The sequence below is a fragment of the Melozone crissalis genome, unplaced genomic scaffold (assembly GCF_028551555.1).
Source record: "Melozone crissalis strain CALT ecotype California unplaced genomic scaffold, PUWL_Pcris_2 ptg000027l_1, whole genome shotgun sequence".
NCBI classification, from domain to species: Eukaryota; Metazoa; Chordata; class Aves; order Passeriformes; family Passerellidae; genus Melozone; species Melozone crissalis.
The window spans coordinates 14,095,761-14,167,418 of NW_026535805.1; the positions used below are offsets into that span (position 1 = coordinate 14,095,761).

Consider the following 71,658-nt stretch of genomic DNA (forward strand, 5'->3'; position numbering starts at 1 on the left):
CCATAAGCAGAGGAGAATCATCCATGCAATATTTATGCCAGTCTGCAAACCCCCTTCCAACCCAGCAGTACACATCAAGATCAGGCTCAAATAAAAAGTCACAGGATTATCCCAAAAATGGAGTGTGTCACATGCCTTCCCCAGGCATCCCCTCTGCTCTGGTGCAGGCCTAGAGGAGAAGAAGGATGAAGAAGCACAAAGAACTTAGAGGAGTTCTCATCAACCCTTGCTGTTTCCTAAGGGGCAGGTGGAGACATTTGCATGGTGCCTTCAGCAGCCAAGATGAGCTCTGTCCCTTACAGTGAGGAAGGCTGCCAAAACAAGGAGGTTTTCCATAAAGAGGGCTGAGAGTCACACCTGACTAGGTGTTCTTGCTCTCTTATGAGGCCAACTGCCACCCTACCTCAAATGAGACAGCCTGAAGTAGGGAGAGAAGGTGATCAGATAGATGCACACAGAGTTATCTCAGATATGCACCTGCCACTCAGCCAGCGCCAGGGAGACGCCAGGCACAGAAGAAAATTTTTTTTTCCTGTGACATTTTTGGTGTGGATAACAGAGTTCAAGCAGAGCAGAGGAGCCCAGTAATAATGGCTTCTGTTGCCTTAAGCTAAGCTGCTTAATTGCATTGGACTGGTTCATCTAATCGGGAGAAAGGTGAAATCCATTGTTTCTTGCCCCAGCTGACTTTCCTCAATGAACAAAGCCCCTGAGCCAAATGCTGGGTGATCTGAAACATCAGAAATTGCTGAACAGGTCAAACAGACACACTAGGAATCCTGTGGGCAATAATGTGTGAGCATGTATACACTGAAATGGCTTGCAAATCAGGCTGATTCTGAAGTTCAGTAGCCATGATCCTCCCAGCCTGCTGGAAACACATCATTCCTAACTTACCTCCTCTCCCATTCTCTGGGCTCTGGGCAGCAGCAAGCAGTTCCCAAATGATTTTTGGTATTTAGAAGAAACTTTGGTGCAACATTTGAAATAAGCATCTTTTTTCCATTCAGTGTCTCACAGTTCAGGGTCATTTTCTCTCATTCTTGCCCTTCTCCTCCTTAACAAGACCTTGGCTTACTGTTTAAAGAACTTGCAGTCAACTGTAAGTTATAAACTGTTCCTCTAGAATGTTAAACTAAAGATCTTGATGTACCTCAAATAATCATGGGTAGAAGACTAAAACATCTCATCAAGAAGGCCCCTAGCCTGGACTAGTCTCTTTCCATGTCCTGTCACTCAAACATCCCAACTCTGCAGCAAAACTGGATGATGTGGGATAGAGCCTTGGCCAGTGTGAGATCAGGACAGGGCTGGAGCTGATCTAAGAGAATGTGTCCCACAGCATAGAGAGAAGCACTGGTAGTCTCATTAATTTTACTTTGGAGCCATTCAAGGCAAGGCAGGTACCAAAGGAACAGTTTTGGTACCAATCTGGTTTCTTTGACCCATGACAAATTCCACATTAGCCGGGGACAGAGTCCAACTAAACCAGTGACATGCATGGAGCTTGACCCTGGTCTTCTCTCTCTGGTGACTGATGCAGCATCAGACACCACAGTGTCAGAGAGGTGACCCCAGGCTCAGTGATCAGTGCTGTGGTTGCTGTGGGTAGGGGACCCACCACCAATACACAGGAAAGGCTCACCACACACATCACTCCTGCGGCTGCGTGTTTATCACCAGCATCAGCCACATCACCTTCTAGCCCCGGGCTCCAGTGCCACATACCCTGCATCTGCCCAGATGTCACCACCCACCGCAGACAATGCTCCAAACCCTCCATCTGCTCTTGAGGGCTGCTGGCTGGCCAGGGCTTACCTCCTTGTCCTTCCACCCACGCTTCCAGCCAAGACAGGCTTTCCCTGCCAAGCTGGGGTTTGTGCCAGGAGAGGGAAGTACCCTCATGCCGGGGAAGAGTGAGCTGGAAGGTGGATCCTGGGATGGCTCTGGTACCATGCTGTGCCTGATCCCTGTGGTGGACGTAATGTGTATCCACAGTGCAAATATCACGAGACCTGGCTGCACATCCTGCTGCCACGACTCACCCAACACGTGGCCCTGGGCAAGGCTTTTGCCACTTCCTTCTTTCTGTCTCTCTGCCTATCTGTCTTGTCTAATTAGGTAAAAGCTTTCCAGGGTAGAGATTGTTTCTCCCTGGGCTGTGACACAGAGTGGCTGGAAGTGCTCCTAGACACAATTAACACCCAAGCAGAGCAGACCCTCTGGATATGACAGTGTCAGCAGGAACAGGCATCCCTAATACAAACTTATCTTGTCTCAATTAGCAGGCAGCAAAATGTCAGACCTTTTGTGGTTTGGTTGGAAAGCTAAGGATCTCCCCTACAGAACCAGCCAGAGTGGCTCCCTACTCTCAGCATGCCAGGAAAAGCGTAGCTTTTGCAGGCAGTGCAGGACACATCTCCAAAAAGCCTTGCAGGCTTGACTCAAGCACAGAGCAGAAAGGCTTTCTTGATCTTTGGTGCTGCTAAGGGAAAATCTTTGCCCGCTGGTTGGAGATAGCTGGAAGACTTCTGAAGCTCAGCCTGTCTTGCAGGTAGAGGAACACAGGCAGAGGGGAGGAATTTAATACTCCTCTGCAGGGCCGGGAATTGGATTCGATGATCCTTGTGGGTCCCTTCCAACTCAGCATATCCTGTGATTCTGTGACCCTGGCATAGTTACCACAAGGGCTTAGGGCTGCTCGCCTGTGTCAGGGCAGAGATAACATCAGCCTACTGAAGATAGTCTCAAGCAGCCTAATTGCTCCTGCAGAAGGAAAACGTGGGCCACAGGAGCTGCTCTGGCTCTTGGCTAATTGTCAGGCAGTTGTGCTGCTGGGATTGTGTATCTTGGAGGAAAGGCTGCTGAAGATGGATGCTGTGGCAGCCAGCATGGAGATGAACCTTGTTTAAACACCATGAAGGATGGGTGGACAGAGGAGTACACCGAGGAGCAGGCTCAGTTCTCTGCGTCCTGCTCCTCCCTGGGGATGTAGTTCCAGGTTGGGGTGCTGTGCCAAGCAGGGTGGTTGCCATCTCAGATGAAAATGATGAGGGCTCTATTGAGGGCCAAAGGAGAGTAGGGAGCAGGGGTGTGATGGCTGCTGGGAGTTTTAACAGCACTGCAAGGGATTCAAAAGCAGGGTCTCACTCAGTCTTTCACTACCTGCCTGATAATTTCATTGCTGTTTGCCAGTAGACTGAAGATATTGAGAAGAGAATGTCATGAGTCTAGCACCACTACAGACACTGCTAACCTCAAATGCAATCACCTCAAACAGCGTAGCAGAATGGCAAACCTGAGGTGTGTGGACATACCAAACCCAGACTCTCCTCGCTAAAATACACATGCTTAGGATGTTTCCAACATTGCTTATAAATAACACATTTGCCTTAAATATTCGGAAACCCACAGTTATGTCCTCTAGAATTCATGCCAAACAAAATAAGAAAACATTTTGAGATTATATAAGTCTATGTGCTTGAGAGCTGCATACTAAAAATGGTAGTGGCAACAAATGCAGTGTTCTTTCTCTTCCTGGTGGACACTGGAGAAGTAAAGTGTGTGTCAGGTACATTCTGGCCAAGGTGGAAACTAGGGCTGGCTTTGAGCATGTGGTTCGGGGAGCCTTCCTCTCCTTCTGCCTGAAGTCCTCTTCTCCCTGCTCTGAACAGTTCACCAGTTTGGCTCATCACCCTGGCAAGAAGTGCAACAGAAGCCAGCTGCCCTGATGGAGATCCACCTACACCAACCAGGCTGATTGCAGGACAGGGAGCTGAGCTTTGTGGAGCTTGAGAGGCAGCAAGAGCTCAAGCAGTCTTCCTTTAAGCTCATTCACAAAACAGGAGCCCAGATCCTTGTGAATCCACATGCTCACCAAAAGGAGCCTGGAAATGATCTGAGTGAGAGCACAGATGGAAATCATTGTCATCAGGGAGGCCAAGAGCTTTGCAGGAAGCACGAAAGGATCAGATGTTTCAATGGATAAAAAAGAACACCAGAGCTACATGAGACAGAATAGAAATGTAAGAGATCTTAGCCCTCTTCCTCCAAAATACAAGCCAGCCCTGACTGACAGGGACAAAAGGACATATCTGAGCAGGTTGGTTTGTAATTACCTGCAGCTGCATTTCCTGCCCTTTTTCCCTGAAATGTCTGGCACTGGCCCCATCCCAGATGTAACTCTGAATTAAAGCACTGGGAAACTGGCAAGAGTGGAAGGAGGTTCTATGGAGGGGAGACAAGGAGACAAACTGAGAAACCTCGACTGTGGTAGAGCGCACACATCCCCCTCTTGCCTTCTCCCTTATCCCCCCTTTCTCCTCCACCACTTCTGCCAAGGAAAGATCTTACCTAAGCAAAGCTCTGATGACAGAACAGCCTGCCTTGGATATTTAGTTAGGCAAGGGAAAAAATTAATTTTCAGACCATCTGTCCTGTCCAAAGAATAGCAGTCTTTCCCAAACTGAGCTAACTCCATGAAATGGCAACAGTAAGCAACATGATATTAAACAATAATAAATCAAAGCTGACATCATTTGGAGCATATCCGAACCCTCCCGTGTGGGGGCATCCCTCTTCTGTGTGTCAACAGCAGAAAGAGAAAAGCAGAAAGAAGCTTAATCTGAATCAGATAATAGACAGTGGACCTAAGATGGTATTCCTGAGAGTTCATCCTGCCCCATCCTTCCTTCCTGTGTCTCTTTCCCATTCTCAGAGTGCCCACAGCAAGCCTTTTGGAGGGGTCTTCTCTGTCTCCTTTGCAGCAGATTACAGTCTAGAACAGCAAAGCCACTCTGGGCTCAGAGGGCTGGGACGGTCCATCCCCACAGCAAACCTTCCAGAGCCTCTGCCTTTGCAGTGAGCTCCCTCCTACAAAACTGCAAGAGAGATGCCCACCTTAGTCCAGACCAGCCAGCCCAAAAGCTCAGACATATTAGGAGCATCAAGGTAGAAGGGGAAACTTGGGGTGGATCTGGAGTAGAGGACGCAATGAGAGTTTGACAGTGACATAAAGTGACAAAAGAGCAGTCCGAAATCATGGGAATGGCTTGAGAAGACATCCCTTTATCTTTAAATTAGATGGAGAGTAATGGGAGAGTATGGGCAGCAGCAGCAGACAGCCAAGCTTGGTCTAAGAGGGGTGTGCAGTCCAGACATCTCAGTGACATGCCACTACTGGGATCCATGCTGTGAGACAGAAAACTAGGTTAAAACTCAGATTAAAACTCAAGCTCATCAGGGTGTGTTTACCAAAATGCAATCCCACTGCTGGAATACAATGCAGACATATACAAGGGATGGTAGGGTTTAGCTATCTCCCTGTAAAATACTAATGGAGAAGTGACTTGAGGGAGTTTTGCTCCTTGGCAAGTCCTATAGCTGTATACTGAGCACTTCAGTGTAAACCTATGTTTTGTTGCCTTTAATAGGAGGAGAAAAATGAAGCTATTTTCCCAGTGATGTACCAGCAAGGGGCACCAGTGTCAGGTGTACTGCAGACAGAGTTTCTGCTCATGTCTCCACTCTGCACATATCCCCCAGGTCAGGATATTTATACCTAGACATAAAGAAGTCTCCTCCCTCGGTCCCTCCCTCATTCAATGCTTTCTTCAACTGCATGTCCAAGAAACCAGCCAGCAGGCAAGGGCAAGGTGCAAGTGGATGGTGTTCAGAGAGCCCAGCTTGAACCTAAAAGCTGAGGGCATCTCTAAACTTGTGCTATGGGCACTGTCAGCCCAGTGCAGGATGGTTCACAGTGCAAGGCCAGTGCTGCCCTTCAGCTATTTCAGCCTTTGTAAGAGGTTGCAGACATCAGGGTGGACGGCTCTAAAGAAGGCAGAATCCACAGCAGCGGGTGAGAAATCGTTTTTGGATCACACCACTGACAAGCCTGTCAGTCTTGGGGAGCTCTGTGAGGCCTGGAGCTGGGCTGGTGAGGGCCATGGGGCAGGAAAGATGGGTCCACGAAGAGCTGGGAGGGGATTATAATACACAGCGCTGCTCTCTCTGCTGCTCTCTCTATGCAGACACTGAGATGTGTGTGTGATAAAAGAGATTATTTACAACAAAGGGAAGAAATAAGGTACTTGATCTTCTTCCTTTCAGGTTTAATGGACTTCTCGTAGGTGTGCCATTGCTAATGAGTGTTGAGTCATGCTGGCCAGATCTTTCTCTTGCACAACTTCTCCCTGCCTCCCCAGGTTGTTCTGTATCTGCCCTCTGATACTCTACCTGATGACTAGGGCAAGCACCACTGCCAGCAGCAGGCCTTACACAGTATTTGCTGAGCTTTAGCAGAACGGGACCCGATTGTTTCACATTAGCCGCTGTTTGCTCGGCCAGCTCACTGTTTGTTCGGCTGTTCCTCTCCCACCACCCATCCAAAACCCTCCATGGCTGCTTTAGCGGTGGCAAAGGGCGAAGAAGCCCTGGGGTGCAGTCCCAGAGCCCGCGGCCTGCACCAGCAGCAGCGGCAGCGCCGGGGCCGCCCTGCTCCCCTCTGGTATCACCCTCACCCCTCCCTGCCCCTGAGCTCTGCCACACATCCACAACCCCAGCCCTGCTGCCAGGGCCAAACACCGGGGCTGAAGGTGAAAGCAGCTCTGTCCTGCTGCGTCGGGCTGCCAGCCATGCAGGCCCCGCCGCGGCCTCACAGCAATGCCCTCAGCGCAGCCTGGGTACAGGCTAACCCCAGCAGAAAACACAGATGGGTGCAGGGATGGCTCACACTGCAGCCACCTGGAAGCAGCCAGGAACTTCAGTACATGATCAGCCCCCATAAATTTTTAATTTTCCTTTTCCTTCCTATTATTTTCCAGGCTACTGGCGGAGAGGTCTCATGTGGCAGGCCATATCCATGTGCATCGTTCAGAGGCACCAATCCCATCAGTCAATCTCTTGACAACCTCTATGCACTGGGGAGCACTTCTCAAGGTCTGCTGTGTGAAACCTCCCATAACAGGACTGTGAGTCCAAAGACACAGTGTTAAGTAGACAGCATTCCCTTGCTGATTCAGCTGAATGTACTGGCACATCATCATCACGGGGAAAAAAGCTGAAGTATTTTCCCTGACTCACACGGGTCCAGAGATCCTGTTAGATCTATCCCAGCCTATGACAGTGGGTAGAGCCTTCTGTGAGTGTCAGTGCTCTGAGATTGCAAAGGACAGGAGGGGAAATCCCTTGTGGGGCAGAACTTGGATCCTGTCTAACACACCAAGGAGAACAGAGCCCTTCCACCCCACTGCAGGCATGGGGTGCAGGGCTGCACAATGGAGAGCCTCGCAGCAGTTTGGGTTCGTCTCTGAATCCGGCCTTCAGTCTCAGAGTGGCTCCGCATGCCAGGGCACAGTGTCCCGGCATTAAAAATACCAAGGCTGACAGATAGTGTTTATTAATAGCACGAGTGGTGTTTATTGCTGAGCAACAGTCAGCAGCTCGGAGGTTACTGCTGTTACAAGCCAAGGTCTGACAGCATTGCCACATTGCTCTGTTCTCAGGGGAGAGAGGCTCCATGTCTGGAGGCAGAACCCATGGGGAGAGGGGGCCTGGCTGCCTCAAGGACCTGCTGTGAGTGCAGAGGAGCGGGTTACAGGCATAGCATCTTGGCCTCAGACACAGGATAGCCCCATGGACCAGGGGACCTGGGCCAGGGTAACTCAGAGCTCTGCAGTGACTGCTGTAACATGCAGTGCAGTTTGTGCAAATGGGTGCAGAGCAGACACCAGTGATGAGCACCCACCTTCTTCCCAACACTACATTCAGCTGTGCTTGAGGCACCATCCCCCACCTGTGAAGAGCCTTGGTCTCCTGGGACCTTTCTCAGACCTATATGTGGACTCCCTGCTCTGTCCCTGCCAGGCTCTAGGCACCGAGCTGCTGTTTAGGAGGAAACTGGTTTTAACATCCTTGTTTCACAGGAAAGGAAATTGAGGTGTAGAGAGGAGAAATGATCCACCAAGTGTGATCTAGTGCTTGTGCTCCAGAGACCTCCACAGATTTCATGACTACATAGATCTGGATCTTAGTGATCCAGAAGTATCAATGGAGTAGGACACTTTGCCGGGTGTTCTGCAAAAATTTACATGCCCAGCTTCTCTGAAAAGCTCTGAAACAGTCCTGAAAGAGGGGGCAAGGGTTCAGAGACTGAAAAATCTTGAAACCTTATAAGCTGTTGTCATTCCTCAGACTCAAACTTCATACTCTGGAGCTGGAGGCCAAATTCATTTTTCAGCAGATACTTCCTTCCAGTTTTTGATCTTACCATCCCAGCAGACTTCATGCGATGCTTCCCACTCTTCAGGTTTTTTTCCTGAAGAGCTGTGTTTCCTAGTTTTTACCAGTTTATGGTTAAAACAGTACAGCATGAGTGTGCTACAAGCAACATCCCACTTCACTCTGTTTCTCCTAGTTTTTTCCTTTCTCTTTGTCATCACAGGCAACATGCAGGGGTCTCCTAGGGAATGTTAGTCCTGGATTATCTCATTACATATTGCTTCAAGGGAAGATGAGTTGCAGCTGGGAAACTGATCCACCCTGCCCACACAGTGTGCTGCACACCTGGAATTAACATTACATGACTGATGAGCACTCATCCTAATGAAAGCATGACTTTCCTTTGGAGTCAGGCAACAAGGAGCAGAGGCCCAGGGACAGGCTGGGCATTGGACTGCACACAAAGCTTCTGTTCCCCACTCACTGTCCGCTATCCAGGAATCTCTGAGCACTCAGCAGAGGCCACCAATTAATTCTTCTTTAACTCCTCACTGTTAATTCACTTACAGATCAGGCCCTAGGGCAGCTCAATACTGTTATTATTGCTGTACTCTTATCAGCATTAATAGCTGAGGAAACTGAGGCACAGATCAGAGAAGTGATTGACACTGCACTAATTAGAAAACAAGGGACAGAGCAGGGAAGACAACCCAAGACTCCCAGCTCTGGCAGAACATCAAGATACAGAATCACCTGTAATGCACAACACTATAATTTTAGGGAGTTTCTTCTACACAAAGGGTTTAGCAAAAAGAATCTTGCATAGATGCTACAGCTTTGGTTTGTCTTGGCTAATGGATCCTATCCAAAACTCCTTTCATTCTCTGTAGTATCCTCCGAGCAGGTTCCCTATCCTTACACTGCCTTCCATCTTTACTCACACCCTCTGACCCTCAGTGAGTTAGAGACCAGTCATCCAGTGCTAGCCAGCACCCTGGACTCAAAGGATCCACTGTTTCCTGGTGTCTTCCAGGCTGCTTGGACTGAAAGAGCCAAGGATCTAGTTCAGAGGTATCCACAGAAAAGATTTTTGTCACTAGCATGTTCACACACTTATCATCTGAATGAGAAAATGAGGAGTTCCCTGGATGCATTAGCATCTGTTCACACAGGCAGGTCTGAGTGGACATGCTGATTGAGCGCACAGACCTCTTGTGCTCTCAGCTCAGCAAAAGCAAGGTGCCTTCTCTCCTCCCTCAAGGACCCTCAGTTTGGATCAGGGAGCTGGGTCGTGGATGTTTAGTCTGGAACGGTCTGTGGAACACGATTTGGTGGTGTTCCCGTGATATTTCACACAATAAGCTTAGGGAGGACAATGCAGTTGCTTTGTGAGACATGGTGATGCTGTGTCTTGTGACACAGCCTATTAGCAGATTGGCTAATGCTGGGTGTGCAGCTGCTTTCTGTCACGGGAAAGGCTGAAAGCAGCCAGAATATACCTGTGAATCCTGCCTCTAATTATTTAGAGCAAAACACACTGTGCTCCTGGTTTTCCTGCATCTGTGTACCTTGCACACACATGAAAAATAACAGTCAATAACACAAACAGAATTTCTCCTTTATGCCTTACTGAAATCCTGCTCAGTAAACAGGATTATACTTTAAATAGGCTACGGTAGAAATACAAGGAAAGACACACAGATACACACATTTCTTTTCATGAAGAAAATTGCTAATCAGCCAAATGGATTTTGCTACTTCTGCTTAACCTCAGCTGCCTCTACAGCCCCTATTTAAAACATTTTGCCTCTTTACAGGATCTGTCTGGCAGCCCTCCATCACTGCCTAATTGTGCTGGGTTGGGGTGCAAAACAGCCTGCTGAGGGAACATAACATTTTTCCCTTAATTTCACCAAAGTCAAGATCTCCCCTTCTTGCTATGAATGGCTTGGTGCTAGCAAGAATCCCAGCAGTGAACTTCCTGTGAACTGATGTGAACAGCCCTTCTCCTGGAGCAAGGAGACAATATCTAAGAGATGTGGATAGAAAAATGAGGTAGTCAGCTAATAAAGAAAATTAACCCAGTGGACATGATTTGCCTACATTCTCCAAAGCTGGAGTTCTTTTATGAGGCTTGCCGCAGAAAGCTCTTAAGGATAACAACTAATCCCTGGATAAGGGTCAAAGTTCTTGCTGGGCATTAAAACTTGGTGATGTGATTAAAGAAAAAGTGAAAACTTGCTGCTTGGAGCAGAGCCTCCAGTGAGGAAGCTGCAGGGTGCCAGTGCTCTGGTGGGTTCTGAGTGATCCCAGGACACTGGGGATGAGGAGCTAATGGGTTTGGCTCATGGTGCTGGGATGTCTGGGGTGCCTGAAGGGGATGTAAAGATACTTTGGTGTGAAGCAGTGTAACAGCCCTCTGAAATGGCCCCCAGATAGGCAGAAGGTGAATACCCTGGCACAGAACAGCTGGAACTTCACCTCTTCACCAACGTTTCCTGAAGGTCTCCTCTGGAAAAAAATATTTAGCAGTTGCTGTGGATACCCCTGATTGGATGTCTGGATGTTTATGTGTATTTACAGCCCAAGAAGCAAATAGAGCTCAAGTGACTTAAAACTGAGTGAGAAATTGTAAAATATCCACAGCAGGACAAGAATGAATATACAGCTCCCTTTCAGGTTTAGGAAAGGTCTGCAATTGACAAGACCAGAAAATGGGGAGCAGATTAAAAATAGGGTGGAACCTGGATGTAAAGGGATATAGCAAGAGCCTGAAGAGCAGAGTCTGGAGCATGCCTGAGGGGATTTAACTGGCAGGATCCAAGGCTAGGAAGGAAAGTCATTGCTGCCAAACCACTTGCCCAGCTGAACCTCACAGCACTTTGAAAACAAATGCAATTGGGGCATGATTGCCTTCTGAGTTTTTTCGTATACTTGGGTCATATTGGATTTCATATCTTCAGGAGCATGAGAGACCAAAATCTTTTTGGTTTGGCTAAAAGCAGGTAGTTTTCAGACCACATTGGTCTTGTGCTGGTGTAAGTAGCACAAGGTTTTCAGCATTGGCCATCTTGGGCTCTAGCAGGTGCCTCTTCATCTGCATAGTCAATAGCCACAGGATATTGACCCTCCTGTCTGCAGCAGGGCTCTCTGTAGCAGGGGGAGGCCAAAGGGCTGCCCAGGGAAGGTGCATCAGGTGTTGGGGAGGATGGAAGCTCAGGGCCCTCTGCAAACCCTCACCATGAGGTTTCCAGCACTCAAACCAATTCAAACCAGTGGGAAATGTGTCCATGGGAGTGCAGGAAGTTTCATAACTGGGAGGGTTCCCTACACCTGGGGCTGATAGATAATCTCAGACTTGCCCCACCCCACTCCTGAGATTCAGCCAGCCTACTCCTCCTCATCCTCCCACCTCACCTCACAGGGTATCCCTTACCTTCCATTCTCATTGCCTTTGCACTATGTCCTACCTCTCCCAGCCAACAAAGCCCCTCCAGAGCTGTGACTTGTTGTTCTCCCTCCCCTCCATTCCTCTATCCTGTTTGCTCCTATCTCCTTCCTAAATACCAGATGGAAGGAGATGCTGTTGGTACCCAAATGCCTGTTGAAGTTCTCTCTCTAATGATGGAGAGGAGCAGGGAGATGGGACTGTCATTGGGACTGCGTGGTGAGGGCCCAATTACTTACTTGCTTTGGGAGAAGGTATATGGAGAACCCTAACTATTTCAGCAAGGTGGGAGGCCTTCTACTAAATGGAAATAAAATAAGAATTAGTAAATGGCACTTGGTGTCTGTCAAGGATCCAAAAACAGAGGATGGGATTTGTCTTATGCATGGAGGAATCAAGGCAATGGAGGGAAAGTGCAGTATTATTGACCCAGTTAGGAACTCAACCCAGCTCCTTCTCTTCCCACACCTCTGCTCTGTTCTACAGACCAGGACTCGTTGACTCCCACGGTTCCTTCAGCTGTGCTAGGCAATCCCTATCTGATGGTGAGGCAGAAACAAGGCTCACCAGATGATTGAGCATAGCTACGTGCAGGACCGCACTGCATCCACTCCGTGGGCACCAGCACCACCACCCCAGCACTGGCAGCCACGGCACCCTCCTGACTCAGCAGCACCAAGGAGAAGGTTCTCTCATGAACACCCCAAGTTGGCACCTCCAGCAGAAGTGATTGCAAATTCCAGAGCAAACTGAGAAATCCTCCAAAAGGATTTAGAGAGATTAGAAATGAGCAGGAAACAAAATGAGATTTAACTTGGGAAAAGATAAGCTAATGTATCTGGGGCAAAGCTGCTTTGCAGTGGGAGGGGACACCCTGGAAAGCAGAATTGCCAGAAGGGGTTGAGAAAGAGCAACCATGGAGAGATGCATCTAGAGAGAGACATAAGGGGATATGTTCAGAGCCAGCTGCCTCTTCTATGTTTTTGGAGTGACTCACCTTTGAGCGTGTTCAGCAGTAGACAACTTGTGAGGGGAAAGGAGTATTATTTTTATGTATGAAAGGTGTTGGGATATAAGAAAGAGGAATGATAGAGGGCAGAGCTCGATGAGCTGACACCATGGGATTTAAACGTCCGTTTTATGTCACTGGCCAAGAAATTACTCCAGAGGGATGTAATTAGACTCCACAAGCATATGAGGGTCTACATCAGAGAGAAAGGGAACATGCCTACTGACACATTTGCAAACTTAAGGGTGAAATTAAGTTAGAGAAAAGAGAAGGTAAAGATAAGGACAGTCCAGGCAGTGCAACAGGTTAGGCTGTTCAGGACAGCAGCACGTGGTGCACAAGAACCCACAAATTGTTCCTCTTGGGATGTCTCTGAGTCCGTGACTGGTCCCAACAACTCAGCAAGGGTGTGGATCACACTCAGTCCCACAAAAGTGACTCACAAAAGTCACAGCCACTTGCACCGTGCATCCAGTCACCTCAGTGGGGTACTGGTGTAGAGGGCAGTGCCACCCCCTGACTCATCAGCACCTCCTCCGGCAGCTCAGCCAGTTCTCCCAGGTGCTGCGTGTCGACTAGGTCTACACTACACATCCACAACACAGAGCTCTGGGAAGCCAACACTGCAACAAAAAATTGGCCCTCAGCCTCAGGACCAGCATCAGATTAGTCACTGAATAACTCGGGATGATCCAATGACTCATAATTTATTATGCCTACGAAGACTGGAAACAATCATATCCTGTGCCGTTGACCCCCATTCACCACACTAGTGAGATAAATCAAAGTAAGTAGGAGTCAGCTTCTTATCCCCAGGAGCAACAGCACCTTGGAACAAACATAATCTGCTCAGGAGTCTTCAGGCTGCTTCTTACAGATGTGAGGTCCTTGCAGTGGAAAAAAGACCTGAACGTTCCAGCAAGCTGTCCGACATGAGGAAGGGGACTTGGAGGGAGAATGAGCAGATTGGAGTGGTGAAGAAAAAAAGTAGAAATGATCAACAGGAAGTTGCGTTTCCAGAAGTTAGTCTCTGCACAGACATCCAAGCAACAGGGTGAGGGGTTTCTTTGAAAGAATGAGCCCATCATAAATCTCTACTGGTACTTTTGCTTCTGCACTCATGGTATCAGAACTGAGGACAGAAGGAAGGGCAGGGAGGAATGCTGGTGTGGGTCTTGCTTTTGGAGAAGAGGCCAATGACATAAGCATCTACTCCCTGGTATTCATATGTTTGTGGCACAGGCCGAATCCAGTACCAGCAGGTTCTCTATAGGTGAGAAGGTCAGGAAGGCCAGGCAGTGAGATGGGAGCTTGGACACCTTTCCAAAGTGTACACCATGGCTCAGGAAGGAGTTATGGGCAAATGAAGGTGAAGGGCTCAGGCCTTAAAATCTCTGAGCCCTTCACCTTCAGTTCCATCACCTGAAGAGGTGATGGAACTGAAGTACTTGCATAAGCTGATCATTATGCTCATCTTGTGCTGCCTCTCCTCCTTTTTATCTCCCCTTAGATACTGCTCCCACTGAAAAGGTTTGCAAGGGCTCAAGAGCTTGCATCAGTCATACCCTTCCTTCCATAGACTCATTTGACCAAGATTCAGAGATAATGCCATCTGGGGCTGAAGATTTCACCTCAAAGCTACCACACAGGTTGGGAGCAAGGCATCCTGACCTGCATCCTAGATTGTTTTGAGATTACATGAGCCTTCATGAGGAAAGTTCAGCAGGAATTGACACTCATCACCAGGCCTGGCAGGGGGCTGAGCAGAGTCAGACACCGTCCCTAGCTGGGTCCCACCATACAACACTCTCCAAGCATGGAGCACACCAACAACTCTCAGAATGGCTGACAAAGGAGTTGTCAAAGCAAGCCCTGAAGTAAAGCCCTCCTGTGCTGGCATCAGGCTTGCAGGATGCCTTCCCCCTCCTGCATTCCCTGCTGCCCTCACCAGGCGTGGCCAGGAGATGGGCAATGTGGTAGGCTGGGCAGCAGAAGCACGTGGGTGCTAAACACACAGAACCCGATGACAGCTGGCTGCAGTGGGCACCCCGATGCCTAAAGACATGCTTGGGCATACACAGGCTAGGGAGAGATAGAGCTTTTTTTTTCTCCCAAAGAAGTGTTTGGGGCATCTGAAAAAGCAAGGTAAAAATATAGAGCACGAACCAGCAAGATTAGCCCCGTGTCACAATGTACAGGTATAACCCAGAACTGCAGATATTTCCTGAAGTCTCTCAGTTGTGGATAGGCAGCATTGCTCACCTGGATGTATGGAGGCAGCAAGTTTAAAGAAATCCTTATGGAAAGGCTTTTTTGGCCTTGGGAAGCCAGGCTTGGGCAGGTAAACAGGTGGCACTGGCTCAATAAGCCTGCTTCCCTTTATATGTCTGTAATCACCTCACACAAGACAGAGAATTGCATCTCTGCAGATACTATCCTGAGGTAGGCAGCCAGCAAACCTCTGACATTTGAAGGGAAACCTCACCCTTTTTTCCCTTCGTGATGCAAAGCCCCTGGGGTCCTTCCACCTTCCCACATAAAAGGGCAAGCTTTCCCCAAAGCTGTGGTCAGGCACTCTGTGCATTCCTTTCGCACCCTCCTTCACGGCTGTGCAGGGGGTATCACCTCCCTGCTCTTATCCACAACTCACCACCTCTTACGAGATATGGGGTACTTGGCTGGAGGTCCAGGCACAAGTGCCTGGTTGCTCTGGGATGGCCAGCAGCTCAGCCACCCCATCGTGCAGGGTGTCAGGTGCTGTGGGGCACAGCAAGGGCCAGCAGCTGCTTGTGGGGTGGCACAGTGCCACCAGGGCCACACTGGCCTGGCCCCAAATGGGGAGCTGGGAGCAAACACGGTGCTTGCCCAGACCAGGACTGCAGACCTTGTGCTAGATGATCTGGATTAGCCTTGAATTTCAGCCATCCCAAGCACAGAGACTGCCTGCTCACTCACCACATGGACTACTATAAAAATACCCATCTCTCACTACCAAAGGTCCCATGGGCAGACAGTGGAGGACATATCCTGTGAAATTAATTTCCTTTGGGCTTCCAAAGTCCTTTGTGGGACCATGCTGAAGGACAGGAGATTTATAGGCACTTCTAACACAGACACTGTAGATGGTGGTGGAGCCCAGGCAGAGCCTGCCTGACTTACAGACCTGATGAGCAGTGCAAGACATCAGCAACAAGGGGTTAAACCAGCTAGCAGGTGCCAAAAGGGAGAGACAGACAGGGCTTCCAACCAAAAGCATTCTTTATTCCATTGCCAGTGGGGTTTTCTGTTGTGTCTGCCCAGGGCACCCTTTTCTGCCTTTCACGGTGCCTCCGCTCTCTGAATCACACAGAATAAACGCAGCAAGCACGAGGAAAGCATCAGCTGGCTGCCTGAAGATAGCATTTTAATTAGCCAGCAACCAAAATGTGGACGTGACCAGAAGCCTTTCAGGGAAAGTTCTCATGCACAGGGTGAAAGGCTGTATGACGAGATCAGAGTGCCAGCCTGACAACCTGGCCTCCCTCCATGTGTCCCTGCCTCACCTCGGGCCACAGCACAGGCAAGCCAGGTGCAAACTCTGGGGAGGGTGAGGGGCAGCTGCTCTCCTAGGTTCCAGCCTCTGCAAAGGCAGGGTTATCAATCATGTACAGCCTCTCCAACCAGCCTGAGCTCACTTCCAACACCAAACTATGACCATGGTCCTCACAAGAGATGACAGCCTAGTTATACTAACCCTGGAGAATAAAGAAGAGTTGGATTGCTTCCAGGGCCCCAGGTAAACCCCATCAGAGCTGTCTTGGGCAGGGTCTTCCTGCAGATGTAAGGCAGCTACCTTGGCTCTGCTGCATCCACACAAATTCTGTGAGCTGTCCCATCTGAAATATGCCATCCAGCCCCTGTCTCAAGTAGTAGGTGTCTACCAGGTCACCTTGCTCTGCAGATATCCTACTTTTGAGCCCTTAGAGGTAGGAAAAGAGAGGGGCACCAGGAGTAGCCAGTCCAGCTTGCATTAGTGGGATAGAATTTGATGTGTTGGGTTTGATGTGCTGATGAGGGTTTGATGTGTTGTGACTGACAGAAACATCCTGACTCATCCATACAGGAGACCTGGGTCCCTTCATGCTGAGATTTCACATCCAGCTCAGCCCAGGGGAGAAGCACTTACCTGAGGGTTTCAATTTTTCCAATTTGATAACTTGTAAACATTTCCCAGATTGCAAATAGGCAGAGCAGGTCTCCTGAGGATAGGCTTGCTGTCTTCATCACCTTGCACAGCCACAAGCGAAAGAGCCCATAGATCCACACAGAACAAAAGCCAGTGGTGAATATACAAGGGAAGCAACTCCTTCGGGTTCCTCATGCAGAAACATCCAGATGGCTCATGTTCTCACCTCACTCCTGCAGTCCACAAGACGTTACTGAATACAGTGAACCAAAATGTCCTCAGGTACTCATCCTCTTTCTTCTGCTCCACCCTCTGCTGAGGCAGTGACTGCAGGTCCACCTGTTGAGCTACTTGAGTCCATCCTGAACAGAAGCCAGATTCTTTACCTTCACAAGAGCAGGAATGATGCAGCCATGAACTCAGTGGTCTGTATTACCCTAAGTGAGTTGCCTCCCAGACATCCAGGAAACATCCTGCATGCTCCTTTCCAGTGTGGATAGATGACTGACACATGACACATTCATCTCCATGGATAATGAGGAAATTACACCACTGCCAAAGCTTTTCCTCCTAGACCCCAAAGCACATCACAAAAGATGCAACGGTATCAAGATCCCTCATGAAGTGATGAGCACTGTCAGAGCTAAACAGTTTTTTGTTCGAAGTCATCCAGGATGGCAAGGTCTGGCTGAGCCATCACTGACAGCGAGTTACATGCACACAGATCCAACTGCAAACACCAAGTCCATTACCAGAAAGGGCAAGATCACAGCATTACTTTCACCTTGGATTGTAAATTCCACCAGGGTTGCATCTACTCATGCCTGTATAGCACCCAGCTCATGGGACTTGGCTCCTGACAAGAGGCAGGGTTGGGACCATCACCACACTGCTTGGCATCACGCTGGGAAGGAACCCAGAAGTCCTGCCCCCTTGATCCTGCCCATCACACCACCCTCTTCTCACCAAGCAGGGAACTCAGGCTGAGCTCCACTCCAGGATTCTGGTGCCTACCTCCCATTCATTTCAATGGGTTTCAGGTACCTATGTGCTTTTGGAAGCTCTGGGCACAAATCCAAGAGTCCAACTGGCAGGCTGCTGATGCCCTGTAGCCCCCAGAGGCAATGCTGGAGAAACTGTTACACAATGGAAGAAAACCAGGATGCAAGGCAGAAGGAGAAGGCAAAGGAAATCAAGGTCAGAATTAAATTCTTTAATACAAAAAAAAGTTTGTTTGTCGTCGTCGTTGCTGTTTTAAGATATATCTGTAATTTCTTTGTTTAAAAATAAATATGTACTAAGGAATATCTTGAAAAAATTCACTAGACACAATATGTAGTGTTAATATCTTTTTTCCCCGCAATTATTACAGATAAACAGTAGCACCAATAAATAAAATGATAACAAATATTAAAATTAAAAAGGAGAGAGATTCAAGATGTAGAATTTTCTATTTTTTCCTGTTTCTTCTTTTTACATATATAAAAAAATTGTAGTGTCTATTTAATCCGAATCACACATATACATAAACATATATATATATACAAACACATAGCCAAATATATATATAGTATGTAGATGTATATCTAACCGTTGTCTCAATAGGAATGTGTAGGGGTAGGTGTTAGAGAAATTAATTAAATAACTGCCCATAACATGCTACTGACTCTGCCAACAATTGGGGAGAGATGGGATGGGACAACAGGAAGGTTAAATTTATACACAACCAGTACAAAAAAAAAAAAAAAAGAAAAAAAAGAAAAAAAAAGGAGGTACGGCTTATAAATAGTTGAAATTAAATATTAACAAAGAATACTGAAAAATCCCTACTCTTTAATTAAATTATCTGTTTAATTTCTAATTTAAAAAGGGATATTAAATAAGTATATAAAACACTTTCTCTTCCCTCCCCCGATCGGAAGCCTCTGTCTTGCACACGATGCAGCATGAGTATTCTACATTGCAGATGCAAGCACCCACCCGTGTGTTTTCTCTCCTTCTGAAAGCCATCAGTCAGATGGGGAGATCCTAGTGGTTAGTAGTCGCTTGTTGTGAGTCTGTTTTTAGACTGTCTTGTCTTTTTGGAAGCTTTCCGTGTTGTACATTATCAGGCGTTGAAAATTCAATTGCAGATGATGTTTGGCAGCATTCTGACACAGACCGAGTACCTTTTTGATTATTATTATTATTAATAATAATTTTAATCACAGAACTAGATTATATATATCCACATAGATGTACAAACACACTTTCAGGGGGGTGTGTGTGTGTGTGCGCGCGTGTGTAAGGTGGTTTCATGTACACCACAGCCTACACTGCAGATACACACATAGCCAAGAACCTCATGACACAGCTAAGGGACTCCAGCTGTCCTCACATTTGGTTCCCCAGCCCAAGACATGGAAAAGGGGCCTGATATTTACAGTACGTCATTAAAAAAAAAACTTGACGTTCTTAAGGGTTGTTCATACTGGGCACGCAAACTGAAGGCAGCAAAAGTTGCTTTCTTTTCTCCCCCCTTCAATCTTGGCATACATATATATTATTTTTTTATATATATATATGTATAAAAATAAATATATATATATAAAAAAGAGAGAAAAACACATACATACATACATACATACGTACACACAAATGCATACATTCACATACATACACACACACCCCCACTACTGTGTATATACTTCTGATTAATATCCCTTTCCAGAAATGTTCCATAAGCATCTTGGATGCTCTTGAGTGGCAGCTCTGTGCATGAAGAAAGCAGACAGTGCTGAACAACTGTGTGGCTATGCACCGGTCCCCATTCTTGCTTCAGCACACTGTAGACCTTGTGTCCTTCTGCAGCCACCAAGGGCGGGAAATCTAGACTCCTGTGATAATTCCTTGAACAGAAAGTCAGTGCGCATCAGCTGCCCACCATCCTTAAGAGAAGCCAGCATGACTCTCTGGCAAAGGTTCTACAGCGAATAAAGTCAACGCAAAATGTACACTGACATCCCATGTCCCGGCAAGGCAGGCAGGTTATGAGACGAGTAAGGGCGAAGGTTGGGGGAAGAGAGGGGAGGAGGAATCCTTGATCACGGAGATGGCCATTTCCTTGGCCTTTGACCCATCGCACCCTAGGATGCCGCTCTTTGGAACTCCCTGCCCATCCTCTCCATCACCTCTCCTCCCTGTCCCAGGCAAGGAGAAGGTGGTTTGTGGTACAGCACACTCTACAGAGAAACAGCGGAGGCCGCACAAGTCAGTTGGAGTTAAGAAGTTTACACCCAGCGCTTCTACTCAAGTCCAGTCTTAGCTTGTTTCTTATGCCCCAAGTAGCCCGCTTGTGTCCACAGCAGTCGAGTATTATCCAGTGAAGACACCAATAACATTAGCAATGTTAAAAAAAATAATCAGTATATATATATATATATATATATTATATATATATGTGTGTGTGTGTGTGTGTGGTTAAGATATACATATATGTATATATAGATGTGGTTAAAATATATATACATATATATATATGTATATGCATGTATACACACATATATATGTATGCATGGGAAAACCCATCAAATACACCCCTATAAGTCTTCCTGGCTCTGTTATTTAGCAGCATAAAAAGAAAAATAAAATAAAACAGTTCAAAACCCAAAGGTGAATTCTGTGCGGCGGGTGCCTTGGGGAATGTTCCTTCCGGAGTCCATCGTCCGTACTGAAAGTGCTGTGCTCTACCGATCCTTCATTTTTAGGGTTCATTTGGATTAGTGTTTTGTTTGTTTTATTCTGTCCAGGCGAGAAATCAGGCTCCAGAAACAGGGCTGTTTCCCCTTCTTTTCTGCTGCTCACCGTCTCGGTTTTTCACATCTGTTGAAGAGGAGAAGGAAGGAAGAGAAGAGAACAGAACAGGGGTTAATGTTTGTGATGGGGGTGTAGCTAGGGCAGGGAAGGGAAGGAAGGGTGGTGACTAATGTGTTTAAGAGCACATGGTGTTAAGACATGGCATGACGTCACTGGTGGGGTGAAGTGCTGTACAGATGGGGCAAATCAGCTGAGAATCTTGACCCCACAAATGAGTCAATGAATTCTATTCCCCCAGGCTCACCTAGACAGAGCAGGGGGGATATTCAAACAAGATTTTTGAGCAGAATCAGTGGCCTCTCACAGATAAGCTGAGTGTCTTGTTTGCATCTTTGCACACCATACACACAAATACACACGAACACAGAAAAACAAGGCTAAGCAGTGCATGCAGAGACACACCCTCAGCTCTCCACCTAGCCTCTTGTTTGGGTTGGAAGCAGTGCAGACAACAAGGCCCCATGCAGGCAAGAAGGTGAAAAGTAAGTGCTTTTCATTCCACTAGATGCTGTGAGTGGGGGTTAGCACCAGAGAACAGCAGTAGCCCAAAGAAGCAGCGGGAGAAATGAGAATTTACCCTCCCCTGCAGGTCCCAATACTAATTCTACAAGAAAGAGCAAAAGGAACTTAAGCTTAACTAGCTTTTTATCTGGAAATTGATAAGCTAACCACTCCTATGACTCCTTCCCATTTTTCTGGCCAACACATCGCCTCTGGAAACCTCCCTTAGTGCCAATTATCCCATAACAGAGAGGGACTAGTAAGAGAAACTAGCAAACCCCTTCTGCTACCATGATTTCTTTGTTTTTTTGTTTCTCATTGTATTTATTACTATTTCTCACCCTTCAAACTCCGTGGGGTAATTATGAGTTACTCTGGACTTTGGGAAAAGGAACAGGGGGAAAAGGCCAAGACTAAGTTTGGTTTTACTTGCTAGGAGAAGTGCAACTCTGAAAGTCTCTCTATTATGGCCCCTCCATCAATTATTTCCCACTGAAATTACAGCACCCCAGAAAAATTCTCTGTATACAGAGCAGTTTCCATCATGCTGGCAGTGCCAATGCCTCTCTGGCTTGGACACAAAGCATTTTCACACCCAAAGAAAGCACTTGCTACTTGTAACAGCCTTAGCCACCTAGTCAATGGATGTCTCTTCTTTTCAAGACAGAGCCACAGAGGACCCTGGATCCCTCTCCCTTGTATTCTTCCCTTGAGCCACTGCCACTGCAATACTGCAGGAACAGGAACAATTTCCTAGATCTCTGTGAAGGGGATCCAAGTTCAGAGTCACAGCCAAGTGCTCATTAGTGACCCCATTTCTATGTCTCCCTCTACACACGTAGGATGATCCCACACCAGAGGTGCACACGTAGCTTGTGCGAGTCAAGACACCCCACTGAGTTCACCAAAGTGCTCAGGCGAGAACCAGGAATCGGTTTCTTTACATGTCTGTGCCACAGATGGTGTGTGACAGACTCAGATGACACATGCACAACATGGATCTCTGAACAAACACTAACCCCACAGTGCCTTTATGTCTCCCACCTCACATCTGAAACGGGCACCTCTGCCTTCACCCAGGGTCAGACTTAAACCTGCTGTATTCCATTCACAGTCCTGACTGCAGCCTCTCAAACCACAATTCTGGACAGGACATGGACAGGGAACTGTGAGGACAGTACAAAAACACAGGGTGCTCTCCCTGTCCTTTAGAAGAACAGAGGCAAAGGAGAACATAGGCTCAGCCTTGAGGGAGGCTCGTAATGGCTTTCCTCATTCTGCACACAGCAGAGCATCTACAAGCCACAGAAAAGGGGCTTGGAAGACAGGGGTGGTCAAATCCCAGTCAGTTAAGGATTTGTCTTTGTCCAACAGTATGCTCAGAGTTGCATACAGGTAAGGTACAGAGGGATACAGACCCTCCCCTGCCTAGCTCAGCAACATGAACTCCATTATGCTATTCTATGGTAAAGAATACCTGAGATACAAAGGGCCTGTCTCTGGGAGCCATCCCCATCCAAGTCCTGAGAGCACACCTGAAACAAACAGCTGCCCTCTGACACAGGGAAACTCTGTCCTCACCCCAGTCAGACTCTCTGCTCTCTGGCCCACGCAGGACAGAGAAAAGAAGTAATCAAACAGCACTGGTGCCAGAAGTCAGCAGAAAGCAAGCTCCCCCCCCTCTTTCTCTTTCTCTCTCTTTCTCTTTGTGTGTTTCATCCTTCAGGACACAAACCTGCAAGTGCGCTCGTTTAACTCAAGCTGCCTCGACTTGCAACGTGAGTCTGTGAATTTGCAGGAACATTTACAGGTCTGGGGATCTTGTACAAACAAGTGCTTTCTCCTCTCTGAGCAAGGCTCACAGTGACTGCAAAAAGGCAAAAGGAAAGATGTCTAAGCTACAGCGCTTCAGCAGAAAGAAAATACACATGCAACACCCTGAACATCAAAGCAATCCCCTTGTCCCCTCCCGCAGCCCCCATGCTGCCAACTGGAGTGCTGTGGGCTGATGGATTTTCCAGCAGCACCTCAACAGCCCCAGGACAGCAACCCCTTGCATTAGCGCAGAGAAAGGAAACAGGCCTTCTGCACAGTATTCACAAATGCTGCATTGGATCCACTGGCTCAGGCCAGAGGGAGGAAGAAGGGAAAAGCAAGGACGGGAAGGTGAGAGGTCCCAGCCAGCTATTGACACATAAGTGAAATGAATTCTCCGAAGTGGACTATTGGAGTAGAAAGAGGCCAGCAGCTAAATGAGTTAAATACACACAGGGTCTCTCCTCCCCTGGAAAGCAGCTGGGCTCCAGCACCACATGCTGACCCTGCAGCTGGCACTGCCCTCCTTTCTGTAAGCCCCATCCCAACCTCACCACCTAGGAGTCTCCTACGGAGGGGCCGTGAATTTACAATGCAGAATTTTGTGAACCACCATGAGAGAGGCAGAGCGAAAGAGACAGAGAGAGACAAGCCACCAAATCCAGCAGAAAGAGAGAAAAAAAACAAAATAGAGAGGCCCCCCCCTGGCTCCCCAGCACCCCCTCTCTGGCTTCCCACTGTCCCACCTCTCCTCTCCACCTGTGACTCCACCAGACACGCACGCACATGTGTACACACACACACACACACACATGCACGGCAGATGCCAGCCTGCCTGTCACCAGTCACCATAGCAGTGAGGACACGAGACAAGTGGTGGAAAGCAGATGACAGAGTTACAACCAGAAGGCGTGAAGAGGTGCAGGGTTCTCGTCCGCCCACCACACTCTTGTGCCTTCGGACAATGGTCACTACTGATGATTAGAGAGCCAAGCAAGCTAAAGCCACCTTTCCCTGAGATAGCCTTAGTGCCAGAGCAGTGCCACCACCAGCGCTGCCCCTGCAGGATCTGCAGCCCACCAGTGACTGGGAGGGGAGGGTGAGATTTGAGCGAGCAGCAAGCAGGCAGATTGCTTTGGGGAGAGGGAGGGAAGAGAGTCTACAAGCAGAGGACACAAACGTACAAGCTGAGTGGTTTGTACCGGCCTTTCTTGCGCTTTCTCTTTTGACCCTTCCCCCTTCCTCGTTTTGATTTTCTGGAAGAAAAACAAAAAAAAAAAAAAAAAAAAAGAGAAAGAGAGAGAGGGGGAAAGAAAGGGAGAAATAGAGAGAAAACGGAAGAAAACGCAAGGAAGAAGAGAAAAAAAAAAATACAGCCATGTGCCTTGCTGGGAGGGGAGAAGCACATGAGGCAGGACTGGAGGGTAAATCCCAGGGCTGAAGCACAGATCTCCATCTTGCACGCACATTCACCGGCTCCGGCGCTCCTGTCAGCTCTGCAACCAGCCTGCCCACAGCCAAGCCAACACCAGGGAACTCAGCAGAGACCACCTCCTGCAAGGCTGCTGCGAGCAGAGGCGGATCTGCTGGAGCCTCAGAGGGGCACCTGCCCCCTCCAGAGAGGGGCAGCGGGAAAGGGGCAGGGGGTGAGAGGGAGAAGGAACAGAAAGCTTTGTGAAAGCATCACGCCACCGCGGTGAGTGCAGACAATCATTCCACGCGACAAGCACAGGTGCACAACGACTGACAAGAGGCAACTTGAGTGAAAGGGCTCTCTTCAAGGAAGAGGAAACCACTCTGACCTGATGCACTGCACAGTACTGGGCCTAGGAGGGGGCAGCTGAGCTCCAATAGCTCTGCTGCAGGGTGGGTGGCAATCCCGCCTTGGGACAGGAGCACTCCACAGACAAAGGAAGTGATCTGATCTCTGAGGAGCTATCCAACCTGAAGGCTTTGCTTATCCACCTCACCTCCTGCCTGTGGTTCAGAGGAGTCCAGGAGACCTTACTTGGATGTTTGTAACATCTCCTCTGGCAGCCTCTATTCTGAGTACTGAAGAGTAAAGAGGGGGAAGAGGATGGTCTGACCTAGTTATTTTACCCAGGAGATAATCAGCAAGCAGATTTCAGTTCTTCCCTCCTTTCTCTCCTGTCACTGTCCACATGGACCTGCCAGACAGACAAGCAGATGGAGCCAAGGTGCTGACTCCATTCTGAAAAATTCACCAGTTGCCTCTGATTCCTGGGCAGGGGCTGAGCAGGCAGGGGCTAGGATATGCAGTCCTGGACACTAACCATGGATCTCTATGGGCCATTGAGAGCACAGGGAGCGAGGGAGGCTGGAGCCTGTACTGCTCCTTGAGCCACATTAGCACAGGAGCAAGGGAGAGACATGCAAGGAGAAGGCCCTAGGCAAAGCACCAGGGCTTGTCAGGCAAATGAGTCCCAGCTCTGAGGCAGTTCAGCAAAGGCTCCCTCGTTCCCTGGTGCAGCCCACCTCGGGAGAGAGCTGTCAAAGGGAATTGGAGGGACAGAAGAGAAAGCACCATGGGTGTCTCCTAGGTCTCCTAGGCCCTGTTCAAGTCGTCTCACTGGAACGAGGGTCAAGAGCATCAGCTCAATCCCAGTTCTGCCCTACATGTCAGGCAGGAGTCACAGGGAGACGGTGAGGGGAAGAAAATCAACCTGAAGGGAGGAGAGGGGTACCAATATAACAAGACTTTCAATCCGGCACAAATCAAAGCACACCAGTCTCTCCCCTCCCTTCCCTTCCTTCCCTGGGGAGTGCAGAACCAGCAATGAGCAGGCAAGGTGCTGTTAGAAGAGGAAAAGTGAATGCAACACAGTCCGAGCTGGCTGCTACACCCACACCCCATCCTCACCAGAGCTCATACAGACCAAACTCTCACACACCTTCAAACTACAGAGCCACACAGACCGACCGTCCCCGACACGGCCCTGTGCAGAGAGGACTGCTGGCTGCACGCAGTCTGATGCAGCCAGGAGCAGATTTCCAGGGGGAGGAGGAGAGGCTGGAAGGCAGCTAGAAACATACAACCACCAGGAGAGGGGTGAAAAAAGCTCTCTCTCTCCTGTTTGCTCCCTCGGTCTCAGATCCAGCCTCATCTCCAGATATTCACTCCTTCCTCTCCAACTCCGCACCTCTAAATGTCAGAGCTGCTTTCCCAGCCATGCGCAGTCCAGCTGATCCTCTCGCTCAGAGAGATCATTCTTTCTTTTCAATGTTGTTTTGTATTTTATGCTCATCTCTGCAACTTCTGCAGGATTAGAGCTTACTTTTCCACTTTCCACAACCATTTTACTTTGGAGAGGAAGAAAAGGGAAGGTTGTGACTTAACCTCCTTCAGGCCACTAAAGCAAACTCATCAGATTCAAAAAACCCCTCAGGAAAGCCTTCACCAAGACCCAGCTAGGACATCCACCTCCCTTTACACCCTCCCAGGTCCCCACCCAAACAAAACCAGTGTCACATCCTGCATGGCAATAGTCCTGCCTCCACCAGGCCTCTACTTCCACCTCTCCCTGTAGCCAGCAGAGCTCCTACCAAAGCTGCTGTGAAAGAAGCCACTCACTCAAGCAGCAAGAAAAAAATTAATAATAAAGAAAGCCAGCAATTTGCAGTAACCAGAAACACCCCAGGAAGAGGGAAGGGGAGAACAGGGGCTGCACCTTGAATCCATTCCAGCAGGACAGACACGACAGGACTTCCCTGACTCGGGAAAAAGCATTAGGAATGACTGCCATGGCCATGGGTCATGCAAGGTCCATGTCTGGGGTATGAAGGAAGGACCATCAGATGTGGGTTTCTGTGACCACCTGGAATGGATTCAGAGCATCGCCCCATGCAGTACCATATGCCATTTCCTTCTTAAAGTGAGTATATCCAACCAAAGAAAAGGGCAAGGGGCAGTGGGGAGAGGAAATGCCAACCAACCACCAAAAGAGAAAGGAGGAAAAGCTTGTCACTTACTTTTCTTGTTTGTTTTTGACATCTTTCTTTGGTCTGTGGGGGAAGACAGAACAAAGGCCTCATTAGAAGAGAGCTTATCACATATACTTCTGGTATTATCCCCAGTTCCCACCATGTCCAGGGAAGGTCATGTACAGGCAGCATTGCAGGATGCCCTTAGCACTGGTTAAGGGGCCTGACTCAAAGTGGTTTTGCTATCCTGCTGACCCTTGCTGGTAGCTAGGGCCAAAAGATCCCAGGATGCAGGCTAGCACTGTCCACCTGTGATAGCTAGAGATGGAAGAGCCCTGACAGCAGAGGGCTTCTTTTCCCAGGCTCAGCCGTCCCACTGCAGACCAACCAGGAAGGCTGCAGAAGCGTCTGAACAAGAGTCCCAACCCAACGGCAGAAAAAAAGAAAGGCTCAGAGTAAGTTTATTGCAAGAGGAGCCAGTGCTGCTCCATTCTCACCTGCATTCACATTTACTGTGCTGTAAGAAGCTCATTTGTGATATGTGCTGACTCTGATGGGGTTTAATTCTTATGACCTGGAATGAAAGAAACAGAAAGGGTCACTGCCTGTTCACTCTTCATGTTCACAGCCCCAAATCAGGCTGCTGTGCAGCAAAGCACTCACACCCCAGGTGCTCCTGGGAAGAGCAGGGCAGAGTTCGAGCTAGCTCTGAGGCCCCGTTCTCCAGTCAGGGAAGGCCTTTGATCGCCAGCGAGCAGCAACACCACACTTGTGCCAAAGCTCTGTTTGCTTGTGCATGCCCAGTGCCAGCACTGGTGGACTGCCTTGGAGACAGGCATGGGAGAGGGTGTACCCCACAGCAAGGTCCTCAATGAGCCCTCCCTGGCTGATGATGGGCATCCAGTCTGCTTGTGCAGAAGTCATGCTTCAGTCTCACACAAAGGCCTCAAATGAAAATTCCAAACCCACCTCCTTTTCCTTAAGCCACTATTCCTTCCCAGCTGACATCTCACTTTCTCAGTAACTTGACACACAAAATAAATCTGGAGATCTGTGTTTAAAAGAGTCCTGCAAAACCCAGACTCCAGCCCCAGGTATATCCAGGAAAGTTATTTAGAAGCTATGGAATACTGTTACATTCTCTTAACCCAGAACATGGCTGGAAAACTAGCTCTAGAGATCTGCTTTATTGCCTCTGACCCTTTACAGGCATGCAGGCATATCAGTCAAGAACTGTAATTCAGCAAGGAATGGTAGGAAGAAAACCATCCCTAGCTAGTATGGCTGGAGCCTGCAAGTGGAAAAGCAGTATGGGGAACCATGAGAGGGCACAGACACGTTCTCCAACACAGTTCAAACACAGCCCAAAATTCAAGTTAAAAGACCTGCTGGTTAATCACTTAGCACTGAATATCTCTCATTGATATTAAAAATTCACAGCAATATTTCCAGTGGCCATTCAAGAGGCTAAGGGACAAAAGTAGGTGAGGGAGCTATAGGTTATGGGTAATGGACACCAGCACAATTTTGGACAAGAGCTGGGATCCAGTCTCACAGACAAGGGCAATAACTAAGCTCTCTAAAGCAATTTGAATCTCTCCCCAAAGGCCCAGCCTCTGCTATCATGGCCACCTTCAGCAGTCTCCAAACAAAGGAGGAAGAGCCCAGAGGCAGAAAGGCTTTTCCAGCTGACACAGAACAGTTTGTTTCATAGATCCCCTTTAACCCCTGCTGTGGCAGGATAGCTAAAGACCCAAATTCCCTGCTCTGTTGGTACAGGTTGACCTCACATGCCCTTCAGGAGAGAGAACTGACAGGTTCTCCCCTTTTGCCCGACTCAGCTGCCTTCAGAACAACAGCTGTGTGTAGAGTTAAGGTGGTGCAAGGGTCCAAGGAGTATCTTCTTTAGAAACTGGGAGATAACACCATCAGAAATGCTCCTCTACATTCTCTAAGCACAAAGTGCTCCTTTGCAGAAACTCTTCTTTGCATGCTCCTACCTACTGTATTTGGGCAGGAGCCAAAACACAGACTCTCCTCTTAGCCTTAAATAGACACAGGCAACTCATCTTTTAACCCTGCATGGTGTAACAGAGCACCAGGGTCAGAAGAAAGGGTCCCTGGGGTAGGTTGCACTTCCTCTGAATTAGCTGGGAGCTGGGGCTTGGGGTGGCTGTGATGGCTGTCTTGCTTCCTTCCAACCAAGCATGGCAGATTGCAAGCTGGACCCTCACCTCCATTGTGACGTTGTACACATCCACAGGGACACATTCTAGGCCCTCATCGCCGCAGCAACCCGCACATCTCATCAGAGGCACACAGGATGGCTTGAATATGTACTCCACCTCATCAGGGTATTCCTGGAAAATGTCCACCAGGGTCTCAATAGTCCTGCAGAAGCTGCGCTCGTAGACTTCCAGGAATTTGATAACTAAAAGAGGAATGGAGGGAATAAGTTAATGCAAACTTAGCTCAAGAATGTCTAGGGCTTCACCCCTTAAAGTGAGCCAGACAGTTGCAACACAACTACCCTATGCTCTTCACTAGCAGTCTTGCAGGCCTAAATCCATTCTCTGGGCTCTACATACACACACATCAAGTGGGAAGGGAAAAAGACAATCTCCTCCTACAGCTGCTTAAGGGCAAGACGGACAAGAGAGTTCACTGCCTTCGTCGTACCATGATGCATGCCACAGGTGACTGTCCCAAACCTCTTCTCTGCTATTCTCCATACTGCTGGTGTGCAGCCACTAAGAGTATCAGCTCAGCCAAAAAACCCCTGAAGCTGCAGCAGATAATCTACACTCTGGACTAAGGCCCTTCACTGGTTTGCCCTTTACTCCCTTTCAAAACAGTCAGTGGATGCCCCAGTGGTTTTAAAGCCAGAAGCATCCTTTGTACAGACCTCAGTGCACAGACACTCCTAAGAGCAAGCAGAGGCTCTGAACCATGGAGCTATGCATCTTCACCCTTCCTGTCATCTACCTCTTTTGGCCATGCAGAACATCCACCTCAGCAGGCCACCAGGGAACCATGACAGCATCCACTACAAGTCACAGCCTCCATGTCTCCACACTGACCACTTTCCCAGACTGAGGAACCAAGCCAACCACTGAAAGATTCAAAGTAGGCTCACAGCACCCCCAGGATTAACCAGACTATATATTTGGCTACTGAACCACAATGACACAGTGTGGGAGGGGGAACAGGGTGGATCTGCCATTATCCCATGCCTTCCCTAAACACGGAGCAAACACTAACCGCTTGCGATCTGCACTGATTTCACAAGTATTTCTCAATGTTTCCCAGTCTCTTGCCAAAGCTTCATTTTGCTGCTTGGTCAAGGGTTGGAGAGATTTAAAGAGATGAGAGATAGTATAGATAAGTACACACACAAACCCCAGGTGCTAGTATAGTACTGCAAACAGTGAGTACCTGGAGCCCTCCAGGCCTCCCAGCTCTAGCACCACACTGGCAACAGATGATGTCTCACATGGAGCAGAGGGTAAGAGTATGCACAAGGAGATAGTACCTGCCCCGTGCTGTTATGCGCTATAATGATCCACCTGTACAGTATGCAGAGTCCTCCAGCACCAAGGTTGATAACTCAGAGTGATAAGAGCAAACTGCTTGCATCATGGAAAATAATGGTCTCCAGTAAGCGCTTCTAAAGTGCCCTGAACTTGTGACAAACTGGCATAAAGGTTACTTTGCCACAAAAATGCAAAAGCTGCAGGGCTTGGAGCGCACAGCCCGCAGTTAATTGTTGAAAGTTAATTCTAGGTCATGCGGGGCTGACAGTGCCATAGTGCTGAAGCGCTGAGAGCGGGTACAAGAGGGGAGGAGCTTCCCTCCAAGGAGTCTGAAGTGTCAGAGAGCGTGAGCAGCTATTAAAAGAGAAAGTGGCTTGTGAAAGGGAAATGTAGCCTGGCAGGCATGGACTGCTTGTTGGTATTCCTTGTCTAGAAGACAACGTTTCTGTTCCTTGTTCCTTCCCTTCCTCTTCCCTCCTCCCGTAACTGCCGTATGTCTCCTGTCTGTTCTCCTATCTTGTCTGGGACTACCTCCTTCTCCTCCTTCTTCCTGTTTTCCTTTGGAGTGACCTCAGTCACCGCCTATGTTCCAACAAGTTGAACAATTTAATACGTGGGAAATTCTGCGGGCACAGAGATAGTCGCTGAACTGCACTGTTGATTATTCACACTGTGCCAGACACAGGATCTGAGGACTCTCGCAGTAAAGACATAGTTCAGGATCAAAATGCTTACAAACCTACGTCAAGGGGAGGGACAGAAAGTAAGAGGGAGGGAAAGCAGCAGTTACCTGTGCAGATCAAATGCTGCTCACCGCACCAGTCTGGGGCATAAAGGAGGCAGAAAACAGGAGTAGAAAAGTGTAGTGAAACTGACCGGCATCTCTCATGCTTTCCTAAATATTGCATTATCCAGGCATTTGGATTACACCAGAGAAACCAGACTACAGAACAGGCCCCAAAACAGCATATTCAACTTCTTTTACAGGGCCTTTACTTTCACAGCTACACCCTGACAACTATACTTGAGATCTGAAAGATTTGACAGGAATAAATCGTTCACATGAAGAATTTGGGAGTCTCTACCTTTACTTTAACACATGATGGTTTTCCAAAGTCTGAATCAGCCTCTGAAAAGGAACCAGGGAATCTTTCCCTAGCTGCCAGTCATAAAATCCTGCCACAAAAGGCACATTGCCTTATTTTGCTGGACACAGAGCATTCACATGGAGACTGCACAACACTCCGTAGTTCATTTGCACAGTTACCACCCAAACCAAAGCAGAGCACATGACTGAGGTACAGTCAACCTCACAGCAAAGCCCTGCCCCTTCTACCATACCTACACTTACTCCTATGTACTGGGAGTCATACTGCACACTTTGCTGATTCTGCCTGCGCTGCCTTTCCATTGGTTGTGTCACAAATGGAAGAAGGTCTCCTTCATGGGGAAGCACAGGAAGGTCACTGAAGGACTAACACCACTAGGTCTGCTCCCTTCCTGCAATCTGGGCTTCAGCCCACATTAGAAGTTAATCCCACAATTAAATCACACTCCTACCCTGCAAAACACCTCCAGATTTGAGTCAGAGGTTCTTTGTTGTGAATGGAAGTGGAATGAAGGTTAAAACACAGACAGGAGCCACACTAACTCTTCAAAGCAGGGTTTAAGTTCAAATTTGGAGCAGTTGAGTGAGAACATGCTGGACTAGAAAAGGAGAAGTCTCTGATCATTTTGCCTCTCTCCCCATCAACAGTTTAGCAGCAATACAAACACACTGTTATTTTGAAAATAAAAGTGCAGCCACAAGTGATGGTGGTTTCCTTTATTTATACCAGAAAATCTTTTCCTGTGAAACAAAAGAGTGTTTGTCTGACTCCTCTACAACTTCCTGTGCCACAAAACATGTGGAAGCCTCTCTTGAGCTCAAAAGTTTACGGGCTGAAGCTAAAATAACACTCTCCAACCAGAGTAAGTCCATCCCAAATAAAAACCTGTCACAGTTTGACATCACAGAGAAAGCATAAAATGGCCAAAGACACAAACCCACCTTTCAGCCCAAGCCCCTAAGAGCTTCAGAGGAAGGAACTACAGGACCGTCCTTGGGTAATAGAGGCCCATCGTGATCTCCTCTTCACAGAGGAGAAACTGAGGTATAGAGAGAAGACTTCTAAGTTCGAACCACAGGACAGAAGTAGAGCCAGGAGTCCTGACTTTTATTTAACAGATGTATCTACACTGCAGAACCTGAAATAGCACCAGACAATAACACTGAAGTCTCACCACTTACATTGCCAGACCAGCTTCTCCTGCAATCCCATCAACCTTCTTGTGACAGAAGTTAATTCTGTTTGATTCTTTCCCTCCCCAGGAGGGATTTGTTGGGCACAACAAATGGCACAGATGAGGACACTAGCTCTTTTCTACCAACAGCAGAGAACTGGTTACCAAAATAAGCCTCACAGCAGGCTCCATCTTGATCCCTCTGGAGTCACTGAACCTTCTTCTGTTGACTTCAGCAGGAGCAAGGGTCAAGCGCAACAGGCGGCAGTCCACCAGCAAATCAGAAAATTTGCCAGCACAAAATGGACACCTATCCCAAGCAGAGCCTGCCACAAACCTCTGGCAACACACATGGAGTCTGTCACACCAATAAAGTTACAGAAATTGAAACTGACTGCTACGAAAAAAAAAAAGCCAATCTGGGTCCACAGTGTTGGAGCCCTCTGCTGACCTCTGGCTGGAATAACGCTGAAGGTCACAGCCCGTGGGGACCCTGCAAGGCGTCTGCCAGACCCTGCCATTCAACAAGTGATCTGCTCTGCTATGCAGGTAAGGGGAAAACACGGTCAGAATGGTCTTAAAGCATATGATGATCGCCTCAGCCTGAAGGTTTCAAAGTCCACAGCCCTTTTATCCCACTGCTGAACTGAGGACTGCGGACAGAAGCCAACCTCCTGACACGCACGGGGCTTCACTAGACAGGGATCTTGCAGGAGATATCTCTGACTAACCCAGGGGCTGGCTGCCTTCTGGTCTACATTTACTTGCATGAACCAACGAGGCAGGGGACACTGTCACATCCTGGCCTTTGGGCAACCGGAAAGACACAAGATCACAGCAGCTGCAGAGATACCATCTTGTTTCCCCACCAGGCAATGGTCCTGTCCATACTAGACAACCAGGAACCAATAACTAGAACCCATCAGAACCTATCTAGAACCCATCAGAACCTATCAGAACCCTATAGTGCCATTCCCTGAATCTGCAAAGTCTGCCAGCCCAAACCAGAATAAAAAGGTGTATTTTTCAAGGCTGGCTCTTTACAGCGCTTAGTAATCTCCTGACTACGGGGGTACCTGAGACTGCTGGGAGGCATGAGCCCAGAAAATCATCCTGAACTGCCCCTTTCTCCTTCTCTTCCTCAGAGACCTACCATCTGGGGGCTGCTCCGGCCTTTGTTCAGGGATCAGCCCTGGTCACCCAGCCGGGCATCACCAGCACCGCTGGGAAAGAGGCGGGCAACAAAATTTGACAAATCCCTTCCTACAGCACTGTGGCGAATCCCCAGCAAACTGCGCGCCACTACTCAGCTCTTTGTGCGCGCCCGTGTGTGTGTAGATATATATATATATAAATATATATATATATAAATGAGGTGCGTATGTGCACCGGCGCACGCACGCAGTTTCACTCTGAGTTGCGGTAAGCCAGGGGCGGGCTGGGCCAGCCCTGCTGCCCGCCCTGGCACCGCGGCCGCCCCGGCGCCCGGCCTCACGGCCACCCCCGGCCCCGCGGCCCGGCCCGGGCCCGCGGCGTGGGGCGGGGGCGCTGCGGCCGCCACCAAGGGCTTGATGGCGGAGGCGCCTCCCGCCGGCAGCCCCCGGTCTCGCTCCCCGGGAGGTGGCGGTGTTGGCCATCGGCGGCTCCGGGGGCTCCTTCCCCCCAGCCCCCGGCTGTCCCCGCCCGCCGGGAAGCCGCCCAGCGCTTACCTTCATTGGGTTTCCGCTCCCCATCCCCCAGGGCAGGCGCAGCCTTCGACAACTGCAAAGACAACAGAAAATCGGTCACAACGCGGAACCGTGACGCGGTGCCGCGGCGCGGGGGGTCCCGGGCAGGGTCCTCGGCGGTGCCGGTCCCGTAGCCCCGCCGGGCAGGGGGCGGAGGGAGCCCCGGCGGGAGAGGGCGCCCCCGAGGCCGAGCCACTGCCCCCGGCTGGCACGACAGAGGGACCTTTTGTTCCCCCGTCCCCCGGGGCAGCTGAGAGGGGCACGGCGGGACGGCTCCGGGCCGGGAGACGGGGCTGGCAAGGTGGTGTGCCGGGCCCGAGAGACGCCCCAAAGGGAGAAGCGCGTCCCCGGGGAGCTGCTGTCAGTGACCGCGGGCAAACAACGGGAGCAAATGCGAGCCCGGCGGAGAGAAGTAACGGGGGGACCTGCAGCTGCCGCCGACACCGACCGACGGACCCGGGCATCGCTTCTCCCCGTAAAGGTGAATCTGGCCCGGGAGGGCAGAGAGGGGAGAAGGGCAGCCAGCCACGGAAGGGCATCGCTCCCCTCTCAATGTCACAGATGTCTGTCACCCGGCAGTGGTGGCCACGGAGGTGTCGGCATGTGCCCGGGTGTCAGGGCGATTAACTGTGACAGCACCACTTTGCCGACGGACGCCGCCGAACCGCCCGGGTTTTCTCCCTCCCTGATGGAAGGGAGGGCGACGCTTGCCCTCACCTAATGGTCCCAGTCCCCAGCCCCTGCGTGGATACCATTCCTGTGCTCCACAGCTTCCCCAGGGCCAAAACCGAAAAGCTCTGCAGTCATTCCTGCTGCCTTTTGGGACTAGGGACATTTCCAAAGCACTGATGCAGGCAGGAGTGGTGACAGGTAACCCACCCCCAAAATGGTATGGAGAAATATTACACCACTTTACTAAGGAAGTCCTTTTAATTCCAGGTGAAACAAGAACGCCACTCTTCCTGCTCTTCCTGAGGGCTTTAGCTCTGACGTAACTTTCCAGCCAAGTCAGGCTTCCCCCTGCTGTTCTGTTCTGAACCAAAATGGAAAAAGCCAAGCTTTCTTCACTTCTCCGAGCTATGTTGCCACCTGTGTGATGCCATCCACCCCAGAACCTGCTGCCTTTCAGCAGAAGCCCATAAGAAGCGCAGGGGTCCATACAAAATACTGCTTTGTCAGCAATATGCTCTGCTCAGTCTTAGAGAAAGGCCCTCTGATGTTGCAGCTGAAGACAGAACTGAATTAAGGCCAAGTCCACCCCAAGCTCCCAACAGGAATCTGCCAGCTATGGTCTTCTAAGCAGTCCTGTGCACAGGGCAGCACCACCATCCAAGCAGCCGAAAATGTCAGCTTTTAAAAGGAGGGGGCAAGAGAGCCAGCTAGAAGCCCCTCTCCCAGACACTCCTTTGTGTCTGTGCATAGTTCCCTTTGTCTAAGGTCCCCCTGACCGAACTTGTTTCTCATTTCAATCAAAGTCTTTCTATACCTGGGCATAACTCAGCAGCCCAGACCTGAGCTGCCCCATGTGTGGATCTGTTTCTTCTCTGGGGAGGAGGGGGGCTGTGTGCCCAGTCTCAGTGCTGTGACAACACTTTAAAAAGCAGGTTCCTAGAAACAGTTTCATTCCTGAAGTGTGAAGGTCACTGCAACAGCACAAACAAAATGGAGGCAGCGGAGGCTGCAGCGGCCTTCCAAAGCCACTCAGTGCCTGACAATCTCTGGGTAAAAAGAAAACCACATCAAGGGCAGGAAAGCCTCAATCTGCTATGGCACAGGAAGAGGATCACGAGCCAAGTCAGTTCATTCAAGTCACAACGCCCCCAAGACTTTTCACAGAGAGATTTCTGGTTCACACACAAAATGACCATGACAGACTGAGCAAAATTAGTTTGGAGACACCTTGAGGGTCATTTTTACCCATTCTCTATGCAAAACTACCCAGCCAGCTGCTAAGCCCACCGCCTCCTCATGTGCAAGCACACAGGCTGCACAAATGATGAGAAGCAGAAGCAAGCCACACATACGCTTTCACTACTCACCTGTGCCTAGCCAGCACCTCACCCTGCCCCTGATGTAGTGGAGCAGGAGCCAGAACACACTCGCAGTGCTCACCTGGACCTGGGATGTGATCTGACCCAAAGATGGGAAACAAGATCAGTGCAAAGTGGGCATAGAGCTTCTGAGCTTTCCCAGGGGAGCTCTCAGCAGAAACTAGAAAGGTTTCCCAGAACTATCAGTAACAGGCTCTCTGCTCACTATTCTAAGTAACTTTTCTGCCCTTTCAGCAGTGTCTTTCACCTGTGCCTAGTGCCCTCAAAGCACGTCCACTAGAACAGCAGGTGAGGCAGGGCCTTGTGCCTCACTTCAAAACAGTCTGCTAATATCAGACATGGGGAACCAAAAACATTCCTCAGGACAAGCAGGCCAACTGTGCCCTTCGGTAGGAGCCTGAAGGTCATGCTCTCCTCTGCTGGCTTTTGGCATTACCCAACGGTTCTGTAACACAATTTCCTTCCAATAGATTTTCAGCATTTCACAGTAATGTGGAAGCAACCCCTGGCCTGGCCTTGAGAGTAGGATAAATGAGCCCAGAAATGGGGCTGACAGAGGAAGCTCCTTTCTGTGCTCTTTTGCAGGTTGTAGCAAATGCACATCCCTCCCTCTGTGGGGTAAAACCTTCTCTAACAAATAAATTCACTTCACACCATCCACATGTCTGTACCTTCCCTGCCTCCCTTCTCCCCCAGTCCCTGTCCAAAGCAAGCTTTGCTCTGAAGGGAGAGAAAAGGTTAATCAAGTCATTCCTCTCTAACCATCACCCCCCTCACCACCACCACCAGCACTCTTTTTCTCCCTTCCCCTCCCCCTAATCTGTGCAGGCTCATTAAAAGAGCTTTGTAACTGTTTAGGACTGGAACAAACAATCCATCCACTTTGAGAGGGACTCTGGGACAGGAGTTAAGGCACTTTTCGTCTTAGGCACTAGAAATTCTCAGCGTTTTCTGCTTAGGAGAGGGGGGGAATGGGACTCACTGCACTCCTTCTCCATTGTACAAGCAAACAGAGGTCAGTAATCCTGAAAGCTGCCAGCACAGCCAAGGGACCTCTGACAGAACAGACAGGAGAATGGATTTGGGGTTGCTCAGGAATCAGTGAGCCCCTCAGACATCCCTCTCCCCTGCTCCCAAAGGAGTGCTCCTCTTTCCAGCCATCCTCAGAGCACAGGAATGGCTCTGGGGAAGGTGACCTGCTGTGTCCCAGCTGCCGAAGGGCTGTGGAAGCAGGTTCTGGTGGCTCCCCACGGTGGTGCGGTGCAGAGGCACAGCAAAGGCAGGCAGCCTGGTGGGTGTGTGATCATTAACAGTCTAGTCACAGGCGTGTTCTCCCTCCCTCGGTGTCTGATCACTGCCTCTTCCCCATGGCAATACAGCTGGTATATCCAGGTCCCTCTGCTGTTCTGGGCAGGAGGGGAAGAGCTCCCAGACCATCATCAGGAGTGACCTGTCACCAGGCTGGAGCAGCACCCACAGATAAAGAAAGATGGGGAATAACCACCTGTCCCCCATTCTCTAGGAAAGGGAGGACTGGATGGGGACAACAATGCAACCCTCTCCAATCCCATGCTGTGTGAGGACTGTGCACACAGCTCAGCACAATCAATCAGCTGGGAGGGTGGCACTGCAAAAGTGCCTTTCCTTCCCTAGCCTGCATAGAAAGGCTATCACCACCACTTGTGGCATCAGTGCTGCCCAGACACGACCATGAAACAATATCCCACCATCTAAGTCTTGCTGCAGCAGCAACCATAACAACCACCTCAGTAAGGAGCCATCCCTCTGAACCCTCACCAGAGGAGCGCCGTGATTCCTTCATCCCTTCTCCTTTACTTCCAGGAAAGCTCCCTGACACATGCTGGACCCTGCTTCCCCAACTCAGACACTGTCAGGGCTTTTATTTAATGCTCTCTTATGTGCCTGGCTAGCTAGATAGATCAGCCTGACAGCCAGATAAATATTATCATCAAAGCACAAACCCAAGTCCTGTGCGAAGAGTCATGCCTCCTGCCATGCTCGGAGTCATCACCAAGCTGCCTACGTGAGATCTGCTGGTATTCCTAACGTTCCCATCACTGCGGTGCCCGGACAACCAACGGACAAATAAGGACAGAACCCAAGGGCAGATCTCACCGCCCATCTGCCTGAGCACTTGCATAGCCCACAGCACCCAGGTACTGAACCTCTAGCTATCTCTCGTGTCTGTCCCTGCAACACTTCCTACTAAACTCCTGTAATCCTTCCCTACCATTTTTTCCATCACTACATTGTTTTCTCATCTGCACTATCCTCCCGCCTAGGAGAAAAGGCAGCATAAGGTTTTTATGAGGACAGATAGATCTCGGCTCTGCCTGATCCGCCGTTTCCTCTTCTGGGGAAGAGGAAGGGGAGGGGAAAAGGAACAAGGGGAGGGTTAAAGGGTGTTATCACTGGACACCAATACAGACTTGCCCATACTATAAGTGGGGAACAGATGCTACTGTACAATTTTACTGAGGAGCTGGGAGGCAAAGAAACTCCTATTCTGGGTGACGGTGGAAAAACTCCTGGAGAGCAGAAACAATTGTCCCACCAGCCAAATCTGGCAGGAAGGCAGCAGGGAGCTGCTCTGTGCCACACTCAAGTGAGAGTGCGCCTCAGTTCCCATCGAGCACAGCCGAGCACAGCCTAATGTGCGGCTGTCACTGGATAAAGTAGAGATATAACAGGCTAGAAACAAAGCGTGCAGTGCTTGCATGACTTCAGTTACAGCTGAAATGGCTCCTAATTGGGGAGTTGCCTTCCAGCATCGGTGCTGAACAAACAATGTGAATAACTGATTAGTTTGCAAGAGACGTTTATTTTCACGATTGTGGGAGATGATCTGGCCCGTGCTCTCTCCAAGTGCCGAGCAGAAATGGCAGGAGAGAACTAACCTGTTAAAACCTTTAAAACGTAATCCATGCCTGCCTTGCGAACAGCCACTTTCACGTGGGCACTCTGTCTAAACCCCTTAATATCTCTTGGCAACACAGCCCTCCTAACTCTTTAGAAAACAGATGTACAGGACAGGTTTGCAAAGAAAGCTGCCCTTCTTTTTTCAAAAAAAAAAAAAGGAAAGGAGGAAGAGTTGGTTTCTAATTCCTCAAGAATAACAATGAGGTAAAAGTGACTGAAGAGGAAGAGAAAAATCCTTGGATTTGTAATCTCGGTGCAGGAGATCTATATTTTGATTTTTTTTTTCCAATCTGGAAGAAATTCTGGATCCATTTTGTCCTCTTTGATCTCTTATTTGTTTTTCCAGCTAGGCATTTTGAACTCCACACGGCGGCACGAACCCGAGCTGGGACCCAAGGCAAATATCGCCGAAGCAGCCTTTTGCAATGTCAGGAGACCCGAGGCTGATGCAAGAAGGCAGCGCGCTGCCTCCCTGCCCCGCGCCCGGCCCCGGCCCCGGCGGGACCCCACGGCCGCGCCGCGCCGGGGCGCGCTCGTGTGCGCGGGCACTCGGCAGGCGCTGCCGCTGCCCCGGGCCCGGCGGAGCGGCGGGCAGCGCTGTCCCCCCGCTGCAGCACCGCACGCACACGTGTCCGTGCCGCGGGCACCCACCCGCACCCGGCGCCAGTGCCGCGGCCGCACCGCGCCGAGCAGGTGGGAGGCAAAGGGGGGCCGCGAGAAGACAAAAAAAGGGGGAAAAGTATTGTCGGCCGTCTGCCTTCCCTCCCCCCCCGCTACGCGGGGCACAAAAGCCCCCGTCCCGCCGCTTACCTCCGCGCTCTGCAGATAGAGCAGCGCCGCCAGCCCCCAGCGGATCCAAGTGAGCAGAAAGTTCATGGTTGCCGGCGCACGCCGCGAAGCGGGGCCCGCCGTGCTCCGCCTCGCCGCCGCCGCCCCGCTGCCGCTGCCGCCGCCGCCCCGCCGCGCTCTCGCCCGCTCCTCCTCCGTGCCCGCCGCCGCCTCCTGGAGTGCCGCCGGCCGGGCGCTGCGAAGGGTTGCGGGGTAAGGGGGGTTCCTCTTCGGGGTCTCCGGTTTCACCCCTCCATAAGCCCGGCTCTTCGCCGGATCCCGCTGCTGCTTTCCGTGGGCGCTCCGCCGGGCCGAGCGCAGGCTCCGCGGCCGCCCTGCCGCCGCCCGGCCCCCGCCGCCGGGCAGTCCGAGCTCCACAGCGGCGCCCGTCCGCGGCGCTCTCCCCGCGTCGGGGCAGGCAGGCACCCGCGCCGCGCTCGCTCGGACTCGCGCACTCACGGCAAAGTTTGCGCGGAAACTTTCAATGCATCTCTTTTCCTGCGCCCCCTCTGCGCGGCGGCTGCCTCCGGCGGCTCCCCGAGCCGGGGTCGCCTCCCCGGGAGAAAGGGGCTGATTCCGCCGCCCCTCGGCCCGACCCCTCTCCGCAAATCGGGGTAGTGGTGGCGGAAAGGACGAATAGACCGTTTTCCTCCTGTCCTCTCCGTTACTGTCTCTCCCTCTCTCTGTCCACCGCTTAAAAAAAAAAAATCAGAATAGTAATATATGAAAAAAAAAAATCCAAGCTGGATAGAGAGGGAGGGAACTGGGGCGTGGGAAGACTCTGTAGGAAAGGGAGGAAAAAAAAATCCCAGCGGATCAAAGTATAGGTGGGGAAAAAATAAATTAAACGAGAGGATAAAGCAAGACGGCAAGCTAGCAGCAGGTCCCGGTGCCCGGGGAGGGCTGCTCCCGTGGCGCGCTGTCCCCCGCCGGTGCGGCGTGCGCTCCGAGCCCCCGGCGCGGCGGCAGCCCCGCTCCGCGCACTCCAGCGGCGGCTCCGCGCAGCGCCAGCCCCACCGCCCGCCGCTCGTCAGCACTCTGCAACTGAGCACAGCGGCCACGGGGAGAGACGCTCCGGCAAGTCCCACCTCCTCGGCTATGGCCCGGCCTCCTCCCCGGCTTCCCCCGCCTCTCTCGCCCCGCGGTTCCGCACGCCAGAGCCGTAGCCCCGCGGCTCGCGCATTTCGAATCCAGCTCCCTGCCCTGCTTTCTCGCCGCGCCTTCTGCCGCGCCGATGGATACATGTTCGGGTCAAAATTCACTTTGCCCGTGGGAATTGTTCCAAAGTCCAGCAGAGCCATTTGGGGAGAGGGGCGGCGGGGGACAAACTGTAATCACACCCATCATCTGACCACCCCCCACGACGTGGCTTTTCAGATACAGGGATTTCTTAGCATCTATGTGTTAAAGGGCTGAAGGAGCGTTATCCTCAGGTGGGTTTTATTTCTCTTAACTCAGTGGTATTCTCCCGTGGCTCCAGGGCCTGCCTGTGCTGGCTGAGTGGTGCCCGGCTGTGTAGAAGGGTATCATACTGAAGGGGTGAAGGTTTTGCCAGATAAACCCCGCCCTGCTTTCTGAAAAGGTACTGGAAGAGCAAGGAGGCAGCCCTGTCTCTCTATGTTTCGTGCTAGCATTCCCCAGCTGAGCTACTTGGTTCCTGTCACACAGAACATTTCTTCATAGTGCATACATAGTAACAATATGTGTGTGTTCACATACATCTTTCTCCTGCTTTCATCTTCCAAGGACCTTATGTGGCAGATGGAGTGGAAGTCCAGACTGGCAGATCCCCGGGCTCACCATGAGCTTGAGGAAAGGGTAGCGGGAAAAGACAGTAAAGAAAGAAAAGGCTATATTGTCATTTAAAAGCAGGTATTTCAATGCTGTGCCACAGACTCATAGTGATACAGGCAAAGCATCGGCTCTATAGAGGCACCTGCTGGCTGAGAGAAACACATGAAACAACCCCACCCCCCCACATCTCCCCCCCAAAAAAATCTTTGCTTTCGTTAGATCTTAGACCTGTTCCTCCCTTTGTTTATTTTTTAAAGATTTTGTGTCACCCCTTGGTGCAGTATGTGGGGATGGTGCCTTGGTCACACTGATCCTGAGGCAGGCTGGGAGATGAGTGACAGGTCTGCCTGAGCAAGGAGCAGCTCCCATCTGGCCCCTCCACTGCCCCAGCTGCAGGTCACGCCCCACACCCCTTGTACCCACAGCCTTCCATCTGGGCGAGGGTAGAAATCCAGCCCAGTTGAAAGCCTGAAGGAGAATATAAACCCTTTCTCCTCAGTGATCACGTTCCTACAGCAGAGTGGTGGGTGTTGTTCAAACATTGCAAAATAATCTCTTTTCCTTTGCTTTTTCTGTAATTTTTTTCACAAATTGTTGCAGAAGGTTTCTGAAGAAACAAATACTCATCCAAAATAAATAGAGTTCCCCATATTTAGGATACAATTGCCAAAAATGCCTTCCAAGAGACAAGGAGAATTCAACCTCCCCCAGGAAAAAGAGGGGATATTTCACTAACTGAAGGTAAAGCGCATTTAAAGTTCCCAGAGGCAGGAACCACTACGACTCCGTCCCAGTTCACTGTGAACAGTTCCGTCTTTATGCCAGGCCTCTGCACTTCAGACCAACGCAAGCAGATTAACTCACTCAATCCTTTTATTTGGTGGAAGGTCTTAGGTGCCTTTTCCCCTCGTGCTAGATGAGTGTTCTATGAATGAAGGTAGCTCTACTGCAAATAATTTCCAATTCTAACACTTCTCTGGATGGACAAAACCCCTCCAGCTGCTGCTTTGAGGGAAGCCCCTCACAGAAACCCCACAGAAAACATTAAATCCATGAGTGGCAAGGGTCAGCCTTATCCCTGTAGAGCTACAATGTACTGTAAATAATGTACAGAACCCAGCTTCTAAAATTACCACTACAGGATTGCTCATCTCGTTTTATATTTCATCTGGATCCTGTGATCTTCCCACCTGCCAACATCCTGTTACCAGGAGAGCAGTGTATGCGAAGTTTGTGCAAATGGTCATGTACTTGCTGAATTCTGGCACCAGCAAGGACATTCATGTGCCTTCCATGTTAACTTTACACCATAATAAATACTGACATTGCTATAGAATCTGCAGTGTTCGTGCTAAGCTCTGCTCACCAAAAAAGCAAATCTATCTGTGTCCCAGCTAGGCTTCTTTATTAGCCCTGTTACACTTCCATGTCCATGGCCCCTGAGACAGAAAGCATCAACAGGCAGGATTTTAAATATGGAATACCTAAAAGCACGATCCCCATGTTTAGGAACTCAATGAAAGATGTGTGATTTGCAAAGAGGCAGGGCAATGGCTTATTTGGAGCTGTGAGACGCTGAAAACTTTTAAGAATAACTTAGGACTTCATCTTGCAGATTGAACTCAGTCAATGATTTGGCATTGACTTCAAAGGGCATAAGATCAAGCCTTATTTAGGGGCTCAAAATACAAAATTAGGAGCCTAAATTTAGGCATCCATATTTTAATACCTTGACCTGTGTTAGTAATACCCTTCATCTAATCCCTCTATTTAAGCCAAAAAGAGACGAGTGTCAATAACTTTTTAGTGACTTGCTTAAGAGAACCTGTGGCAAGAAACACATTGCCCGCACTTCGTTTATTTTTAATCCCCTCTCTCAGATCCCCAAAATAACAGCCGGAGCAATGTTAGTGGAGGAGCTCAGACTCACTTTGAAATTGGAACAGGAAATGTGAGAAATGTGGACATCAAAAAACAAATTAAACAAAACAATATTTTCTTAGTATTCCATCTTGTGGGCAAGTCCAGGGGGATAATCCAAATTAGGAGAGAAGTCAGAGAAACAAAGAGTAATTTTAAGCATTTTAGTGCCAGAGCTATTTCTTAACACACAGCTCACTCACTGATTTCAAATTTAGTCCCTCAGCGCAGAGCATGGAGGACAGAACAAGAAAAATCAACATTTTGGTATGGCCTTCTAGCAGATACGGAAAAAAGGCCAGAATGGAGTTAACTCTTGGGAGAAGCAGCCAGGTGAAACAATCCTAAACATCCTGAGGTATTTCAGGTGTTTCTTTCTCTGTAAGAAATCACGGGGACACAAGATGCACTAACCCAGCTGTGGCCAAATTGGCTGCAATGGTCACAAAATGGTAATCAATTAACTGCATGAGTCTTGTGATTATTTTTGTGTTGGTTGCTCTAACAGGGAAGGGAGCAGCTGTAGGTATAACAAAAGGTTGCTCCTCTGAGATGCTTTGCCGACGCTCCCTCTGCTGTGATGTAAATAGAATACATGTGATGGGTAAGGGCAGCGCTCAGCTCGGATCTGCAAGCATTAGAGATGCCCATGCACCACCCACTGGCAGTTTCACTTACCTCTGTCACTCAGGAGTTTCCCAAAGATCTTCAGCTCCTGGAAAGAGAGAAAAATGTTCATGAATGCACAGCACCGTCACTCATTCCATCCTCCTGGGTTGATTTTTTCCCTGGACACCTTCCCATAGTCAATAATCACATCATGTTATGAGGAGTTGCATCCTTTTCCTTACTCTTTGCCTCCTGTCACTGACTGGATCTTTGTATCATCCTTTTGCAGTAAGCAGGAGAGGCAGTGCCAAGTGAGTGGAGGTAACAGGACAGGTCCTCAACCGCCAGCAGCATTGTTTTAACTTCAACACAGAGATCAAGAAACACAAAACAGCTCTTCCTGCCAAAACGATATGTAATGTCAGCTTAAGGGTACAATCATCTTGAGCCTGACTTAGATTTCCCTGGCTAATAGATCTGGTACGAGTACACACACAGTTTTTGTGATAGTACTTCACCTTACACTTACATCACATTCCCTGGAGAAGTATCTGATGGGGCAGCCTTACTTATTTAATCATTTTCTGTAGGGGAGAATTCATTTGGGCTCATTTATTATCATTTGTTCTGGAGCTCATATTTTGCATTCTGAGCATAAGAAGTGGGTGTTATTCATGGCTATGGGTCTAAGAACCAAATGCTAATTTCAGGAAAACTGTTCTATTGTCTAAGGTTGATGACTTGATGTTTGTCCCAGGTGCTAGACACATGTTGCTTGCTGAAGGAGATACGGCTCAATCTCAGATTTCGACATTTTGGTAACTACCAAACAAAAATAAAACTAAACTCAAGTATGCTTATCCCTCCCCTGCAAATCAAGTGCCATTTAGCAATATTGACTTGAACAATAAATAAATCTATTCAACAATCAAATCAGAACCACCTCAGTGAGGCACCAAATGAGTACAATAACAGAGACACAGAAGTTGGACAGTCCTCTGCATATACAGTCCTCTGCAAAGACAAGCAAACAGGACTTCAGTCCAGAGGAACCCACAGAGGACCTATTCTGCATTCCAGGGGCCTCAAAGTCCCCCCAGCACCTCTCACCACACTTCAGAGCTGAAGCAAAGGCCAAATACCACAAACATAATTCACCACAGAGAGAGAAGAGAGCAAGGCTCTCTCCAAAGTCCTGGCAGTGGCAGGCTCTGGTTTGCACCAGCGCCCCACACAACTATCGCCACAACTAGCACCAAGGAGAAAGGTAGCAAACCCCAACCAGTGGTGTTGGGTGTTCGATCTGATCCAGAAAGAACTCCCTCCTGCCCATAGATCTGACAGTCAGAATCAATTCTGGGGACATGGGGACAGGATCACGAGCACACCTTGCCACAGGTCATGTCTTTTCTCTGGCCTCTCACTCTCCAGTGCTCCCCTAGAAGGAAGAAGCCACAGAAGGCCTTCCACACAGGCATGGTGTCAACAAGTGCTGACCCAACCTCCTCTCATCTGCTTGGTGAGACCTAAAAGTCCCTCTACAATGAAACATAGGGCATGTGTGGAGGTATAACTTCCCTGGAGTGAAAAGCTAGAGGGCAGCTGCTGGCTATTTGTGGTTCCCTATCCCAGGGTACCAGAGGGACGTGAAATGTATATGTACCAAAACAATACCCACGCCTCTTCCCCAGTAATTAGGGCCTGAGGTAGGGAATCTCCCCAAACACCACTTCCCCACAGGTGACTGTAGACCTCCTTGCACCATTTCCTCCTTCCACCCCCTTTCCCACAAGTAATATGTGATCATCCCATTTTCATCTCTACAAATGACCTGGGACCTGATCTCTTCAGGAAATCCTGCCTACTCAATTGTGTGGGCTAGAAACCCCAACCAAAGGATGCTCCAATAAAATCTGCAGCTGGATGCCAGTTAAATTTTCATACTTAGGCTAGATTATTATCTGATGTGTAAACCACAAACCATATATACAATTGCAAGGCTTCCATCTCAGAGGTATATTAGTGTCTGGCTCTATACACTAAAAACATGCAATTTTTAAAAAATAACAGACCCTACAAATTGTTTTGGATAAATGGAATTTATCAATTCCATTTACACAAGATTGTATTTCAGTTTTGTGAGGATCTTAAGTAGAACATATTGAATACAGTTCAGTGAGCAATTTCATGAAAGCATGTTGGGTTGGTCAAAGCAGGGGAGTTTTCTGAAATTCCTTCTGCCTTTGGACTCCGCAGATGCCCACACACCTTGGTGGCTGTCTGCCCAGAACCTTCACATCCCAAAAAAGGTTGGGCAGTACCCCAACTAATTAAAAATCAAAATAAGGGCAAATAGTCTATTAGAAGGCTCCTAAATTCTCCAGCTCTCAGTCTCCTGGGGGAGCTCTTCTCAGCTCTGGAACTGAAATGCAGGGTGTACAGGTGTACAGCATTTCTTGAGACAAGAAGCTGAGAGAGAACCTTCCTCATCCTTGGGCCTTGCTAATTATAATTTCCCAAATTCTTTTTTCCTCTTAGCATTTCAAAACTGAGTTCTGAAGCCAAATCTTGGAGGAAGGAACTTTGGTCTGAAACAGCTTTAACTTGAGACAACAATTCACTAGTGTCAGTTCTGGGAAAACTTCACTGACACCAGTAGGACAAAATGTAGCTGAGGCTTAGAATGCCTGAGATGTCAGAAAGGCCTCCTTTCTTACAAGTACAATATTCATAAATAAAACTACTTTTGAAGAAGATTGGCAAAATCTGAATTGGGTAATAGGTTTTCTGATGTCACCAATTCACAGAAAGGTCAATATTAAAAGCCCAAATGATTTAAAACAAAAACCATGGAGACATCTACTCGTACAAATGCCATCCATCAACAAAATTAAGTTCAAACACATGATCAGTTTCATCATTTCCAGCTTATTTTCTGCTCATCTGAAAAGAAGTGATTTTTCTGGAATTAAACTATAGGTCAAAGAGCATAGCTTTTGACATCTATAATTTGATAGAGAAGTTGCTTTTCAGTATTATCTGTATTCTCAAATATACAGTATTAACTCTTTTAAAGGCCAATGGACAGAGGAAGGGATGTGAGTTTGTAAATCACCAGTGAATCTAAAATATTGTCTCTATCCAGATAGCTGAAAACACAGTGCAGGCTTACCCCCTCCCCTTCCTGGACATTTCACAAGTGTTGAGTTATGGGTGGACAAGCATCCATCTGTACTTTTGTCACAGGACAGCACAGGACCAAGAGGCCAGTGCTCCAAACCTGCATAGGGCAGTGCTCTCTTGTCATTGCAATGTGAGGCAGCAGCAGCAGTCATGAAAGAGCAAGCACTTCCCTAGCACAGGAAAAATCCATAGTCCTTGCTCCAAAACCATTTGCTATGAAGCACCTAACAGTTTGTCTTTGCTGAAAGTGACTCCTAAACCAGCTCTTACAGGAATGCATTTATATGTGGAGAGCCCCTGTCCCAAGCCAACCAGCTTGCCCATTCAAGAGAAGCAGGCCAGTTAGAATAAAGTTTCCCTCACCCTTTACAAACAGCAGCATGCTGTTTCTTTCCATCTCCTTTTCTCATTTACACTCTCAGAAGCTGCAAAAGCACCAAAACACCCTCTCTACCCTAAACTAAATAAATGTTTAAATCACTTTACCTTTTAATGCTCACGACCCTGAAGCTTGGATGGCAAAAAGCCATCCTGCCCATCCAAAATACCTTTATGCCACAGCTAGAGTTGTGTGCCATTAGTTCTGGGAAGGTTCATTTTTGTGTCTCCCAGTGCCATGCGCAGTGCTGTTCTGGGGCCCCAGGACACACCTGACACTGGGACAAGACAACTGTTCTCTGAGGCAACATCCCAGGTACAGTCACTGGCCGGGGACCAGGGCTGTCAGCAAAACAACTTTTGCTTTACTCAACATCAGCCCAGTTAGCTGAACTAACATGAGCTGAATTCCGTTTTCAAAGAAAATGATTGCACAAACCAGTGCTATCTGGGAAAACAAATAATTAAGCAAACGAAGCCAGGCAGGAAACTCAGTGCAAGAATAAGTGTGTTTCATGGCGCACCATGCCTAGCTAGCTAGCCTGGCTCTGGAGACCAGCAGTCCTGTCTCTGACACATCTTCTCACTCTCCTCTTTGCACACTGACACATTTCACTGCACTACACTTGGGGAGTTTGCTTTGATCTTTTGTGGTTCTCAGCAGAAGGACCCTGCAGTGGGGAATCGCTCCAGCTGCAAAGCTCTGCTGAAGCACCATTTGGGCCTGTGATTTATCTGGCCTTCTCTGCTTGAGAGAAAGGCGGCTTTAAAGTCCTTGAGGGGAAGAGGTGAATTCTAGAAGAGAAATAACTTGTTCCGTACTTCAGTTCTTTCCCTGTTGAACATACCTGCTGTGCATGTACCCTTGTTCCTTCCCTTTCTGAGCTGAAGAGAGGTCTGAGCACACATGACTGGGCTAAGCAGAGTGCATGATGAGAGGCTGATGCAGAGCTTGCTAGAGGAGGTGCTGGTAGAAGGTCTGCAGTTCTTCACCCGTGGGGGAAAACGGTGCCTGGAGAATTCCATGGAAAGAGGACAACCTTTCAGTTCACTATGCACCTTTGATGCAATAGGAGACACTGAGAAGCCCAAGGGCTACCATCTTGAAGAGTGAAGTGGTTGCCAAGGGAGTTGCCTTCTTTAAGAACATGCATTCTTGACCCAGGTGCAGGCCATGTGCAGGCTGGCCTCACTGCTGGACAGCATCCGGTGTGACAGAGAGCTGAGGCTGGTGGCTGGGGGCTCATGCCAGGTTTCAGTCAAAAGCACTTGCTTTTCATTTTGTTCCAGACCGAGCAGTGTAAATGAAAAAACTGCATCAGCCAGTGCCAATATCATCCAGTCAAAAGTTTGGCAAATTAGTACAAGTCAAAATTCATTAAGCAGCTGCTGAGGTTGTCTGGGCTGGCTGCATTTTTCTCCAACAATGTGCACATTTGCTTCAGAGAGCAGCTATTGGGTCAGCTACCTGTTCTCCCACAACCAGGACTCATTCTGGCAAGAGGAGGCCTGAGAGGGCCATGCTGGTACTGCTCTCCTGATGTCCCACCTCTGTATCTGGGCATCTGGAGAATGAAGGCCTCTGATGGGGACATCACTAAGGCAGGCTCCCAGTGCAGGAGTGATCTCCTCCCCTGGAGGCAGAAACCAGACAAGAATCAGGATGTGGGCCACATGGATGTCCCCGAACCCTGATGGACAACAGGTAGATGGAGGCACCCAAGCACACAGCTGGAGCCAGCCAGCACAGCAACTCTGTGCCTTCTTTCAGAAGATGGGCTGTGCTCTGTCCTTGTAGACACTTTAGGGACAGTCACCTGCTGGCAAACAGAAAAAAACTGTCCAGGGTGGTTTATGGCTGGCTGCTTCTGTCCTGAAGGCACCAAAGCATGTCCAGCTCCAAAGCACTGCAGGATTAAGACCAAAACAGTCACCTGCATCCCAGAAGATTGGTACATATTTTACTCTGACCACCACTGGTCATGCCTAGGCTAACATGGAAGGTGACCCCACAAGAGTTGCGCACATCTCTGCTGGCAGAACAGAGGTAGAGTGGGATAGAAAGGGTCAGGATGGACCTTCCAAAATACTTTCCTCTGGAGGAGATTCATTCCCTATTAGTATTCTGCACTAGAGCAAGAACTAGTAACACCAGAACTGAAAATTAATTATTGATTAGTTAAGACTGAAACGAGCGTGACTCAATGTGATTTGTTACAGGCAAACAGAATAAAGTCCAAACTGCTCATATACAAACCTGAAGGTTTAAAAAGGCCAGTTTTCAAAGTGGAAAACAGTTCAGCTTTGAGTTAAATAAGATGGGAGAGAAACACAAACAGAAAAAATGGAATAGTTAGGAAACTAAATATTTTTATTAGTGCTGAAATATCATAATTGAGAAAGGGGTGGTTTGGAGGGAAAATAAAGCAATAATTAAATATGTAGATGTTGGTCTCTGTATGGATTTGTATATATGTAGATATGGGGGGAAGAGAGAAACTAGTAGCAATAATTAATGTCATTTAATTGATTGTAACTGGATAAAATTGACATGGGGAGAAAAAGCACATGAAGGTATCTGTGAATAGGAGATTTAATGGTAGTAAGACTGCTTTTTTAAGCAGAGTAAAACCAAAGGATATAAAAAATAGTTCTAGACAATTACTTTGGGATACTACTGGTGAAACAATTATCTTATAATGATACAGGGAACAGCTGTAGTCAACAAATATGGCTGTTAGGAGTTTGGACTGTGATGACATATATTTTCTTCCCAAAAGAGACTGTTGTGTTTTTTACAAATGTAACAGAAACAAAAGAAACCTGAAGGCAGTGATTTAGATTGAACACACACAAACACCCCAATTTGTAAAGCACTAAAAAGTGTGTTAGGAGAAAGTTCTGAGGGGCTTTGATAAGTTTGGGAAAACAGATTTCATATGCCTAGAAATAGGGTGGCACTGTACCAACATAACCATTAATAAATCGGGAATGTTGGGTGGCACTGCAGCAAAATACCCAGAGACCTGGTGAGGCCTCAATTCCTGAGCTTTTCAGTTAGGAAGAACTAATTCAAGGGGACAGTATAATTTGCATCAGTGTGTCTAGATACACAGAAAATGGACCAACTTGGTATGATGACAGCTTTTATCAGTGAGATTATAAGTTTGCTTTACAGAGGTAAAAGGGTTGTTGTAATTTATTTAACTTCTTCAGGCCATTTTAGTTCATGTCATAGAATGAGGGAAAATATGTACGAATCTTATTAAAAGGATTAAGAAGTGGATAACTAGTAGGTCTTGGGAAGTGATGCTGTAGGAGAAGAGTCACTGATAGTTGGTGCTTTTGGCCCACCTCATTCAAATCTAACTCAAAAATGTGTACAAAATGATTCCTATTGAAGTCTGAAGATAGTGTAAAGATGGAATTATTAAGTGGATGTCTTTGGTGCAGAACAATACAAATTGCATGGGCTCATGCAAATATGATGCATTTTAATGCAGAAGTGTATGACTCAGCTGTACCAGAAAGGAGGACTCCTCCTGCCAGAAAGGGATTTCTACCCAAGCAAGCCAGAACTCTGAAGAGGACTTGGAGGCCATGGAAGTATCTGCCAGAGTGAAATACAGTGTCAAGGGTAATAGGATCCTGGGCTGCAAAACAGGAACTATTAAACAGGAAAAGGGAGGTTGCATTATGCCAGCCTTTAGTGCCAAGAAAACTGCTGCTGGGATCATGGCATGGGCAGGGAGGAGTCGGGAGGGTGCTGAGAAGAGCCAGAGGATGACTGCAGCACTGAAAAAGATGCCATGGAGAAGGGTTGCCATGATGTAGCCTGTTTTTGGATGAAAGAGAAGGTCATGGGTGATTTGGTAATGGCATATAAGAGTTTTCTACTGGAGACAGGAGTGCAACAACAAGGTTCTCCTTGGTTTACCAGTTACAAATATTGAAAAAGCCAATGGGAGGAGACAATGCAAGGAAATATTGAAGATTAGAAATTAGGCAAAAATACAACTGAGGACAATTACAAGAAGCTCTAGTGGACTTTCTGAAAACTGGAAGCCTTTCTAGACAGCTTTCTAGAAAGGAGCATGTTTGTCTATAAGTGAAACAGGGACAAACTCAGGAAGTTTCTTTGTCAGGTGTTATACAAATCAGATGAGATGGTCACCAGAGTCCCTTCTGACCTATGCTTGTTGATCTATTGTAGAAGTTGTATTCTGTAGCTGTATTTGTTGCTTGCTCTGATTGCAATAGGGATTCACACCTACTTGCTGGTCAGTCAGTGCTGTTCCTTTGCATCCAGTAGCAATTCCCTTCCTGACAGCCTCTTTTCCTTCTTCACTGCTGTCACCAGAAGCTGTGACATCGCCTTCCCTCTTGCTTTCCACAAGGTTCAAACTCTCACAGGCCACTCCTGGCTCCCCATCGCTCCATTCCTGTCCTGCCGTCCCCAGGTCTCCACATTCCTCCAGCCCTACTCCTTCTGTTCAATCCCAAGGGATGTCTCTGGAAGAAGACCCTGCAACCCCTGGGAAGATGCCCGCGTCTCTCTCCAGCTCCTGCGAGCAGCTGTGAGCTGCCTCTCGCTCGAGTCACGGGTGGCTAAAGACACCTTCTGAGCAGGTAAAGCAGCTCCCGGGACCAGCAGCTTGCCCAGGTCATGCTGCAGCGTTATGGGAGAGCGGGGAAGGGACGCGGGGCAGACAGGCTGGGGTGTCAGGCCGGGCATTCACCCCTCGCAGGGTGTTTGGAGCGTTCCTTGCCCGAGGAGCGGAGCTGCCTCTCCGCGCTGCGCACACTCCCCCCTGCTGGCGGCAGCGGCCGGGAGCGCGCAGCAGCCTGACCCATCGCCGGCTCCATCCGCGCCTTCTGCTCCCCATTCTGAGGGCAACAGGTCACAGGGACATCCACTCCCTGCCTTGCAGGTATGTGGGGTTAAATGTCTCTCACCCACGTGTTTCGACAGGGCATGGGTTTCAGTCTGGATGAGGGGAACAATGAGGAGTGCCCCTTTTCAGCTGATGCTACAAATTGAAAATGCCCGTGAAAACACAGGCACCTGAGCCAAGGGAGTCTCTGCCTGCAAATGCCACCATAGGAAAGGCCTGACAGCACCAAAGGAGGCCCATTGGGCAGGTGTGTGAACAGGAATATCATTAACACCTTGCATCACTCATAGCTGGAAGTGCAATCCCATTACCTGTGCCCTCGGACAGGATGGTCATAACCCCAGCAGAAAGAGATTGCTAAAAATTAACTTATTAGCATAGCTGTTGTTGTTGTTATTCCCGAGAAGCTAGATAGAGGACTCAAAGGAATGGCCTGTCCCCTCCTGACAGCCATCCTCTGAAGACAGGACTTTTCTGCTGAAGATAGGGATTAAGGAGAAAAATGAGTAAAGATTTCCGTTTCTGAGATAGCTGGTAATAATTAACATGCAGCTAATGGAGGGGCATGTTAGTTGAGCTTTCCAGGGAATGTATTCTAGCTGAAAGAAGATAGAAAAATTCCAGAGTGAAATGCAACTGGCCTTGCACCTCATATTTCCTGTGGTCCCCAGATCCCATCAGGCCATTAGAAGGCCTGATCCTGAGCACACTGAAGCTACTCTGAGCATTTTGTTTGTGTGTAGAGAACTTTGTGGCAAGGCTGCTAAACTCCAGAGATGAAAAACAGGATTATTACGCCAGCTGGAGAAACCTGAGGCTTGAGAAACCCATGGGATAACCCCATCTCTCTGGCAATATCTTTCTGCCACAATAAGACTGTAACTCTTGCTGAAGTTCCCCCTCTACCCCAAGTGACTCTCTCTTTCAGAATTTGGTTCATGAGGAAAAATGCATCCCAGGCTTTGGCACAAAAGGACCCTGGTATGCCTACCAACACGACAGGCCAGTGTGTGACCTGCTCTGTGGGCTGCACATCTCCACACAACCACTCTGAATAAAGCAGTAAGGGAGCATAGACCTTGCTGTAAAAGGGACAGAACAGCCCCACCAGCAACAGGTTAAGCTTTTAGTCTGTCTCTGAACCTATCTGGGAAGGAATCCAGCACTGATTTCCTCTGTGGTAGAACATTTCTCACACTGTTTACCCACAAAACACTACCAGTTTTCAAGCAGGGAAGTGAAGAGCAACTTTTCCAAACAACTGGGACTAGGCACATTTATATACAAAGAGTAAAAAACACCACCAGTTTGTGTTATTGTTTACTATTGCATATGCAGCAGGAATAGCTCAAGATACTTTAAGAAAAAATAGTCATACAAACGTATAGATTCTAGTGTATTTATGAGTGAGGAAGGACAGATAAGGTGGTGTAGGAAGGAAAGAAAATGAGAAATTTTGCCTAAGGCAGTTGAGAGGTTGAGGAAGACATGAATTTGAATGAGAAAGTTTTGAACATCAGATAATCTCCAAAGAATATTAGTATTTTTCCTCTCCTTCATAAACACAGAACAGGAGAAGGGGAAAAAACATGCTGAAATCGTAACTCACATTACAGCATATAAAAAAAAGTCTCACTCCATGCAATTACTTGCAGCTCTGTACAGGCAAAGACTCACATGGGAGAGGGGACTGAAGGACCATGAGTAATCACAAACCCCAATCTCCAGTAATTCCCATCCAACCTTTAAACAAAAAGTCCTCACAATTTGCCAGCCATAAGCATAATTCTATTGTCCTTGCTCCTGGGTCCCTTGGCTCACAGTTGCAAGAGCACTCAAGCAGAACGCCAGGTTATAATTGTGATAGCTGGTGGAGACAAAGAGAAAGTCCACCAGGGAAAGATAAATATTGTTCTATAAAGATCACCAACCAAATCTACTCAAATTCCAGAAGATAAGAATTGTAAATAATTTCCTGCTCAAAGTGGCCAGCCCTGGCCTCTTCTGCAACCTCTTGTTCCCATGAAGCTAACATTTTTGAATAATATTTTTTTTAAAAAATTACCCAAAACTAAAGCAGTTTTCCTCTGGGTAAAACTTCTGTCCCTAATTTAGCCAATGTTGGCTTTAGGCCATCAGACTTTTTTCTTCTCTAGTGGGTCATACAGTGCATTTGGAGAAATCTATATCTGAAATGCTCACCCATTTTATTTTAAACAAAACACAGTTTGTATCCACCTACAAAAGATATAAGTATTCAGTAAGTAAAAGTTACCCATTCATCTTACCAAAGTGAAAACTTATTCAGATGTCCCTGAAGAACAAAATTGCAATAAATGAATTTTGAAGTAAACTTTAAGGGCTGATGAAACACTTTGACTGCAAATATGCAGAATCACTCTCTGGAAAAGTTATCCAGTGGACTCCTGCACTTTCAGACTCTCTCTCAAACTCCAATAGTTGGAAGTTTATAACTCTGGTGTTATTTTCAAGTGTTTCCAAGACCCTTTTTGTTTGGTAATGTATTCTCTTCAGTTAAAGAAAATAATTTGCAAGAGCTGCTTTCTGGCTCTTCCGGTTCAGCAGAGCAGCTGCAGAAGTGATTTTCCTCCTAAGAAGACCTGTAAACTCTCTGCCTCCCAGAGCAGAGAAAACAGGACCAATCATTACTAAAACAGCACTGTGTCATGGTCTGCAAAATATCTGTAGCTGTGACCACTCCTTATGTCAGAGCTGAGGTGCCTGGGCTTGCTTTGTGCTTCTTACTCCCAAAACTCCCACCCAGGGCACTTCCCTCTGTGCTATCCCCACAGGAGCCATCCAGCTGTGAGAGACAAAACTGGTTCTGCTCACCAGAAATGTGGCATTTTGCTTATTGCCACGCACCAGGGAGAGCTGGGAACCAGATCCAAGGGAGGGCTTGCGCGGTGGGCATTGGAGGTCACTAAGTTATGACTTTATTTGTAAACATGAGAAAACTTCATCTGGAGTCAATAAAAACACAGAGTCCCGTGGGGCCATTTTCCTGGGTCAAAAGCAATAAATTCAAAGAGCTCATCCTTACAGAGAAGGGAAATTGGCTAAGAACAGGCATAATAATATGTTACATTGCATATCTACTGGCCCTTTGATCCCTGGATATTTACAAATATTAATGAGTCATGCTTCTCAAGCACCTTTTTGGAAGGTATCATTAGACCATTTTCCAGATGGGGAAACCCACAGGAGAAAGAAGTGATCCTTCCATAGCCACACAGAGCGTCTGTGACACAGCCAAAAGCAGAAACCAGATATTCTTGCTTCCAGTCCTTTGTTTTTAATTATAGCAACATTCTTCCTCTCATATTTTATGCTGTATTTTATAACAAGTCATATATGAATACACCTATGTAGGACATTTGTTGCTGGTTTATTTTCCACCAGTCACACTGGTATTTTACTCCTTGCACTGAATGAATTTTAACTGACTCTATTACAGCAGAAAACTCAGTCATAAATATATACTGTGGTCACACAGAGGGCGTTGCTCACACAAAACAGTAATTGCCTTTACAAGCAGCAACAGGAACAGATGTATCTTAAATTTCCAAGAAGGAAATTTTAAGAAAAGAAAAAGAAAGATGCACCTCTGCGAATGAGTGAACACAAAATAATATGTTGTGCTGTCTTGGGCAAGTTCAGCAACTCTAAAGCTGCAGTATCTAAGGGACCAAATTTAAACAGATATAATTCAGTATCTATTGGTTTGATGGAAGAGTGGGGGTAGAAAAGAAAGAAATTTAAAAATTGTCAAGTATTCTCGAGTATGTGAGAAAACAGCTATCTGTAGGGTCCTTTGTTCTGGGGGATCTGATAAAAAAGAAAGCAGTCTTCTTTGGTGAAACTCCACCTAGGATTGCTTTTTCTCTCCCATTGTGGAAAACAGTACAGCTGTCACTGAATAATCTAAGCCACAGTTGCTCCGTGTTCCTCTCAGACATTGAAGCATTATATTTTAATTTCTTTTGGTTTTAGATTTTTTTTTCTCTTTGCTTTTTTCCCCAAAACGTTTAGATCCTTTGCATATAACAGGTCATGTTTTAATGCCAGAGCACTATCATAGAATTCAGGCTACTAGGACTATGTAACTTCATTTACATACAGGGCCATATTAGCTCATTCCTACAAACCATATCAAAACATTCAGATCCTCCTTGCTCCTCCCTCTGAAATCTATAAATTCTTCCCACCAAATCCATAGATAAGGGGATGAGCCAGGCCTCTGCATCCATTTTGATCCTTACTGGCCTTGAATTGGTGTGGAAATTTGATCACCTTATCATTTTCTTCCTGAATTTCTCTTCAGACTCACTCTTCTCTGCCCTCACCCTGCATTTGGGTGTTTGTCCTTTCAAGAAAACATACTAATTGCTCTGGATTTTACATGGGGACATTTTGCTTGTGGGATAAACCTGTCCAGATGTTGGCATTTACATCAGAGCTAGACGTCTAGACATACTTTAACAGTCAGCAGAGAGAAGCAGGCATTCTGGGACGTGGGTAATCTCATTTTAAGGTAGATGTTGAAAAGCGCTCAGATGAACCAAGTCCTGGAAGTGCCTATCTCTCTCCATTGGCTATAAAGATTGCCTGGAGCAGAAGCTCAAACGTAAACATCAAAAGTTAAGGGAGATGAAAGTGTATGATCCTCAAAGTGCCTAATAGGAAGGCACTGGGCTTTGGGTCTTTGTAGTGCATGGAGTAATATCTATGTGTTTTCCATTATGTGATCAAATAGCAACAGCAAAGAAAGAAGAGTATTTTCTGTGAAGGAATCACAACCCTTTAGTCCTTTTTTGAGGTATCTGCTCACATGTTTAAAGACAGACAGGCTTCAGCCTCAGCCTCAAGCCCAGCAACTTCAGTTTGAGTATTTCTGCTGTCATCAATGGAACCAAATTGCCTTGTCTCAGCAAGAGGAACAATGACTTTACAACAAACTTCATTCAAGGGAAGAGCTGCTTGTCTGGCATCACTGCACAGATGCAGTCTTCCATAATGCCAGCTCACATGTCCCCGGAGCAATGTGAGGCAAAATACTTAATTGTCTCTAAATTTGTTTCAGAAAGGTGTATCAACTCAGCTGCCCTCATTAGCACAGCATGCACCTCATCACCAGTGAGACCTCATTTTGTCCATCTCATGAGAGGAGGCCACACTCAGACTCCCCCAAGATTAGGCATTGCAATTACTACCAGCACTGATGGTGCAGATCAGAAACCCCAGATAGCAGGCTTTTAATCAACCTTGTAATCACAAAATATTCTCATATTTAAACACCAGAGTAATTGTAATGCTAATATTATGATAGGTGGTAGAATGAATCTCAAAAGCCTTGACACTCTCCTCTCCAAATCAACCATTTCTTCATGTTTTTCATACAAGAAAAAACATAAGCACTGGTGCATATTTCTGTTTTTTCCTTTCTTTATTAGCAGGGCTGACTGTCGCTTTATCCATTCTCCTTTCTAAATTTAGCTACATTCACACAATGTCAGCATCTCAACAAGACTTTTAAAGACACCAATATCTCTTCATAACTGCAAAGCCTTGGATTTTTGTGGGGAGTCTTGTTACCCAAAAGCAAATTTTCAAAAAATGCCTGAGCAAAGAAGAAGGTTTTTGTGAGTTTCATACTCAAAACAACCTTCCTAATAATGTGGAAGTGTCAGGGAGGATTTGCACCCTGAATGATCTGCTCTACAAGTGTTCAACACTGCTTTAATTTAATTTGTGTCAAATGCCAAGTGGAGTTCAAAAAGCTATCCACAGTTCTAGTTCTTCTGCCTTTCAGACAGTCTACTCTTAAGGAGTAATTTCCCTGCACTCTCTCTTTGTGTTATGAACTAAGATTGTTTTTCTCAGTTTTGGGTTTTTTTTTTTGTTCTCTAGGAACACTTATTGGCAGAAGTGTCTTTGTTTCTTAGAAGTTCATCAGCTCTCGCCATCTGTTTCTCCCATGATGTCACTGCTGTCACTTTTGCCTCATCGCTATTTCCACGGCAATCAGTCAGAACTGGATGCCTCAAATGTCTGACCTCCACTAGGAATTAAAAACCAGAGCAGAAAGGATATGAAGAAACAAGGAAAGGATAATGGGAATCAAAACCAAGGAAAAACAATTGCTCAAAATCTCTGATTGCATCTAAATGGGATCCTTCTGCTAAATTTCTGAATTACAGCATCGTATTTTAAGAATGTTTTAAACTGTACCTCCAAAGAAAACCTGTTTGAATTTATAGGCTTTAAGAGGCAGATATTTAACAGTGTTTTCATAGCCTTTTAAAAGGAGTGATTTCTTTTCATTTTCATACTCAGACTCCTATTACCTGAACATCAAGACAGGGTGTGAGAACTATTGGCACTTCCCAGATCATAATAAAGAGAAAAGCATGTTGACTTCTAAGTCGAAGGACTAATTTCTTTTTCTTAATATTGACACCTAATAAAAATAAGAAAATAATAGTGTCTTTGTTAACAGCCACTCTGTAAATTTAGACAGGAGACATCTGTAGGTTCTGAAACATACATCAAAATCAAGGAAAATGCCAATGCAAAAACTTTGTTGTTTGTTTCTGAGAAACAGAAACCTTTCCCTCTTCCCATTTTACTTTCTTGTCCTGATTACACAATGTCAACAAACAAACAAGGCCATAAACCCAGTTGTATTTTCACTTGGCAGGGCACCTGTAGCATGCCTTGCTCTTACATAAAACAGAGCTTTTTAGCCAGTTTTATTGCTCTCTCCAGTATCGAGATGCCCACAACATTCCAGCCAGGAGCTCTCCACTGCTTCTGGCATTGTAACCATGCCAGAAACACCACTGCAAAAAGGAAGGCTTCCTTTCCTTATAACCAGAAATAATATTTTCCACAGATCCCCAGCTTGCACAGGTTAGTGTGACCACAGGTTCCTTCCTCAGCCCCCTGTGGTGTCTATCATGATGAAAGCTTTTGCAAGCGCTTTGTATGCTGGACTTCCTGGAGGCGGCGGGAGGGCTCAGTGTGGCGTTCTGCAATCTGAGCATCCATCTAAGGGCCCCGTGCCTCATGGAGCCCCAGCGCTGTGTATGCTGCATATCTCTGCCAGTGTTACTGCAGAGGGGTGCAGCTGAGCCTGATCTCAACACAGCTGAAGCTCAAGCACTGCCAAGAACAGAGTGTGTTCAGCGCTGCTGTAGGAAGTATGGCTTGTCTTCGTATGCAGGAGCTCTCCTTGTTCTCATTGCCTCCCTTGAGTGCCAGAGTCCTTGAGGTAAGCAAGAGACTCTTCTCCTCCCTTGATCACAGTGAAAACTACTTGCCTTAGTTTGGAACATTTTTTAGCTAGAAATTATCCCCTCATGACATTTGTCTGCAACCTGGTACATCCCAGAGCATATATCCCTATATGTCTATCCAATCATCTCCAGAAGGAATATTCGTTTTTGCTTGTGGAAACATCTCTCACTACATCCTCAGTTTCATCTTCAGGTTGTTTCATTTGTCTTTGATTTTATCCTTTCACCATCCCAGAGAGTCCTAAGAAATCTCATATTTGGAGATGGAGATGAATGAGTACAAAGCTTTTCTTATGGATGATGTGTCTGTCTCGTTAGCAGCATGCCTATCTTGGTGCATCAGTACAAAGAGGCTGTTCTGAACGGATGGTTTATTTTTTAAAGTGAGGGAGAGAGGCCGTGGTAGAACAATTTTTGTGCTTGGTGGTTGGCTAGTGTAAGCCAAGCAGAGATAAAGGAGGATGTATTGTCACTGCACAGTCATCATAACCCCTCCAGGTGCCCTTCCCAGGAGTTCCATGTTCCCCTTGTACAGTTTCAAGTGAAACGCCCATCAGTGCCGCCCTCTTCTTCAAACATTACCTGAGCGTAGCTGATCCTTTTCAGCAGTCATGAATGAACACACAAGTTTTGACAGCCTCAGTAATCTCCAGCTGTATCATCTGTTTCTACATATGCATAATCAGACTTTCCTCCTCCTCCTCCCTTTCACTCTGTCCCTTGTCCTTGGTTTCTGCTGCCCTCGCCCTCATCAGTTACTCTCCATATCTCAATTTTCCCTGGAGCACTCTCCAGCCATCTCACACCATTCATCCTTGCAGTTCCCAGCCATACCAGACTTAAAAGTTTAGGGCACAGATTTTTTCCTCATGCGTGCGAACAGCAGTGGGTGGAGTGGCTGCTGAAATCTTACTGGATCTGCAATATGGGCAGTGTGGTCTGTATGCACTTAAAAACAAAACCTTGAGGGAAATTCTGGAGCCAAGCTAAAATGTCAGGATTCTGCTCAAAAGGCCAATAGATCTGCAGTTGAGAAAATGAATCACTGGCACCAAACAAGATAAGGAGGAGATGAGGAAAGTTAGGCTGTTTGCCTAGAAGCCCTTCACACTAATTCTGGCCTCTGACTTTGTGACCTGGCAGAGGGACTGGTAATTTGCCTCTAGATGAAGAGGCCGCTTCAGGAGAAGTGAGGAAGAGAGCATTTTGGTTTTTTGCTTCACCTAGCCTGGCAATGGCCATTTCACTCTCAACCTCACTGACCCCAGTCTGTCTCATCAAAAGAAATCAGAGTTCAATGTCTATTCTGGGAAATACAGATGGGAGTGAAGGGAAGGAGGGGGGAGACCCGTTTCCATGGTTTCAAGCTCTTTCTTTCTCAATGTTACTTCCCTCCTGTTACACAGATAATTTCTCCAGTTTCGACGCTCAGGCACGGCTCTGCCTCTTGCAGCAAGGCAGGGTCTTTCACACCTTGGCAAGTTGTTCACTGAGACATAGCAGGGGAGCCAGCAGTCTGCTCCTGCTCATGTCAGGGCAGGCACTATCATGTGTTGCACCCCAGCTTCCACTGAGTTTTCAGGCTGTTGTGTTCTACTGCAACTTCCTCCTTCTCTTCAAGCTGACCCTCACACAACTGAAATCTAGCTGGATGTCTCCCTTGGCTGCTCTGAACCATGGGGATACCTCTAGGATAAGCTATAACCTCCCTCTTTCTTTCCCCAGGACAGGACGCTTATTAACTCCTGTTATTTCCCTCTCTTAACCTGGCTGAAAGTATGCCCCAGCAACCCCATTTCTTCAAGGACATCTTTTCTAACTCCCTTAAAGGCTGCATCTAAGTAGGTCCTGCTGGTGTCATGTAGGATGTCCTTCTGGCAGGGGCTGAGGTCAGCCCACTCCAGTGCTCTCCCTCCCTACTGGCCTGCAGCAAAACCTCCTGCCACTTTCCCCCTCGGCACTCACTCATTCTCCCCCCTGCTCAAGCCTCTTTCCCAGAAGATCCTCCCCCAAGACCAGAGGCAGATATTCTTCCTGGAGACTCTGTAAAGGAAAAGAAACAGCTCAGAGAGATCTTTTCTATTGCCCTGGGCTGGGACTGAATTTTCCTGGAAACACCTGCAGCCTGCTTTTTCTAGGAAGAAATTAATGTAGAGAAGCCTAGGGCTGGGTTCATGGCTACAAGTCCAAATACAAGAAAAGTGAAAAACGAACTAAAAAGATAGCTACCTTATCATTAAAATAGGAAAATTATTAAGCTTACCTTATTCTTAGGAAATAGGGGGAAGTGTCAGTGTTAGGGGCCTGCAGTTGAACAAGCTTTGTTTGTAGGATAAATGGCTTTTACTCTTGGTGAGAGACCTAAACTGTGTTTACAAATAGTGCTGACGGTCCAGCCCTGACTGTGCTCCAAAAATGCAGCATCCCTACTCCTGGATTGCCTCAGCACTGCATCCCCAGAGGCAGGGAGAAGCAATAAATCAAGAGTAGCAATCCAAAACATGAGACAACTTTTAAGCAATATTTTCTTGTGCCTTGTAGTATGTAGAGGGCTTGCTGTCTCTACATCCCCCTAGCAATTGCTCTGGTAACAAAAATATTATTGTCTACACTGCCACGGAGAATAAAGACCCCTCAGGCTCATTGTTTTAGTGTCGGGATTTAACCCAAGTATCCTCACCACGCCTCTGCCTCTAAATGCTCTGATTCAGTGACTTGGCTGTGAGGTGGTGACTCACTCCCGTCCATCTGCTGCTTGGGTCAGCCCTGCAGGTGGGACAGAGGTGATGTGAGGGCCTCGGGCTGGCCTGCAAGACAATGGCAAGTTACACCCCTTTGGAAAACAGCGCTTCAGAGCCTTTGGATTAGAGTACTTGTGAGCTGACCAGTGTGTCTCCTTCGCACTCTTGCCCAACCCGCAGTTCTACTCCTATGGACTCCATCTCACATCCGTGAGTTCCCAGGTTCAGTGTCTTCTGAACCCTAGAGGGTACTAGAGAGCGATATTCAGTTTCCTGAGGAGCAGGACACTTGCCTGAGGTCCCAGAGGTGCCTTCTGTGAAACTAGGAAGCAGCCCTATGTACCTTGGAGAAGCCTCGGAGGCACCAGGGCCTGCAGATCCCTCTCATTCACCATTGCTCTCTGAAGGAACCCAAGCAGAGACTGGTCAGTGTAGGGAACATGCAAAGCCTGGCAAAGGATGTATTTCCCTCTGGAGTTTCAAGACAAGCATGCCTGGGCCCCAAGTGAGCATAAAGGGATGCTAATGCCTCCACCTATCAGCACCACTCTAACTTTAATAACCAGGGGTCCCCTTGTTACCAAATCCCCAGCTTTACCAGAGACGTTGCTCAGATATTGTGGTGATGGGGACCAAAGAAGAAAAGACATGAGTAGATCAGGCAATCTGTACCACATTATTGCAGCCCTCCGAGCAGTGACTGCACATATTCCAGCATGCAGTGTGAGCACATACCCTGCCCTGCCTGGAATCATAATGCAGAATGGGATCATCCTGAGCCCATCCCATCCAGGCACTCACCCAAGTTTCAAAAGTTCTGCGAGTACAGACACAAGAGAAACATTTCTGCCCTTTCTGCTCTGCCCCACTATGACAGCAGAAGAACAGCAGAGACTGAGGAGGAAGTCAAGCAGACCCCACCAAATGATGTTTTTGAGTGTAATGACCAGTCTTGGAGACTTGTTTCGGCCTCCTGGACCATGCAGAGTCCTGACATCAGTAAAGCCCTTTTGCTTCTGGAGGCAGAAGAAACTCCAGTTCCTGACAAGCCAGGGTGACAGATGTTAGCAGTGCTGAGGAGCATGCTGGCCATTTGCCAGCTTCTTGAGGTTGGCATGTTAATTACACCTGAGCATAGAGAAGATTTGAATCAAATCTAACCACTCACAGTTATAACTTTCTACTTGGGCAGCAAAAACATGCAGAATTTCGCAAAGCATGGGTTTAAACAAAAATTTGCTTTCAGAGCAGCAGGAAAACCTAAACAAATTTCTAAAGAACCAATGAGCCCTTTGCAAAATCTCACTCCCATCTTAGAACACTAACAAAGAGTTCAGCTTCAAGGTAGAAATGGATCTGTCACTGAACAGCTCTAAACAGTTCAGCAAAGTGATCTTGATGTTCCCTGTGCCATTCAGCAGAACTACTGCTGTCACCTTGGTATTGCCTGAGACTCTGAAAGAAAAATGAGACATTACTATGCAGAAGTACTTTTTAAAAAAAGTTGCAGTGGCTTTTTTGTCATCTTTCAAGCAAGAAAAGAAATAACTCATCCTTTGGTCCTGAAATTTGAAAATGCAATATAAAGTACAATTTCTGTGCTTGTAAAAAGCCAGATTGCAATATGCTATCTTCAGGTATTTTGTTCTTCCATCATTGCAAAACAACAATGCAATTCTATGAAATCCAAACCAAAAATCTGTGAAGCTCCTGACAATCACTGACTGTGCTGTTAGCCTAGAAAAGGTATAACACTTCCATGATCAGCTCTCTGCTATCTGACAGACTTCATTGTGTGAGCAACCATTGAGGATTTACTATTTCTCGCGTCCATCACCTAAAGTCCCTGTTTGTGGTCACCTGGATGAAGTGTTTCTGCACCTGCCCAGCTCAAGGGAGAACCTGCTAGGAAGTGGTTTAAACCCCAGCAAGCTCCCCAAGTCATTCTTCATACAGATATCCCCACCCATATCACAGAATCACCAAATCACAGAATCTTTAAGGCTGGAGGATTCCCTCAAGATCATCTGGTCCAACCATCAACCCATCCCTGCCACTATCACCCCTAAACCATATCCCCAAGCAAAACAGCCACACACCTCTTGAACATTCCAGAGATGCTGGCAACGCCACCTCCCTCTGCAACACATTTCAATGCTGAACTGCTCTTTCAGTGAATTTTTTTCCTAATAAGTAATCTGAACCTCTCCTGGCACAACATAAGGCCATTTCCTTTCATCCTTTCACTGGAGACATGGTAGAGAAGATCAAACCCCACCTCACTGGAGCCTTCTTTCAGGTACTTGTAGCAAACAATGAGGTCCTCCCAAGTCTCCTTTTTCCTGGACAAAACAATCCCAGTTCTCTCAAGCCTTCCTCACAGGACACCCTTCACCACCTTCACTGTCCTTCTTTGGACATGCTAAACTGCAGAGCACCTGCAAGCCAGCACAGACATGGTCCCACCATCACTGAAACCACACCATGGTGAGGAAAGCCAAGTGCACCAGTGATTCTAAGTGCAGACTCAGGTCCAGGCACAAATTTAGGGGACACATTCCTTATGAAAGCATGGGAAAGGCAGCAGCTACCCTGATAGCACCAATTGAAGCTCAGGTTTCGAACAAGCTTTTAAAACTACCAGTCCTCCTGCACTAGCACTGAGATGAAGGCAAATCTAGAAGCCATTTATTGCACTTCAGGTTCTGTTATCACTCCATTAAAAAAATAAATGTTTTGGACATGAACACAGTCATTTATTTGGTTTTTGCTATGCACAGGGAAACTTCCTAGTAATTTCTTGCACTGTCATCAAATACCAGGAATTTGTTCCTTTCCCCCAAACTAGGCTCAAGCTTGAATTCTCAATTCATAGACTTTGAACTTGATTCAGGGTAACATAGTTTTAGCTGAAGTTCACAGCCCCTTAAGGCCATAGAGGGCCAGCCAGAACATCTCATCTAACCTCATGGCTGCCTCCAGGCCACAGACTTCAGCAGTTCAAGAGCTACACTTGCATTCAGCAAATCTCTGCTAGCAGTACCAGAAAGATCTCCAAGAAGGCAAGATATTTATTAGGTTTTTTTCTAATGCAGCTTTGAAAGAAGAAGCCACACAAAGACAGAACTATGGTTAAATCTCCATCACTCCAGTCCTTCCACCCTATCTGGGTAAGGATAGGCCAGATCATTTCCAGTTGCTCTTCTGGGTCTCAATACAGGGCTTGGGATGAGTCTTCTCAAGCCAGTGATTCTGCCATTTCGGGAACACTTCCTCCTCCTGTCCCCAGTCTGCCTTAAGCCTCCACTGTTTCATCCCATCCTTCCCCACTGGTGAACCCACAAAAATGACACCTGAAAAAACATTTCTAAGATCAGTTTTCCAGTCCTAATAAAAAAGGATGAAATTTCCATGTAATTGCAACCAAGAGGCTGTGTTGTAAAAACTGAGCTCATTCATAAAGAGAAACAAAGGGGGAAGCTGTCTACAAGGAACAATTCACATAGCACATCTCCGTCAGCTTTGGCCCTTCCCACAGACCTTTGCTTTGGTACCCATTTACACAGGGTGTTCCCAGAAAACCTGTAGAGGAGAACGGAGAGAGAGGTGAGATGATCTTTGCTCACATGAAGGCATGAGGCAGAAACTACATGAGGATTTATGACATACCTTTTTTTCTTGCTTTCACCATCTTCCGAGATTCAAACAAACTGTCTAGCTTGTATGAATGTTCATGGTCAAATTCCTGTGGGAAATATTCTTGCTGAGTCAAGCTGGCGGAAAACCAGAAATTCTGCTTTGTGGGAAATTCCAGGACCTCTGTTTTCTCTCTAAATTAATGAGAAAAGTCAGAAACCAAATCTTTCTGCAAAATGTCATTTCCAAGTATTTTTCTTGAATATTTGGAAGAAAAAATAGGCCAGTCTGAGTTTTACAAGCCACAGCTCTGTGAGATGTGTGCCAAGTAGAAAACTTTTTGGACATTTCTGTCTGCAATTCCAAAAGCCACATAGTAAACAAGTGCAGCCACAGAGACAGTGCTCCTCTCAGCATCAGAACTGCCCTGCAGAAAACACAGTGTCTGTGCAGGCTGTGTCTGCAACCTTCCCCTAGCAGACACACCAAGCTGGGAGGAGATCCTTTTCCTTGCAGGGTCATTTGTTGGGCTCTCTTCTGATATCTGTGCAAGGTGAAAGTGTGTTTACTATTAAAATTGTGAGTACTTTCTCCTTCCACTGTCATTACCTCTCCCACGCACTGTGTGTGTTCCAGTGACGTGCAAAGGAAGCTACAGCTGACAAAGGGAAGGGACAGGCTCTTAAAATCTCCCCAGAGCCTTGAAACAAGGGCTATTACAAGGAACTATCTGTGCTTCTTCCAGTGTAGAGTGCAGGCACACCCACACAGCAGCTCCTGAAGCCTGAATTGTGCTCACTGTGCAGCACCAGTGAGGCTTGGAGCAGGTGGGCTCGAACAGCACACACTGGACTGAGTTCATGAGGCTGAGTGAGGAGAACTTCAAACCTGCCTCAAGAAAAGGGAGTAGTGGCCAGCAGCAGATGGCTTCATGAGAGGGTGCTCAAAGGATAGACCCTTTCCAGCACAGTAAGACATGGGACCACAGCTTCCAAAGCCCAGGGTATAACAGGGATGGGAAGAGGGTGCCAGAGCTGCACAGACTTTCTCTAAATCAAGACAGAATCAAGCAGAGATTCCATTAAATAAGGCAGTCCCAGGACAAGGTCTCTTAAAGTGCTCAGATATCAGGGACAAAAGATGGTTTTACAGAAGTAGGATGAACGAATTGTTTTGTTAAATCCAATCAGCACCTCCTGCTTCCAGACTGCTCTGTGGTGTATTTGTAACAGCAGCATGCTGGGGAGACTGCAAATGCAGGCGTTAAAAGTTACACTATGAGATGCAGGAGGACTTTAGCTAGTTTAGGCAGTGAAATTTACCCAGGACTGACTGGAACCCAAAGGAAGTCATGTGTATGGGCTCTTCACTGGCAGGCAGAAACAAAAAGCATAACAAATCACTGCAAGCTCCTGATGGGAATTAGTAGACAGAAGGGCTGCAAGGCATAGACATGGAGCACACGTAAAACAAGAAGCAGAGCCTAGGAAACCAAGTGACTGGATTATTTTTTTCTTGAACTGGAGTATGAAGTTCCCATCTTGTAAACGTGCTGTATCGTTCATCATTCAGCAGCTGTAAGAGGAAATAATACAACAACAAGAATGGATTTCTATTTGTAGATTCTGCTGTCAAGGTGCTGTAGGGTTACAAACACAAGCCCTGATTCTACTATGTGTTTCTCACAGGTGCCATCCCCTCCTCCCCCTCCAGATGTGGTTGGGTTAACTCAGCTGTGCACTCATAAACTGCCCTTTACAGGACCAAGGGCCAGAGTTTTACCAGCAAATTCAGTTTTGGGAAGTAACTTTTAGTGAGGCTTAAAAGATCTGGAAGAGAAGAGGTGTGAAACTTCCAAAAAGCTTCATCATTCTCGCCAATTCCCCCAGACAGGAGAATCAAAGGCCAAGTGACCTGATCACATCCCTCCTCCTTCCTTCTTCACAGATCAGGAAACAGCATCAGCAGCATGCCAGGGTGGTAACAGTGACCTGTGGTTGCAGTTACAAGGAGTAGTGAATTCCCAGGAAGCATTCACAGAGCCATTGCTAAGAGGGTTTTAAGGACAATATTCTACCAAAACTGAGGTAGTAAAAAGAGAATAAAAGGAGGAGGAATATACTAGAGAGATAGTCATGTAGTGCAAAGGGCTATCATTAGCCTAATCTGAGATTTAACTCCCTTTGAATCCATGTGGACTACTTTGGGCCTGAGATTCAATGGACTCCAGCATGGTGTTATTTTCTTTGCATAGGAGAGAATTCCCACAAACAAAAAAGAGACTATTATAGAAAACTTCCTAGCTCCTCTACCAAACCCTAGAGGGGAGAAGAAATGAAAAATAGTAAGACTAGCAGCATATTGTGAGATTCCCCCAGTTCTTCTACTTCAAGATCCAACCTTTAGGATGCACAGGGTTTATGCCAGCAAGTGTTCATCCACATGATGGAGTTAACTCATGTAGTTTACTGTCCAGCCTCCCTCTTCATTAGCTGACTTTGCAGAAGAGCAGCTGTGCCTTACTGGCTCCTCTCCATGCTTTTGAGGGGTGATCCCACAGCCCCGTGTGCTGTGCAGGAAATGGCATAGCTCTACAAACCCTCTCCCAGAGGACTGGGAGGGGAGATGTCTGTGTGACCCAGAGGAGGGAAGAGAGCCCCTGGAGGACTTGGCAGTACGGGAGAGGGGGTAGCTGCACCCACATTGCAGAGCAGTTACGTCAGCAGCCTTGGGGCTGCACTCTAGCCTATCTCCTTGGCTGGCCAGCCAGCTCGAAAAGCATCTTCGATTTATAGGGATGTGGGTGTGGATAAGACACAAGTTACCAGCAACACTGGAGTTATAATCCCATTAACTCTGCAGTGAACGCCCACGCTGAGCAGAGAGGCCAGGGAGGCAGGATGAATCCAAAAGAGGAATAGGGCAGTCAGGCCTGTGGTACTGGTCCAGTTGTAGCCTTCTTGCTCTTTCCCTTCACCTCATACACCCAGTGATCTCACTGCCAACTGTACAGAGTGAGGGCAGGACATGGTTTTCCTCCCAGTGAGCGTCCAGGACACAAGATCTCAGCAGCAAGACCCCTTCCCCCCGCCTGTATTGCAGCCACTCGTCCCTCCTCCACCTCCACCCTGAGACCCTGCAGCTGGGCCCAGAGCACACAGCCAGAAATGGAAGTTGTCAGTGCAATCACTGTTGGTTTCACAACCTCCTATTACTGCAGCTTTACAGTTTATTTGCTCTGTGTGCCAACAAACGTGGACACATGCACTGTTCCTGTGGATATCCATGCACTTGTGTGTCATGCTACCCACCTCCTAAAGTAGAGGGGAATGTCAGGCCTGGGAAAAGGTGATACCCATGGTTTGGCTGCTGCACATTTTGTGGTCACTCTGTATATCAGATGGGCATGGGAAATTCTGCCAGACTCTGGCAACAAGTTTCTCTCTTGGCTAATTTTTAATGGCAATGGTTTTGTAATCACCATCCAAGCCTGAGGAGCAGAAATTCCTGAGGGGTAATTGGCTTTGTCGGTCTGTTGGGCGCACTCAGCCTTGATCTCTCCAATTACTGCACGCACGGAGCTCCTCTCAGGCTGCAGCCAGAGCTGCTGAGGACAGCCCTGCTGCCTCCATGCATGGGTGCATGTCTTTAAGCAGCACAACTGCCCTGGCAGCTAATGCACTGCACGAGGTGTGGGGCAAGGCCTGCAAGAACCAACCCTAAGCTTGGTGGGAGCCACTTCAGGAAAAAGATCACTGAGGAGATGGGACCTGTGGGGACAAGGGAACAAATGAAGTGAGTCTCCTGTTGGTCCTCTTCTACCACTTGACTCACAAGTTGCTGACCACAAGCTTCTTCACCTGCCACCACACAGGGCACCTCATTACCAGCAAGGAAAACACTCCCAACAGAGACTCAGCTTTAGCTGGCAAAAAGTCTGCACATGCCAAGGTGGCTTATTTTGGATGAATTTTCTGCCAGCAGAGCAGCACATTATCTTAAGACTTGCCAGCATTACTGTATTGATGGGAGGGACAGGATGACTTTTCCTTCCCTTAATTAATGGGGTTATGCAGGCAAAAATTTGTCGGGAATGGACAAGGCTGATGACCCCTTAATGCTGCCTCATCAGCACACAGCATTTAAGGGACGTGTATGACACTGAAGCATGTTTAGAAGCCCCTCTGTGGGGCCCAAGAGGGTTACACATGGGCACAAATCTTCAGGCCTAACATCTGTTGTATCAGATTACACACTGGGGTCTTGGACACAGCAAAGGAGTCAGGCTACACGTGCACAACCCTCCTCATGCACCCCACGTCTTCATCACAGTCTAAACACTACATTTCTCCACATTACCCCCAGTCCATCTCTGTCCCACCAGCCCCACATACCATTCCCATCCTGCTCCATCTTCCTCATCTCCTCCCAACAGCAAACTCTCTGTTACTGCCTTTTCTCCTCTAGCCCTCAGGTCTGTCACCCATTCCCAGATCACCCCAGGAGTTACTGCCCCTACAGCAGTGGCCAGAGAGTTCTTCTCCAGCTCTACTGTCCTGGAGTTCACCACAGGCAACTTTCACTCCCTCATCTCCTCTAATTGCGGTCAGCACCCCCACAGGCTGGGGGATCTCATAAATACCATGGTTTTGTGAGGGAGTCTTCCATCCAGTAATTGGCTACACTTTCCAGATGCTCTTCCAGCAAGAAATTAAAAAGCAATGTGACCCTTGTCGAGGGCGCAGGCACCCCCTGCAATGCAAACACCCTCTCCCAGGAAAGCCTGTCCCCACAGACATGGGGCTGGCTGAGCTGGCAGGAGCCACAGAGACTGGAGCCACTGGGGGGGCTGAGGGGCCATAAATCAGA

At 47.8% G+C, this 71,658-nt stretch overlaps 1 protein-coding gene across 6 annotated transcripts; it reads right to left on the bottom strand.

Moving 5' to 3' along the window:
* Window positions 1-18,073: 18,073 nt before the first annotated feature.
* Window positions 18,074-40,413, bottom strand: VEGFA (vascular endothelial growth factor A). 6 transcript variants are annotated; one of them, XM_054279979.1, is made up of 8 exons: window positions 40,297-40,413; window positions 34,478-34,529; window positions 29,187-29,383; window positions 27,450-27,526; window positions 27,001-27,033; window positions 24,195-24,266; window positions 22,931-23,062; window positions 18,074-20,700 (listed from the first exon to the last, which is right to left on the bottom strand). In XM_054279979.1, the coding sequence occupies exons 1-8, from the start codon at window positions 40,360-40,362 to the stop codon at window positions 20,679-20,681; spliced, it is 651 nt and encodes a 216-aa protein (XP_054135954.1). In that variant the 5' UTR covers window positions 40,363-40,413; the 3' UTR covers window positions 18,074-20,678. The 6 variants fall into 6 exon arrangements, with proteins under 6 accessions (XP_054135954.1, XP_054135955.1, XP_054135956.1 ...); XM_054279980.1 differs by lacking the exon at window positions 24,195-24,266; XM_054279981.1 differs by lacking the exon at window positions 22,931-23,062.
* Window positions 40,414-71,658: the final 31,245 nt, after the last annotated feature.

Bases quoted from the DNA above. Each gene is read 5' to 3' on its own strand.
- VEGFA (XM_054279979.1), bottom strand. From the start codon at position 40,362: ATGAACTTTCTGCTCACTTGGATCCGCTGGGGGCTGGCGGCGCTGCTC. The intron at 29,384-34,477 runs GTAAGCGCTGGG...TTCCTCTTTTAG, and splicing joins GGAGCGGAAACCCAATGAAG to TTATCAAATTCCTGGAAGTC. The intron at 27,034-27,449 runs GTGAGAATGGAG...CTTCCCCCACAG, and splicing joins CACAGTAAATGTGAATGCAG to ACCAAAGAAAGATGTCAAAA.